Source organism: Crotalus tigris, unplaced genomic scaffold (assembly GCF_016545835.1).
Source record: "Crotalus tigris isolate CLP2741 ecotype Arizona unplaced genomic scaffold, ASM1654583v1 scf7180000019601.482383, whole genome shotgun sequence".
Taxonomy (NCBI): domain Eukaryota; kingdom Metazoa; phylum Chordata; class Lepidosauria; order Squamata; family Viperidae; genus Crotalus; species Crotalus tigris.
In genome coordinates this window covers 310,412-373,215 of record NW_024097617.1, presented here as the reverse complement: position 1 = coordinate 373,215, position 62,804 = coordinate 310,412, and the positions used below count along the sequence as shown (strand labels likewise).

Genomic DNA, 62,804 nt, shown 5'->3' with positions numbered 1-62,804 from the left:
AGGACTATAGAATAGAATAGAATAGAACAGAACAGAATTATGGGATAGAATAGAACAAAATAGAATAGAGTTATGGGATTGTTGTTGTTAATTGCGAAGTTGTGTCCGACCCATCGCGACCCCATGGACAATGTTCCTCCAGGTCTTCCTGTCCTCTACCATCTTCTGGAGTCCATTGAAGGTCACAACTCCTGCTTCAGTGACTCCCTCCAGCCCCCTCCTTCTCTGTCGTCCCCTTCTTCTCTTGCCCTCCACCTTTCTCAGCATCAGGCCCTTCTCCAGTGAGTCCTTCCTTCTCCTTAGGTGGCCAAAGTATTTTGAGTGTCAACTTCAGGATCTGGCCTTCTAAAGAGCAGTTATGGGATAGAATAGAATAAAATTATGGGATAGAATAGAATAGAACAAAAAATAACAGAATAGAATAGAATTATGGGATAGAACCAAATAGAATAGAATAGAAATATAGAATTGAATAGGACTATAGAATAGAATAGAATAGAACAGAATAGAAAAAGGAAGAAGAGAAAAGAGAAGAGTACAGAAGAGAGAAGAGAGGAATAGAATAGAATAGAATAGAATAGAATAGAATAGAATAGAATAGAATAGGAGCTGGAAGGGACCTTGGAGGTCTTCTAGTCCATCCCCCTGCGCGAGCAGGAGAACCTTCTCAGGTAAGTAACTGTCCAGTCCTTCTTGTTAAAAACCTCCACTGATGGAGTGCTCACGATTTCTGGAGGCAAAGCTGTTCCACTATAGCACTGGTTAACTGTCCTCCCTGTCAGGAAGTTTCTCCTTGGTTCTAGGTTGCTTCTCTCCTTGATTGATTTCCATCCGTTGCTTCTTGTCCTGCCCTTCTGGTGCTTTGCAGAATAGCTTGACTCCCTCTTCTTTGGGGCAGCCCCTGAGATCCAAATACAGGCAGAGACGCTTGCTCCAGAAGAGAATGCCAGGGACGATGGATGTAATTCCGGCTGGATTATCTAGATGCCACAAACCGGATAGTCCCTACAATGGGATTTTGCTACCCCCTGGAGGCCAAGACACTTGCACGGACCTTTGTTCTGGAGGAGTCCTGCTCTTCATGCATTTCTACTGCTGCCTTACTGATGGATTGGTTTCCTGATGGGATGGTCTACAAGCCAGCCCTTCCCTACCATAATCTAGATGGTTTGGTCCAGTTCTCACCAGTCAAATATTAAATGTTTCCTCTTCCTCCCCCCCCCCCATCAAAAAAAGAGACAGAAGCCTAAGCAGGCTTGGTGTGAGCAGACACCTCACCATCTTCAGCAGCAACTGCACCCTGCTCTTCCACCTGCCTTCCTGGAATTTCCCTCTGCAGTTATTTATGTATAAACAAATCTCCAGGAGAGAGGGGCAGGATATAAGTTGAATAAATAATACATTTATTCAGGTTTATTTGGCAGCCTAATTCACTCAGGGCAATTCTGGCAGCTTACAGAAATAAAACTCCAAGACAAACAGAACAATTAATCAGTGGAACAACCTGCCTCCAGAAGTTGTGAATGCTCCAACACTGGAAGTTTTTAAGAAGAGACTGGACAAATGGTGAGTTCTAGTCCCGCCTTAGGCATGAAAGCCGGATGGGTGACTTTGGGTCAATGCCAGGAAATGGTGAGTTCTAGTCCTGCCTTAGGCAAGTAAGCTCGGTAGGTGACTGTTGACCAATCACCAGGTGACTGGGAGTTCTAGTCCCGCCTTAGGCATGAAAGCTCGGTAGGTGACTATTGACCAATCACCAGGTGACTGGGAGTTCTAGTCTCACCTTAGGCACAAAAGCTCGGTAGGTGACTTTTGACCAATCACCAGGTGACTGGGAGTTCTAGTCCTGCCTTAGGCAAGAAAGCTCGGTAGGTGACTGTTGACCAATCGCCAGGTGACTGGGAGTTCTAGTCCCGCCTTAGGCACGAAAGCCGGCTGAGTGACTTTGGACCACTCTCCCTTTCAGCACCACCCACCTTACAGGGCTGTTGTTTTGGGGAAAGGGGGGGAGGAAAGTGTGTTAGAGATGTTTGTTGCCTTGAGTTATTTGTAAAAATAAAGGCAGGATACAAATAATGAAATAATAAATGAAAAATCTGCTCATCCTGAAGATCCAAGTCTAAAACACTATTTTTCCAGTGAGTCCTAGACAGAGGCCACTTGCTAACCTAGTTTAGGCATGGCTTAATCCTTGAGGTTTTTTTCTTGTATGGTATTCTGTTGCTTCATCAGTTCCTTTTTCTTTTGACTTCCTGAAGGGTTATTGAAGTCTTTTTTTATCTTGAGTTACATTTACTTATTTTATTTATTCAATGTATAGACCACCTGACTCCCAATTATTCATAAGCAAAGCATTGTTATGGATTGTGTGGCTTTGGGTTTTGTTTGTTTTTTTTGTTCCTCACCATCTTTTATGCTTTATTTTTGATCCCTGTTGTAGAATATCCTTTTTTCTTTTTCTTCTTGTCTTTCCATCAATGCTCAGTGTTCTTGAACTGGGAGGGGGGGGGCGTATCAATTTAAGTAAATACATACCAACATGAGGAATGGACATAGGTGCCCCACATCGAATCACAGCTTGTAAAGGAAAAAAAAAGAATCCTAAATAAAACCACAACCAAGGAATCTGAGTTGGTTGAATACCCAGTTTATTGCATACAATAATAGCAAGAACAATAGTAATAATAATCAAAAAGGAGGATATTTGTAGCTCAGGGCTGAAATGAGGGGTCTTTGGTGCCCTCTGAGCTTGGTGGTTTTCTTGCAGATGTTTTGTGACCTTCTTGTGGAAAAATAAAGCCTTAAAAAAATAAAGGACTTTTAACGAAATTCCAAGGGTGAAAGAGAGATTTTTATTTTTGCGCAAACGGTTCAGAAGTGATTTAACAATCAACAAATTTCTGAACAAGGGGGAGGGTCTGAACTAAAGCTTTATAGGTTTCTTTTTCTCAGGAACAAAGGAAGCATAGATGGAATCTTACATTGTATATGGGATCTACTTTGTGTAACATCCAGATAGTTTCTCACACATTAGCTCCATTTCTCATGGGAATACAATGAAGGCAGTTTTTACTTTTAAACAATGTTCCTAAATATGCATTAGGTCATTCACGTACTGTTAATACAGCTTTTGGCTAATACAGCTTTCTTTCAGAGATTATGCAGACACATGATTTTTGCTTTTAGTGATTTTTCATTATTATTATTATTATACTTTATTCTTCTTTATTCTATGTTATTCTATTTCTTTCCCACATTACTCCCCCCCTTTGGAAGTTTTCCAGCTTAAACTTCCATTATTCTACCTCTGATTCTGGATCTCTTGAAGGTACCATTTTATATTCCCATAAGGCTAACATTGTTTCATGTTTTGCTGTTAATTGGGCTGTACTTTCTGAGATTCTCCGAATCATGGCTATAAGACAGGGGAGCAAGCAAGGAATTAAAATACATCCTAGAATTAACAAAATTTTCAGGCCTACAAACCTTCATAGTTATAGCAGCCTTGTTAATTCCAAGATCCATAGCAGTGGTCTCATTGGTTCCAGACCACCATTTACCATCTTCCCATGTCCCTGTGCATAGGAGGTCACCTACTGCTACACAAGATTCTGTTTTGTTTCTTGAGTAACATACATGTCCTACCAAGTTGGAAGTGAGACCCCAATCACCATCTTTCCCACTTGTATAGGTTAAATTATTATTTTTAGACATTTCTAGTACCTTGGTATAATTTAACTCTTGTGCCTCTCACGGCCACCTTTCTCCCATGTTTGTTCCACCACACACAAAACAGTTAGACACGCCTAAAGTGTGGGCAATATCTTCTGCTAACTTAACAAAGGTTACATGTCTAGGTACTTCAGGAATATGTAGGTTCTCCATTTCCTCATAATATGACCAAAATAATGATTTTTGTTCTGGTCTTTTGGTTGCAGTTATAATTCTGACTTCTATTTCTGACATTGGGTCATAGCCATTTGTATCTATTCCTATCCCAAACATCCATTTCTTACTTTCCCACCTATTTTGTTCCAGGAACCAACTGCCATTCTTGACTGTGAGAGTCACCAAATTACAGTTATCTGTTCCACAGGAATCTGCTTTTGTTTCATTCTTTTCAAACAAGATGTGGTCTATCTCTTTTGGGTCTTGGGTATGCCACTTAATACATGACCACCACTTACATTTGATCGCACATCCATCTGGTGGGCACAAGTACTTATGTTTTGGGATAAAGTTGTGAATATTACCGATCCCTCCACAACCATATGTTGGAGTCCAATAATTAGCTGCTTTGCAAACATCAAAGGTGATGCTAAAACTGGAGTGTGGATTGGATTTCCATTGGGAAATCCCTAAGAGTGCCTGGTCCTTATAGCTAGTTCTTGTTCTATGTGTTTTGATTTGTAAGGCCCAACGATCAGGATCAGACTTCGGGTTATAACACTGATATTGGACACCTTTTCTACAAACTTTCTATGTACTTCTATTTTATGTATAAGAGTCAGGAGAAATATCTTGGCACCCTTCTGGTTTAACTGTATGGTAAATCAAAGTCTTGGTTATCTGGTTTCCTTGTTTTGTAGTTTTGATACAGTTTTGACAACCTTGGTTTCCCTGTGTTTCTGCTCTTTCTTGGTGTGTGCTACTCAATAATTCTTTATATTAGAGGGTTTCTGCATTATGACCTCTCGTGTAGCCATTGTACTGATTTGTGTAGGAATGTGTGTGCATATTAAATAATTAACAAATATTACGAGCTGTAGAATCCTCATATCTTCCACCGTGCGTAGAGAGACAGCTTCCTGGGGTGTCTCAGCAAGGTTGTTGATCACACCGTGTCTTGGGAACCTGTTGCTGTATTTCTTGTAAATTTCAACACCAAAGGCTTGTCAGTCTTGTCTACCTTGTAGATCACCGGATCTGCAGGTGCAGCTGCTTTCACTCTACTCCAATGGATCCAAGACTTTCCTTCCAAGGTTTTCACTGCCAAAGGAGAACACATGACAGCAGTATACGGTCCTTTCCATCTTGGGCTCAAGGGATCTGATTTCCAGTGCTTTACCCATACTCTATCTCCTGGCTTGACTAGGCAACTGTGCTGACTCAACAGTAGAAGTTTGAGAAACTATTGCGTAACCAGAGTATCTACATCCTTTATCCATAAAGCTAGAACCATCAGTAAACCATTGATAGTCTGGATTATGCAAGGGTTGGTCTGTAAGGTCAGATCTGCAAGAATATTGTAGTTCTATTGTTTGCATGCAGTCATGAACAGGTTTGGTTGAATCAGGAATTGGCATTAAAGTTGCTGGGTTTAAAGTTGAGCATTGTTGCAATGTAACTTGTGGATTTTCTAATAAAAGAGCCTGTATTTTATGCATTCGTTGATTACTTATCCATAAATGTCCTTTATTGTCAATGATTGTCTGCAAGGCATGACTAGTATAAACAGTCACTGGAGCTGAAAAGGTTAACTTGTTTGCCTCCTGCAGTAATAGCATAACTGCTGCTAGAATTTTTAAACATTGGGGCCAGCCTTGTGAAAAAATGTCCAGGTGTTTTGACAGATAAGCGACAGGGCGATTCCAACTTCCCTGCTTTTGGGTAAGGACCCCTAAAGCTACATTTTGTCTTACAGTGAAAATGGCTTAGATATATCAGGTAGTCCTAGGGCGGGGGCTGTGGTGAGAGCCTGTTGCAATTGTCTCATCGCTTGGGTTTGTTCCTCTTGCCACAAAAGAGGTTCTTTTTCTGGTCCCCTTAAAGCTTGGTACAATGGTTTAGCTGTGAGAGCGAAGTTAGGAATCCAAATTCTACAGAAGCCTGTAATTCCCCAAAAGGCTCTAACTTCCTGTTTTGTTTGTGGGATGGGAATCTGTAACACAGCTTGCTTTCTCTGGGGGCCCAAAGTTCTTTGTCCTTGTGAAAGTTCATAGCCTAAATACATTACAGTCTCTTGAACTAATTGTGCTTTCTTTTTGGATGCTCTATAACCACAGTCACTGAAGCAGTAGGTGTGAATTTAAATGGACTCCAGAAGATGGTAGAGGACAGGAAGACCTGGAGGAACGTTGTCCATGGGGTCGCGATGGGTCGGACACGACTTTGCAATTAACAACAAATAACCACAGTCTTGTAACAATTGGAGCAGTCTGGATGTGTTTTCAAAGCAATCCTCCCTGCTTTGGCCAGTTATTAAGACATCATCGACATATTGAAGGCAACAATCCTCTTGTCTGAATAACTTCAGATAAGCAAGATCTTGGGCTAGGGCTTGACTAAAGCACGTTGGCGAATTTTTAAATATACAGCTACCACAAGGATTTGATTGTTTGCCAATGGATTTATTTAGGACAGATCTGGTGGCTCCTGTGTCAACTAGCATCGGGACAACCTGTCCTCCCACCCTTATTTTAACAATGGGCTCTGGGGGTGGGCGATAGAACCCTGTCCTCTTCAGTCTTCCCATTCCATGTCAGCTAAGCCGATCATGTTTTCTTCTCTTTCCTCTGTCTGATTGGGATAAACTGGATGCCCTCTTCCTTTGAAGCTCTTTCTGAAGCCTCTCTGGAAAGTCCCTCTAAATCCTCTTCCTCTTCCATACTGGCGAGATTGTCCCCTGGGTTGGCCATTCCTCTGGGGGCACTCCCTTTGCCAGTGTCCTTCTTGTTTACAGATGGCACACTGATTGGGTCCTAGGCATGTTCCTCCCAATGCCACGGCTAACATTTCAACTTTCTTTTTTTTCTTTTTGATCTGATTTGCGTTCCTCCTCCCTGTCACGGTTGCGGAACATATTGAAGCATTGAAATATTAGTGTTATCTGGTCCAGAGACCAACACCTCTCTTAGAGGGGCTATATTTTCTTCTGTTTTTATTTCTAACTTGCTTCTGGTTGGGCTAGAAACTGTTTTGTTTTCTTCAAAGTTATTCAAGCTTTTATCTGTTTCTTGAAGGGATCCAGCTGTTGCTAATGTTCCTTCCTCACTGGCTTCTGGATGAAATTGGGCTTCTCTTTCAGGCAGAGGGGGTGGAATTTGCTGATTTATTCTCCCTTCTTCTCTTCTAGGAACATAGGGGGGTGGTCTGGCAATTTCCTCCCTATCTTCCTGGCTGAAAATCTTAGCTTTTGTTTTTTGGCTTGGCTTTTGGGCTTGCCAAATATATCTTTGCACATTCTATCTGACATTTTGCTAATCATCTGGGTCTCTGTGCAATGTTGATTTTCCATATATTGATTTTCAATATAGGGATACTGGTCCCAATAACCATTTCCAGTCACAATTTGATGAACCCGTGCAACAAGTTTGGGATTCACCGATCCCATTTTTGGCCACTCTGCGCCCAGGGCAGTCCACTCAGTTTCACAGAATCTTTTTAACATGGCTGGATTTGGTTTTGGATCTCCATAATCCCTAGAAAAACTTTTTTTGAAATTCTTTAACATGCACTGGAGTGGCGTCTGGTCAACGCTCTTCTTTGACTTTTTCCCACCCATCTCTCTAATACACTACCATCGATCACTCAAGCATGAGCTACAATGGTTTAACCTCCCACACAATCCTGCCTATTGAAGGCTTAAGGACGACACCTTTGCCTTCTAAGGGGTGATCAATCCCTTCTTCCCATCCAAAAGGGATCAGGTTTTTTCCCTGTTTTACAATACTTGCCTGCAGGCGTTTTCCAGACTCCTTTGTTGATTTAAGACCTATCTGTCACCCTCACGGATCCTTAGACAGGAATGCTTTGTTGATGGGTTAATTCCCTTTCCTCCCAGTCGAGGTCTCCCCGTAGTCAAGAGCTACCGAGCCGGCTTTTGGAGCTGTAGTCGTTTAGGAGAGGGGGCCCCACCAGGGCAGTCCGCCTTGGAAGGTTAAATCCCTTTTCTTAAAAGCTCTTAAAAATGTCCCGGCGGAGAATTCGCCATAAATCTTGTGGAAAAATAAAGCCTTAAAAAAATAAAGGACTTTTACGAAATTCCAAGGGTGAAAGAGAAATTTTTATTTTTGCGCAAAAGGTTCAGAAGTGATTTAACAATCAACAAATTTCTGAACAAGGGGGAGGGTCTAAACTAAAGCTTTATAGGTTTCTTTTTCTCAGGAACAAAGGAGGCATAGATGGAACCTTACATTGTATATGGGATCTACTTTGTGTAACATCCAGATAGTTTCTCACACGTTAGCTCCATTTCTCATGGGAATACAATGAAGGCAGTTTTTACTTTTAAACAATGTTTCTAAATATGCATTAGGTCATTCACGTACTGTTAATACAGCTTTTGGCTAACACAGCTTTCTTTCAGAGATTATGCAGACACATGATTTTTGCTTTTAGTGATTTTTCATTATTATTATTATTATTATTATTATTATTATTATTATTATTATACTTTATTCTTCTTTATTCTATGTTATTCTATTTCTTTCCCACATTAACCTAAACTAGGTAACGTCGTCATTGCACTGATGATGTTACCTAGTTTGGTAATGAAATGTCTGCAAGGAAAGAGCAACAAACTCAGAAGGCACCAAGAACCTCAGTAATAATAACCGCAGCAACAATTAAAATACTGCAGTAACAGCAACAATCACAGCAGTAATAGCAATATCAACCACAGCAGTGAAAGTAATAATAATCACAACAATAATACAAATAATAACTCCAGTAACAATGACAGCAGTCTCAGAGTCACTCGGTTGAGTTGGGCAGCTATAGAAACTGAATAAATAAATACAATGAATAAAAGTAATAGCAATAACAGCAGCAATATAAATAATCACAGCAAATAAGAATAGCAGCAATAATAGAAATAACAACTGCAGCGATAGCAATAATCAGAGCAGTAACAGCAATAGCAATGGCAGAAATGATAGAAATAATAATCACTGCAATAATAGCAACAATAATCACAGCAGCAATAGCAATAATTGCAGCAGTAATAAAAATAACTGCAATAATAGCAACAATAATCACAGCAGCAATAGCAATAATTGCAGCAATAATAAAAATAACTGCAATAATAGCAACAATAATCACAGCAGCAATAGCAATAATTGCAGCAGTAATACAAATAATAACTGCAATAAGAGCAACAATAATCACAGCAGCGGTAGCAATAATTGCAGCAGTAATAAAAATAACTGCAATAGCAACAATAATCACAGCAGCAATAGCAACATTTACAGCAGTAATAAAAATAATCTGCAACAAGAGCAACATTACCGCAGTAATAGCAACAATTGCAGCCGTAATAAAAAATAATCTGCAATAACAGCAACAAGCACAGCAGTAATGGCAGCAACTGCAGCAGTAATAGAAATAACAACTGCACTAATAGCAACAATTGCAGCAGTAATACAAATAATCTGCAATAATAGCAACAATAATGGCAGCAATTATAGAAATAACAATTGCTGCAACAGCACCGACCCGGCAATAATAATCACACCATTAAGAGCATATGAAGCAAATCACACGTTGGTAGTAATCATACCAGCATCAGCAGCCTTTGCCAGCTCCTGACACGGGTCTCACCATCGTTACGTGAGAATGCATCTGGGGGGGGAGCGGGGCGGGAGGAAAGGCCCTTGTCCTTTCAGGGCGCAAAGGGGGTCCCGATGGCGGTGCTAGGAAATTGGGGGGGGATCCCCATTTTAGGCCAGGCGGCGGCGGTTGGTTCTCCCTAGCAACGGACCAGGCCGCCGTCGTCTCCAGGGGGCGTGGCGGCGCCCGCGCATGCGCTGCGCCCCACTTCCGCCCGGGTAAGGGAACGTGTCCCTGGGCGCTGCGGGGCCGCCTCTGCCGGGTCGGAAGTGCGGGCTGCGTCGGGCATTGGCGGCGATGGAGCAGGCCGAGGCGCACAACGGCAGCGGGGCGGCCGAAGCCCCCACGGCCGGCACGCGGCCCCCGGCCACCGCCGAGGGCATGGCGCTGGCCTACGGCAGCCTGGTGGTCATGGCCCTGCTGCCCATCTTCTTCGGGGCGCTGCGCTCCGTCACTTGCGCCAAAGGGAAGGTGAGCAGGAGGAGAGCCTCCCCAGGCGGGGTCAGTCTACCTTAGTTGGGCATCCTAGAAGAGGGGGGTCTTCATTCCCTATAGTTAAACGTGGCCCTTTTAAGAAGGGGTGGACTTCAAGTCCCAGAATTCCCCAGCCAGCAAAGCTGGCTGGGGAATTCTGGGACTTGAAGTCCACCCCTTCTTAAAAGGGCCACGCTTTTGACAAAAGCATCCCTATACAGCTAATCCTCGACTTACAACCATTTCATTTAGTGACCGGTTCAAAGTTACAACGGGCACTGAAAAAAAGTGACCGTCTTTCACACTGAACATCGGTCATATTGATCAGAATGTTATCCTTTATAAATTAGCATTGATCATAATCAACAAGCTGGGCCCACTGATTCCCCTTGAGGCTGTCTCCCGGGGTTGTGTGATTTCCCCCTTTGCCGCCTCCTGACGAGTCGGGAATGGGGAGAACCGGATTCGCTTAACGACTGGGTGACTCGCTTAGCGGCAGTGATTCGGTGAACGTGTTGCACAGTAGGGCAAACCGACTCCCGTTGAAGATGGTTTGCTGTGGCCCGGGATTGTGCGATTCCCCTTTTGCCACTTTCTGACGGGCAGAGTTGGGAATGGGGAAAACAGGATTCGCTTAACGACGGTGTGACTCTCTTAACGATGGCAGCGATTTGCCGAACATGTAAAATGGGGCAAAATTTAGCTTAAAACGCCTCGCTTAGCGACAGAAATTGGGTTCCATTGTGGATGTAAGTCGGGGACTATCTGTAGTCACTCTTATTTGGGGGTGGGGTCTTTTTCTCCCTCCTGGCTTCCCCCTTGGCTGGATCTGCCCATCTATCCCAGCAGTCTTGTCTGCTGCCTGGGATCCAACAAGGATGGGGAGGGGGGAAAAGGGGGCACCATGTATAGAAATGGGGTGTGCCTTGTCTGCCCCCCCCCCGCTGGCCTTTTTCTGGCCTGGGGTGTGTGTGAAAGATCAGCTGATTCCCAGGATTAATGCAAAGGATTGTGCCAACAGGTGAGTAAAGGTATATGCCCCCCCTCTTGTTCTCGCTTTGCATGGGGGGGGGAGACCCACAAATGTTTGCCTTTTTTTCCTGTTTGGTTTCTGCTTCTTCGCCTCTTTATATTTCGTATTTCTAAACCGCCTGTCTCCCTCAAAAAGGGACTTTACTAATGTAACAACAGATAAATCAAGCAATGGATAAAAATTTAATTAGGGTTTAAAATTTTTAAATGATGGAATTTAGAATATAGTCTCTTCCCTCTTCCAAAGATTCCTCTACATGTGGTTCTTTCTCTTTCTTTCTTTCTTTCTTTCTTTCTTTCTTTCTTTCTTTCTTTCTTTCTTTCTTTCTTTCTTCCCTCCTTTCTTTCCTTCCTCCCCCCTTCCTTCCCTCCTATTCTTTCTTCCATTTCTTTCTTCTCTCCCTTTCTTTTTTCCTTCCTTCCTTCCTTCCTCCCTCCTTTCTTTCTTTCTTTCTTTCTTTCTTTCTTTCTTTCTTTCTTCCCTCCCCTCCTTTCTTTCCTTCCTCCCTCCCTCCCTCCCTCCCTCCATTCTTTCTTTTTTACCCTTCTTCCCTTTCTTTTTTCCTTCCTTCCTCCCTCCCTCCCTCCCTCTCTCTTTCTTTCTTTCTTTCTTTCTTTCTTTCTTTCTTTCTTTCTTTCTTTCTTTCATCTTTCTTCCCTCCCTTTCTCTTTTTCTTCCTTCCTCTTTCTTTCCTTCTTTCTTTTTTTCTCTTTTTTCTCCCCTTCCTTCCTTCCCTTCCTTCCTTCCTTCCCTCCCTCCATTCTTTCTTTCTTTTCTTCCAGTCCTCCCTTTCTCTTTCTTTTTTCTCTCCCTCTTTCTTTTTTCCTCCCTCCTTCCCTCCCTCCTTTCTTTTTTCTTTTTTTCTGTCTTCCCTCCCTCCCTTTCTCTTTTTTCCTTCCTTCCTCCCTCCCTTACTCTGTCTTCCCTCCCTCCCTTTCTCTTTTTTCCTTCCTTCCTTCCTTCCTTCCTCCCTCCCTCCCTCCCTCTCTCTCTCTCTCTCTTTCTTTCTTTCTTTCTTTCCTCCCCCTTCCCTCCCTCCCTCCATTCTCTTTCTTTCTTTTGTTCCCTTTCTCTTTCCTCTCCCTCTTTCTTTTACACTCCTTCTTTCTTTCTTTCTTTCTTTCTTTCTCTCTCTCTCTCTCTCTCTCTCTCTCTCTCTCTTTCTTTCTTTCTTTCTTTCTTTCTCCTCCCTCCCCTCTTGCCTCACTCCCCCTTAAAGAAGCCAAGATTTTTGATGGCGGGGTGGATCTAGTTCCCCCCAATATTTTTTCCTTCCCCTTCTTGAATGTGTACCGTGAGCATTCTTCACGTGTGTGAGCCAAACTAGGCAAAGCACTGACGTGTTAGTAGCCAAGAGGGCCGAATGAGGAAGACGTCCCACCTCTAACAGACTTCAGCTGCTTCCTTTGCTGGAAATTATGGCTAAATGAGTGTCAGGGAGGATGCATTGACCCTTGCAGAAGGTCTGGATTTGCATAGGATGTGCTCATTCTGGATTCAGCTGCTGACGTTTGCAGCAGCTGTCCAGTTTCAGCCTATAATTCTATTATTTCTGCACCATATTTGAAGTGTGGGTTCTAACAGCTGCTGGTGTCTGCTGGCGTCTGAATCCCTCAGTGTGGTTTTAATCCATTGTGGTTAAAGCTTTTAAGAGGGGATCACCCAGATCCTTTGCAAGTACTTTGGGATGCGCAAATACTTTGAAATCTTGCATCCAGTTCTGATTACCACAGTATAAAAAAAAGCTTTTGAAACTCTTTTAGAAAGAGTCCAGAGGAGAGCAACAAAGATGAAGAGGAAGCTGGAGGTTAAAACATATGAAGGACAGTTGCTGGAACTGGCTATGTCTACTTTAATGAAAAGAAGGACTAGGGCAGGGGTAGGCAACCTTGCCTCTTTTATGACTCGTGGACTTCAACTCCCAGAATTCCTCAGCCAGCCATGCTGAGGGGAAAGGGAGAGGTTCCAAGCTGAGCCATGCTGGCTCAGGAATTCTGGGAGTTGAAGTCCACGAGTCATGAGGGGGCCATAGTTCCCCCATGCTGGCTCAGGAATTCTGGGAGTTGAAGTCCACAAGTCATGAAGGGGCCATAGTTCCCCCATGCTGGCTCAGGAATTCTGGGAGTTGAAGTCCACTAGTCATGAGGGGGCTAAGTTTGAAGACCCCTGGTTTAAACATTTAAATATTTTTTCCTCACGATCACGTGATCAAAATTCAGGCATTTGGGCAGGAGTAGGCAGCCTTGGCTCTTTTATGAATCGTGGACTTCAACTCCCAGAATTCCTGAGCCAGCCATGCTGAGTGGAAAGGGAGAGGTTTCCAAGCTGAGCCACGCTGGCTCAGGAATTCTGGGAGTTGAAGTCCATGAGTCATAAAAGAGCCAAGATTGCCTACCCCTGGACTAGTGGGGGGGGGAGTGACATAACAGCAGTATACCAATATTTGAGGGGCTGCCCCAAAGAAGAGGGAGTCAAGCTATTTTCCAAAACGCCTGAAGGCAAAGACAAGAAGCAACGGATGGAAACTCATTAAGGAAAGAAGCAACCTAGAACTAAGGAGAAACTTCCTGACAAAAACAATCAGTGGAATAGCTTGTCTCCTGTAGTTGCACTGGAAAAAGTGCAGAGAAGAGCGACAAAGATGATCAGGGGTCTGGAGGCTAAAACATAATGAAGAACGGTTGCAGGAATTGGGTCTGGCCAGTCTAGAGAAAAGAAAGACCAGGGGTGACAGGATAGCAGTGATTCAATATTTGAGGAGCTGCCCCAAAAAAGAGGGGGTCCACCTATTCTCCAAAGCATCTGAAAGCAGGACAAGAAACAACAGGTGGAAATTTATCAAGGAGAGAAGCAACCTGGAACTAAGGAGAAAGTTCCTGACAGAACAATCCACTAGAACCAGTGGCTTGGATGAACAAGTCTATTTCAGGAATCCACAGTTGTCACCGATAGTCCTTGTCTTACAACTGTTTGTTTAGTGACCATTCAAAGTTACAACAGAACTGGAAAAAAAATGGACATGACTGGTTTTCACGCTTAATGACCATTGCAGCATCCCCTTGGTCACGTGATCAAAATTCAGCCACTGGGTGACTGATTCATACTTACAATGGTTGCCAGTGCCCCGGGGGGGGTCATGTGATCCCCTTTTGCGACCTTCCGACAAGCAAAGCCAATGGGGGATGCCGGATTCCTTTACTGACTGTGTTACTAATTTAACAACTGCAGCAATTCTTTTAACAATCATGGCAGCAAAAGTTGCAAAAAGGGGCAAAAATCGCTTAAGAACTGCCTTGATTAGCCAACGGAAGTAGTAGTAGTAGTAGTAGTGGTAATAATGATGATGATATAATAATAATAATAAAGTTGGAAGGGACCTTGGAGATCATCTAGTCCAACCCCCTGCTCAGGCAGGAAACCCTAGACCATTTCAGACAAATGGCTGTCCAGTCTCTTCTTAAGAAAACTTCCAGTGTTGGAGCATTCACCGTTTCTGGAGGCAGGTTGTTCCACTGGTTAATTGTTCTAACTGTCAGGAAGTTTCTCCTTAGTTCTAGGTTGCTTCTCTCCTTGATGAGTTTCCATCTGTTGCTTCTTGTCCTGCCTTCAGGCGCTTTGGAGAATAGCTTGACTCCCTCTTTGGGGCAGCCCCTGAGATACTGGAAGGCTGCTATCATGCCCCCCCTCGTCCTTCTCTTCATTAAACTAGACATTCCGAATTCCAGTAAACCTTCCTTATATGTTTTAGCCTCCAGTCCCCTGATCATCTTTGTTGCTCTTCTCTGCACTCTTTTTAGAGTCTCAGCATCTTTTCTACATCGTGGTGACCAAAACTGGATGCAGTATTCCAAGTGTGGCCTTACCAAGACTTTGTAAAGTGGTATTAATACTTCACGTGATCTTGATTCTATCCCTCTGTTAATGCAGCCCAGCACTGTGTTGGCCTTTTTGGCAGCTGCAGCACACGGCTGGCTCTTATTTAAGAGATTGTCCACTAGGATTCTGAGGTCCCTCTCACAGTTACTACTATTGAGCAAGGTGCCCCCTATACTGTACCTGTACATTTGATTTTTCTTGCCAGTAGAAGTGCTGGGCTCAGTTGTCGTAAGTCAAGGAGTGCCTGTGCTTATTTTCCGAATCACCTTTTTTGCTTTCATCGTATAATAACGTCTGCATTCCACTGATGAGGAATCTTTGTTCCTCCTTCATATGTGGCTGAACTACATTTCTCAGCCAGCGAGGCTTCTGGGTAAAGCATGTTGTAATTCGTCAACATCTGGAGTCTATAAATTTCTCTCGCCCCACCCCATCTCCAACTTCGCCTTTGATTTTCGGAGCAGAATTCTAAAAATTTTCCACAGGTTGCTTTCCAGTCTGATTTAAACCGGATTTTTTTAAAAAACAAAACAAAACTGGGGAACCTTTTCCGAACAGACATTCCTCTAAATATTTTGGATTGCAGTTTGCAACCGGACTCGGTCAGAATAGCCATATGGGCAGGGAGAATGGAAACTGTGATTCAAAACATCTGCACCGGACTGAAAAAGGCTGCAACTGTAGAGTTGTTGTTTTGTTTTAAAAAAAAAAATTCGTTTTGAGGTGGGGGAGAAAAAAGTCAAAAGGATTCAAAGTTGTCCCACGAGCCAGCCAAGGGCTCCATGTCACAAAAGGGATATTTAGCAGGAGCGTCCTTCAGACTAAATCAAAAAAAGAAGAAAATTAAAACAGCTGTGTTGCTTGTAGAACAGTGGTTCTCAACCTTTTTAATGCCGCGACCCCCAACTAGTCGTAAGTCAAGGACTACCCAACCGGTCGTAAGTCGAGGATTACCCAACCGGTTGTAAGTCGAGGACTTTCCCTGCCCGGGAGCGCCGCGCATGCGTGGTGCTGCCCCTGCGCCAGCCGAGGCGTAGCTGGCAAGCGGCAGAGGAGGCGCAGGCCGACCACCAGCTGGGCCATCAGCTGGCCCATCCCAAGAGAGGTAAGGCATCCACTGGGCTCCACGCGCGCCAGCAACCCTCCCTGCACCCGCCGGCCTCCCAGCCCTGGCCCTCTTCTACTTACATTTTTAGTAGTTGCTCAGCAGGGAGAGGTGGAAGCTTCCAGACAGCTCGCCTTTACTGCAGACAACTTGCAGCACCGTTTGCAGACTGGGACTTTTGGTGGGCTCAGCAGGGCAAAGACAGCCTGGACAATTCCTATTGGCTTTTGAAAGCCAATAGAATTAGACTCTATTCAAGAGAGTCTCTTCTATTGGCTTTCAAAAGCCAATAGAATAAAAGGGAGCAGCACAGCTAAGGAAAAGGGGGAAAAAAATGGCGGACTGCGTTGTTTGGCGACCCCCGTGAAATGGTCATTCGACTCCAAATGGGGTCCCGACCCACAGGTTGAGAACCACTGTTTTAGCATATGACGCCTTCCTGGGAAGGGGCGAATTTGTCTCCGGTCACTGTGGAGGGATGCCTGCTTGAGCAGTGCTTCTGAGGGGTGTAAAAACCCACAACCACAACCATTGGCGGGGCTTGCCTTGTGCCACAACCTCTGCTGTGGAATGAGGAGGGGTTGAGTTGCTGTGGATCAAGTAGGCCAAGTGGTCTTCAAACTGGGCCACTGTAAACCTTGTGGACTTCAACTCCCAGAATTCCTCAGCCAGCCAACCGTGAATTGTGGGAACTGAAGTCCACAAGTCTTAAAAGTTGCCAACTCTGGAGAACCTGCAATAGATCCTCAAGGTGACTTCAGATGTTCTATCATATCTCGTTACAGCAGTGTTTCCCAAACTTGACAATTTTAAGGCATGTGGGACTCCAACTCCCAGAATGCCTCAGCCAGCCCTGAGGGATGGCTAAGGGATTCTGGGAGTTGAAGTCCACAAGTCTTAAAGTGGCCCAGTTTGGAGACCCCTGAAGTAGGCTGTCCTTTGAGCTTCCTCGCAAGAGTCTGGATTCTGCCTGCGACATCGTGGGTGGATTGAACCGTGACCAATTTCTCTTCCAGAATGCTTCGGATATGCCAGAAACCATCACCAGCCGAGACGCGGCCCGTTTTCCGATCGTTGCTAGCTGTACTCTCCTAGGACTCTATCTCTTTTTCAAAGTAAGTCAAACGACAGAAGTCCCTTTGCTGGGACAGCCTTTTTCCGTGGGGTCCTTGGTGCTCTCTGAGCTGGGTTGCTCTCTTGCAGACATTTCATGATCCAACTAGGGAACATCATCAGTGTTAGAAGAGAGTGGGGTGTGTGGAGAGGAGGAGGAGGAGGAGGGAGACTGTAGGGTCCTTGGTGCTCTCTGAGCTGGGTGGTTTTCTTGCAGACGTTTCATGACCCAACTAGGTAACATTATCAGTGCTGGAAAGAAGAGTTTGTGTGGAGGAGGAGGAGGAGGAGGATGACGACTGTGTGGCCCTTGGAACTCTCTGACCTTGGCTGTTTTCTTACAGACATTTCATTACCAAATTACGTAACATCATCAGTGCTACAAGGGAATGGGGTTTGTGGAGAGGAGGAGGAGACTGTGAGGTCCTCCGTGCTCTCCGAGCTTGGTTGTTTTCTTGCAAACCTTTCATGACCCAACTAGGTAACGCCATCAGTGCTGGAAGGGAGTGGGGCTTTTGCTCTCTCTTTATATTTCAGTTTTCTTCTAATTGGAAGCTAATCCAATATGTTTGTCCTGTGGCCAGGAAGGGATTGTGGTTCCTCTTGGAGATGGAAGAAGCTTTTCCAACCATCTCTTGGAAAGGAATTTGAAGCTTCTGGAGACCAATCATGACGTCACGTCTTGAACTGCTGGGTCTGGTTTGGTCTGCCATGTACGGGAGGCGCTGCTTTCATTCAGACGGAATACGGCTGTTTTGTTTGCTAAAGGTCAAGAAAGCAACAGATAATTACAGACCGGTTACTCCTGCCTTTAAATAGAAGTTTGTGCGGGGTGTTTAGTGTTAGAGATCTGCGGTTTGGCAACAAAGCGAAGGTGGATTATTTGCAGTGAAAGCAGAGGGGCGGATTGCACGAAAAGCAAATGCAAACTTTAAAGCAACTTAGTTATAAAATGAATTAGCCTCAAATTAGCAGATCGCCCAGAAGCGATCCCTCTGCAGTTTGATGCTCTTCGATATAGAATAAAATATTCAAGAGTAGTTCCTCAGGCAGACCTGAAAAAATGCCAGAACCAAACAGGAAAAATTCCAATATTTTATAATCAGTGATGTAAATATAGGGAAGAGGCCTCGGGGCTGTTTCTTAGGAAGGCATTTATTTGCAACTAGCATTTTGAGTCCTCCCAATTTACTGTAAGAGGCAGTGTTTCTCCATCTTGGCAATTTGAAGGTGGGTGGACTTCAACTCCCAAAATCCCCCAGTCAGGAACTAGAAATTGCGCTGTCCTGGTGATTGGCCCAAAGTCACCCAGCCAGCTTTCATGCGTAAGGCGGGACTAGAACTCACTGTCTCCTGGTGATTGGCCCAAAGTCACCTAGCCGGCTTTCTTGCCTAATGTGAGATTAGAACTCACCGTCTCCTGGTCATTGGTCCAAAGTCACCCAGCTGGTTTTCGTGCCTAAGGCGGGACTAGAACTCACTGTTTCCTGGTGCTTGGCCCAAAGTCACCCAGCCGCTTTTCATGTCTAAGGGTGGACTAGAATTTAAAATTTCCCGGTTTCTAGTCCAGTGCCTTAACCTCTAGACCAGGGATAGGCAACCTTGCTCTTTTATGACTCGTGGACTTCAACTGCCAGAATTCCTGAGCCAGCATGGCTCAGCTTGGAAATCTCTCCCTTTCCCCTCAGCATGGCTGGCTCAGGAATTCTGGGAGTTGAAGTCCACAAGTCATAAAAGAGCCCAGGTTCCCCACTCCTGTCCTATATCAGGGGTCCTCAACGTTGGCAACTTAAAACTTGTGGACTTCAACTGCCAGAATTCCTGAGCCAGCATGGCTCAGCTTGGAAACCTCTGCCTTTCCCCTCAGCGTGGCTGGCTCAGGAATTCTGGGAGTTGAAGTCCACGACTCCTAAAAGAGCCAATGTTGTCTACCCCTGCCCAAATCCCTGAATTTTGATCACGTGATTGTGAGGAAAAAAATTTAAAACAGGGGTCTTCAAACTTGGCCCTTTCATGACTCGTGGACTTCAACTCCCAGAATTCCTGAGCCAGCATGGCTCAGCTTGGAAACCTCTCCCTTTCCCCTCAGCATGGCTGGCTCAGGAATTCTGGGAGTTGAAGTCCACGAGTCACAAAAGAGCCAAGGTTGCCTAGCCCTGCTCTAGCCAATGCCATACTTGGAGGGTTCCCGCCATGTCCCCCACGAGATGTTGAACTGAACTGGATTTCAGGCTGTTTCCCCCTTGCCAGCTCATTTGCCAGTCCTGGGCAACTGGGCATTGCGGACTGCGCCCTCAGGCCAGCAAGCTTTCCAATTGGCAAATTGTGTTTCCTGCAAGGTGATGTTTTATTTTCAAACATTTGGCAACTCCAGATGCTTAGAAAGCTGTTGTTGGAAGTCAGATGACTGGAGGCTGCTTCTGAGAATAACCACAAGAAATGAGGAACAGTTGCTGGCTGTATTGCACAGGTGGCCGTTAACGTTGCAACCATTTGTTCAAGTGACAGCCCTGAAAAAAAGGACCGTTTTTCACACTAAGAATAGAATAGAATAAAAGAGCTGGAAGGGACCTTGGAGGTCCTCTGGTCCAACCCCCTGCTCAGGCAAAAAACCCTATAGCCTTTCAGAGAAATGGCTGTCCAGTCTTTTCTTAAAAACATCCAGTATTGGAATTGGAATAGGAATAGGAATAGAGTAGAATAGAATAGAATAGAATAGAATAGAATAGAATAGAATAGAATAGAATAGAATAGAATAGAATAGAATAGAATAGAATAGACAAATGACTGTCTAGTTTCTTCTTAAAAACTTCCAGTGTTGGAGTATCCACAGCTTATGGAGGCAGGTTGTTCCACTGGTTAATTGTCCTCACTGTCAGGAAGTTTCTCCTTAGCTCTAGATTGTTTCTCTCCTTGATGAGTTTCCATCCGTTGCTTCTTGTCCTGCCTTCAGGGACTCTGGAGAATAGCTTGACTCCCTCTTCTTTGGGGCAGCCCCTGAGATACTGGAAGACTGCTATCATGTTCCCCCTCATCCTTCTCTTCGTTAAACTAGACATACCCAATTCCAGCAACAGTTCCTTATATGTTCCAGCCTCCAGTCCCCTGATCATCTTTGTTGCTCTTCTCTGCACTCTTTTTAGAATCTCAACATCTTTTTTACATTGTGGTGACCAAAACTGGATGCCGTATTCCAAGTGTGGCCTTACCAAGGCCTTTTAAAGCTGTGGAGTTTGTAGAGTGAAGGCGAAGGGGAGTAGGAGGAGGAGAACCGTGGGTTCCTTGGGGTTCTCTGAGCTGGGTGGTTTTCTTGTACACGTTTCATGATCCAACTAGGTAACATCATTAGTAGTAGAAGGGAAGAGGGGTTGATGTCACCAACATGGGTCATGAAACATCTGGAAGAAAACAAACAAACTCAGAGAGCACCAAGGACCCAAGAATCATTGTCGTCGTCGTCCTCCTCCTCCTCCTCCTCCTCCTCCTCCTCCTCCTCCTCCTCCTCGCAAGCCCCACTCCTTTCTAACACTGATGATCTTCCGTAGTTGGGTTACGAAATGTCCACAAGAGAACTGCAGCCACCACTTCCTATAGTTCCCCTCCCCTATTAAAAGGTAAATCTGGTGGTGTTTCTGATGTATTTAAGGTTGCCCACCTAGCAAATGTTCTCCTGTGGAAGAAGTGAGCTTTTTTCTCAAGGGTCCTCTGAATACCCAAAGGTATTTTTCTTTTTTCAGAGGGAAACGGAGGTAAATACACCAACACCTGTCAGGCCTCGTAAAGATAGGACTTGCTAGTGGCTTAATCTATTTTTATTATTTGTTTGTAGATTTCCCCCCCCCCCAGTCCAGGGGTAGGCAACCTTGGTCCTTTTATGACTCGTGGACTTCAACTCCCAAAATTCCTGAGCCAGCACAGGGGAACTATGCTCCCTTCACGACTCGTGGACTTCAACTCCCAGAATTCCTGAGCCAGCATGGGGGAACTATGGCCCCCTTCATGACTCGTGGACTTCAATTCCCAGAATTCCTGAGCCAGCATGGGGGAACTATGGCCCCCTCATGACTGGTGGACTCCAACTCCCAGAATTCCTGAGCCAGCACCGGGGAACTATGGCCCCCTCATGATACGTGGACTTCAACTCCCAGAATTCCTGAGCCAGCATGGGGGAACTATGGCCCCTCATGACTGGTGGACTTCAATTCCTAGAATTTCTGAGGCAGCATGGGGGAACTATGGCCCCCTCATGACTGGTGGACTTCAACTCCCAGAATTCCTGAGCCAGCACGGGGGAACTATGGCCCCTCATGACTGGTGGACTTCAACTCCCAGAATTCCTGAGCCAGCATGGGGGAACTATGGCCCCCTCATGACTCGTGGACTTCAACTCCCAGAATTCCTAAGCCAGCATGGGGGAACTGTGGCCCCTCATGACTTGTGGACTTCAACTCCCAGAATTCCTGAGCCAGCATGGGGGAACTATGGCCCCCCTCATGACTGGTGGACTTCAACTCCCAGAATTCCTGAGCCAGCATGGGGGAACTATGGCCCCCTCATGACTGGTGGACTCCAACTCCCAGAATTCCTGAGCCAGCGTGGCTCAGCTTGGAAACCTCTCCCTTTCCCCTCAGTGTGGCTGGCTCAGGAATTCTGGGAGTTGAAGTCCACCAGTCATAAAAGAGCCGAGGTTGCCTACCCCTGCCCTAGTATCTTAGATTTAATGTACTGGGGTGGGGTGGAGAAAAACTGCAGAACAGGAAATAAAAACAACATTTTTCTTTCTTTGAAACGCTCACGTATAGCATTTGCAATACCTGGGTGTTAACCTGATGTGAGGGGCGGCTGTCACGGCCCGTTAAAACACAATGCGTGACTCAAATTGGAAATATCCTTTGCAATACGATTTGTTTGTCTTGGGTGTTTGTTCTGTGCCTGGAGCTGCTGGCATTTGGATTTTTAAACTGAGGCACCGAACAGCAAAGGAACCTGGGAGATCTATCAGACTTGGACTTGCCCGTCGGCGCAGATCCCTGTTGGCTGTATATTTATTTAATTTTATTTATTTACTAAATTTAAATTTATGTCAGTAGTCCTCAGCTGAGCCCCAAATTTCTGTCGCTTAGCAGAAACATTTGTTAAGTGAGTTTTGCCCCATTTTACGATCTCCCGGCTTGCCACCGTTCGTAAGTGAAACAAAGCATGATAGTTATATAAGTATAATAGAAATAAATAGATACATGGCTGGCATAATATTTGCATTAGATAAGGATATATAGAATTGAAACTGATTATTATTATAACTATTTTTTTCTTTGTTCCACGGTGTTTTTGTCACCTTTCTAAATGCCCTTGTTACGTTTACTTATTTTCCTTCGATCGTGTATGCATTTCTACCCTGATTATCTCTGCGTTTTGTTCTTTTTTTTTCTGTGATTATTTAAAAGCCATCAAAACGAAGTAGCAAACTTGGATTTTTTTTTTTCTAAAGCTCTTACAAAAAAAATGTAAGAAAAATGGAAACTGACCAAAGAGAGAAGCAACCTGGAATTAAGGAGAAAATTCATAACAGTGAGGACAATTAACCAATGGAACAGCTTGCCACCAGAAATTGTAGGTGCTTCATCACTGGAAGTTTTTAAGAAGAGGCTGGACAGTTACTTGTCAGAGATGGTATAGGTTCTCCTGCTTGAGCAGGGGGCTGGACTAGAAGACCTCCAAGGTCCCTTCCAGCTTCTATTCTATTCTATTCTACATTCTATTCTATTATTTCATTCAACAGGAGCTTTGGCGCTTTCATTAGTAGCATTTGTGTTGGAGATGTTCGTTGCCTTGAGTTATGTGTAAAAAAAGTAAAAATAAAGTAGGGATACAAATAACTAATGTTTTTTTTTTTGTTTGTTTTTTAAAATGTCCTGATGGAAAAAGAAAGAGCTTTTGATGAGCTGGCTGGTTGATTATGCTCATGACAAAAATAAAAAGGGTGATGCCCTTTTATGATGTCATTTGTGTCGTTGGGAAACCGGAAGTTCACCTCTCCTGGTTTTTGTTTTACCTCTTAGATCTTCTCTCAAGAATATATCAACCTGCTGCTCTCCATGTATTTCTTCGTCCTCGGGATCCTCGCCCTGTCCCACACCATCAGGTAACGTGAAGAAACGTGAACAATGTATTGTGAGTGCAAAACATCAGAAAAGCTTGTTAATGCCAGGATTTTTTTAAAAAATTTATTTAACGAATTGATATGTGGCCCATCTCACTGTCTCGAGCGACGCGAAACAGAGAAAAGCTTTTGCTTTATAATATACATACATACATACATACATACATATATAAACAAACATAAACAGGACACGAGACTTATTGTTCATATTGTTCATATTAGTAAAGTTGGAAGGGACCTTGGAGGTCATCTAGTCCAACCCCCTGGTCGGGCAGGAAAGTATGTGACTTGACTGACTTATGACTGACCTCCTTGGGGATACTTATAACCCATTTCTGAGCCCCCTCCCTGTAGTTACTTGCACTTCAGGTGCCCTACAGTCAGCCCCCCATTTATGTCACTGCGGTCACATGATCCCATTTTATGGCCGTTTCCTCCCCCCCCCCCCAAAAAAACCCTGGCCTTCCAGTTTTTAGCAGAAACACCCTGTCGGTTCCTTAGCGATTGCAGCATTTGCTTTACGACAGTGGCCTTCATTTTACAACCACCGTCTTGCCTTAACGGCCTCCACAAAACAAGTCACAAAATCAGCTCGTCCCAATTGGGTGCCTCAACTTTACAGCTGTCCTGACTTGGGACCTTAACGGGCAGCCTCTATTAGAGTCGTAAGTGGAGGACTACCTGTATACATTGAAACGCACAGGCACTTTTAACCAGCTCTTTGGTTCACTTAATGTCCGCTGCATCCACTTCACGATGGCTGCAAAAAAACTGGTTTGGTTACAAGGTGTGTGGACCGTCATGACGTACGATCATGATAGGGAGGCTGTCTTACGGTCAAGGACGATCCGTATCATGCACATCCTGTAGAGCAGGGGCCTTCAAAATTGGCCCTTTTATGACTTTCTGGACTTTAACTCCCAGAATTCCTCAGCTAGGCATGCTGGCTGAGGAATTCTGGGAGTTGAAGTCCACAAGCAGAGGTCTTCAAAGTTGGCCCTTTGATGACTCGTGGACTTCAACTCCCAGAATTCCTGAGCCAGCCATGCTGAGGGGAAAGGGAGAGGTTTCCAAGCTGAGCCATGCTGGCTCAGGAATTCTGGGAGTTGAAGTCCACGAGTCATGAGGGGGGCCATAGTTCCCCCATACTGGCTCAGGAATTCTGGGAGTTGAAGTCCACCAGTCATGAGGGGGCCATAGTTCCCCCATGCTGGCTGAGGAATTCTGGGAGTTGAAGTCCACCAGTCATCAAAGGGCCAAGTTTCAAGAACCCTGCTATAGAATATATACGGCAGGTATGAGTATTTTGAGGAAATCTTGAAGGAACATTCTGGAAAAAAAGAGGCCTAGTTCAGATTTTTGTGGGCTGCTTTGTGGCTCCGCGGCTGGAAGAGAGGTAATTATCACTAAATGTAGAAGAAGGGTAAGATTTCTGCTTTTTTCCCCCTCATAAAGAATGTAATACAGGTATGTAGTCCTAAACCAGGAGTCTTCAAACTTGGCTCTTTCATGACTTCTGGACTTCACTTCCCAGAATTCCTCAGCCAGGCATGCGTGGCTGGCTGAGGAATTCTGGGAGTTGAAGTCCATAAGTCATCAAAGGGCCAACTCTGAAGACCCCTGCTGTAGAGTTTTCTGTACCTGGAATATCCCTTTTTATTTATACCTGGTTTGGTTATTCCTTCATTTCTCCACCAATGCAGAAATTTAAGTCTTCGGAGTCAATGAAAGCAAAAAAACCCTCTTGGAGGCCTCTCATCATTTACAAATAAAGGTGTCCAGCCTATTATTGCACATAAAGGAAAGGTTAAAATCCTGGCAGAGTCTCTAAGTTTAATAGTTAACTTGCCTAATCAGATGGGAAACGGGCACCCAGCTGGCTGCTGAACTCCCTCTCTTGTTTTAAAAAATAAGAATATTTATCTGTAGGTGGAGAGAAATCTGCCATCTTTTAGTAATAGTAATAGTAGTAAAGTTGGAAGGGACCTTGGAGGTCATCTAGTCCAACCCGCTGCTCAGGCAGGAAACCCTACACCATTTCGGACAAATGGCTGTCTAGGCTCTTCTTAAAAACTTCCAGTGTTGGAGCATTTACTGCTTCTGGAGACAGGCTGTTCCACTGATTAATTGTTCTCACTGTCAGGAAGTTTCTCCTTAGTTCTAGGTTGCTTCTCTCCTTGATTAGTTTCCACCCATTGCTTCTTGTCCTGTCTTCAGGTCTTGTCCTGCCTTAAGGCCAGCTTTTCCTTTTAAAAAAAACCAAAAGACTCCTCAAAAGCCGGGCGAGTTTTTAAAAAGTTTGATTTTGATCTCCAGGTGACAAAATAAGACTCAGGCTGTCTTGCTTGGTTTGCCCATTGCCGTGCCTTAACAACCAGAAAATGGAGGATTTTAGGAATATTGGAAAAAATATATACTAAATTGTCATTTATTAAAACAATAAGAATTGTATTAACTCAATGTTCGCAAAAACAGATGTTTCGGGGAAAGAAGAAATCAACTAAAATTAATATATGGAATACAGGCTATAGAAATCAATTGTTAAGGAGTGTTTTTACAAATGTAACCCAGACAACACACTGTTTACCAATTATTGAGTGACTTATGCTTGCAAAAAAAATAATACAAAATATAATACAAAAAGAAAAAAGAAAATGGAGGATTATCTTGCCTTCAGACGTTGTAGGTGCTTCCTCCACTGGAGATTTTTAAGAAGAGCCTGGACAGTCACTTGTCTGCAATGGTATAGGGTCTCCTGCTGGAGCGGGGGCTGGACTAGATGACCACCGGCTCTATTCTGATTCTGAATTTTTCGAGGTCTTGTTTATATGGTTAGTGAGTTTGGGGTGTGCAGCCTTGCATCCCCCTATGGGATGTCACCAACTATGGGGGGGGGCTAACACTGATTTTTCTGGAGAATTTCAAAATCCCTCCAGAAACAAGGCTTATTGGCTGCCCATTAGCTTCCAGGTCTCAATTCCAGGTGCCAGTTGTCACTTTTAAATCCCTCCATAGCTTAAGGAGCATCATCCCTGTGGAGATAAAATTGCTCCCCTCCGTGATACTCTTTTGGCCCTGGTTTTGTCAGGGGGGCTGGGGACCCCCGGGTGATACAGAGCCCATCAAGAATAGAATAGGAATGGGATGGGATAGGGTAGAGTAGGGTAGGGTAGGGTAGAGTGGAGTGGAGTGGAGTAGAGTAGAGTAGAGTAGAAAAGAAAATATGGGATGGGATGGGATGGGATGGAATAGAATAGAATAGAATAGAATAGAATAGAATAGAATAGAATAGAATAGAATAGAAAATATGGGATGGAATAGAAAAGATTGGAATGGAATAGAATAGAATAGAAAATATGGAATGGAATAGAATAGAATAGAAAATTAGAATCAAATAGAAAATTAGAGTAGAGTAGAAAAGAAAAGAAAATATGGAATGGAATAGAATAGAATAGAATAGAAAATATGAAATGGCATGGCATGGCATGGCATGGCATGGCATAGAACAGAATAGAATAAAATAACAGTTGGGATGGGACTTTGGAGGTCTTCAATCCCCTGCTCAGGCAGGCAACCTTGGCTCTTTTGTGACTCGTGGACTTCAGCTCCCAGAATTCCTGAACCAGCATGGGGGAACTATGGCCCCCTTCATGGCTTGTGGACTTCAACTCCCAGAATTCCTGAGCCAGCATGGGGGAACTATGGCCCCCTCATGACTCATGGACTTCAACTCCCAGAATTCCTGAGCCAGCATGAGAGAACTATGGCCCCCTCATGATTCGTGGACTTCAACTCCCAGAATTCCTGAGCTAGCCTGCTTCAGCTTGGAAACCTCTTCCTTTCCCCTTAGCAAGGCTGGCTCAGGAATTCTGGGAGTTGAAGTCCACCAATCATCAAAGGGCCAAGTTTGATGACCCCTGCCCTCCACCATTTCAGACAAATGGTTGTCTAATCTCTTCTTAATAACTTCCAGTATTGGAGCATCCACAACATCTGGAATTTGGCTGGTTTGATGTCACCAGGACGTGAGTTTCACGGGGTTTGTATAGGTTGTCCTCCACTTACAACCGTTCGTTTAGTGACCATTCAAAGTTACAACAGCACTGAAAAAAGTGACTTAGAACCGTTTTTGAGCCTTACAGCCATTACAGCCTCCCCAGGGTCACGTGATCAAAATTTGGACGTTTGGCCACTGATTCATATTTACGACGGTTTGTAGTGTCCCGGGGTCACACGATCCCCTTTTGCGCCCTTCCGATGAGCAAAGTCAATGGGGCGGCCAGTTTCACTTAACGCCCGTGTGACTAATTTAACAACTGCAGCGATTCACTTAACAAAGGTGGCAAGAGAGGTCGTAAAATGGGACAAAACTCATTTAACAAATTTTTCGCTTAGCGGCATACATTCTGGGCTCAGTCACGGTCGTAAGTCAAGGACTTACCTGTACTTGGGATTTTATTTCTCTTAAGCTAACCCAGAGTCACCCTCAGTGACTTGGGCAACCGTATACATTTTCTTTTTTTTTAAATAATATTAATTTTCCAATTTTACATTTACGTATTTAAAAAGCAACGCGGTGACTGGGTTAATCAATAGTTCCATAACAAAATCTTTAATACAAATGTCAGGTTCCAACATTAGATATTTCTTCTCTTTTTCCTTTAACATTTACTGTCTCGTATTCAAGCTAATACAGTTCTTATTATATTAATTTAGTAAAAACATCATTATTATATTGATCAATAAATTTTTAGCTTATACATATCTTAATTACATTCAATCTTCATAAACAATCCATATCCTGTTATTAATTTTTTTTCCCCAGTTTTTAGTTTCTCATCAATATTCCAATTTAACCTTTGATATTTATAATTTTTAGGCTTTAGATAACCAAGATTTCCCTTATCTCAATTCATAACAAAATATAATATCCAAAATACACATTTTATCTATTTGAATGTAATCTTGTTCTATTTCCTAAGAGTGATCTATTTCCCACCATATTAATTCATCTCCTTAATAATACAATATCCCCTTTAATAAATAAAAACCGTTAGCTATATTACCTGGGTTAATCAATAAATCAAACATATTCATAACAATTTTCTTTTTCCTTTTAGGTCTAATTTTTAAAAGCAGACAAAGTCCTTATTTTCAACTAATTTCCAAGTATTTTAAATCTAACGACCAGAATTCCCCTTATCTCAACTTCTCCCTTTAACCCTCTAATTAATAATATGAAATCCCCTCTAAGAAGTCAAAACCCCAATTTTCTTCAACCTTGTTCTGGCTTTCTTTCTTTGCCAACTAGGCTTCCATATCAGTGCTTTTAGATTTTACATTTTCTTAACAAATAAATAATAGCTAAATAAACTCAAAGCTTACGGCATTGTCGCAAATCTTCAGATTTCCAGGTTTCACCACCTCGGCCAATTTATCACGCTGACTAAGGAATTCTGGGAGTTGAAGTCCACCCATCTGAAAGTTTATTTGCATGCTGGCTGGGAATTCTGGGAGTTGAAGTCCCCACACCTTAAAGTGCCTGAGATTGAAAAATACTGCTGTTACTATTTGGTATTCCTTGAGTTAATTTTATAAACGTATTTCTCTGGGATTTTGATTTTCCTTACATACAGTTGCTGTTTGTCGGTTATGCCTTTTAAAACGACGGCTCCTTCCCTTCTTTCTCCCTTTTCCTTCCTCTTTCTCCCATCTCGTTTCAGCCCCATGATGAATAAGTGTTTCCCAGTCAACTTTCCCAACAAGCAGTATCAGCTCCTTTTTACTCAAGGCTCTGGGGAAGCAAAGGAAGGTACGTTTGCTCCCTTGTTTGGCCCAGGAGAATTGAAGGATTTCCTCTGTGGATCTTATGACTCCTGCCTTCTATGACTGCTTGTGTACTGCCATACGACAAATGCTCTCCGTATCTTTGCTGACTGCGTTGTGGTGAGGGCAACAAGTGAATTGAGAGAGATGAGAGAGAGAGAGAGAGAGAGAGAGAGAGAGAGAGAGAGAGAGAGAGAGAGAGAGAGAGAGAGAGAGAGATGATAGACAGGTATAGAGAGAGAGAGAGAGAGAGAGATAGATAGATAGATAGATAGATAGATAGATAGATAGATAGATAGATGATAAAACAGAAAGAGATACATAGCTAGAGATAGATGATAGATAGGGATAGATAGATAGATAGATAGATAGATAGATAGATAGATAGATAGATAGATAGATAGAGGTACAGAGATTGATAGAGAGATAGAGAAATGATACAGAGGATAATAAAAGATAGATAGATAGATGATAAGACAGACAGATACATAGCTAGAGATAGATGATAGATAGGGATAGATAGATAGATAGATAGATAGATAGATGATAAGACAGACAGATACATAGCTAGAGATAGATGATAGATAGGGATAGATAGATAGATAGATAGATAGATAGATAGATAGATAGATAGATACAGAGATAGATAGATACAGAGATTGGTAAAGAGATAGATGATAGAGACAGAGGATGATAAAACAGAGCGATGATAAGACAGAAAGAGATACATAGCTAGAGATAGATGATAGATAGGGATAGATAGATAGATGTACAGAGATTGATAGAGAGAGAGAGATGATAGAGACAGAGGATGATAAAACAGATAGATAGATAGATAGATAGATAGATAGATAGATAGATAGATAGATAGATAGATAGTCTTTTAAAAATTAGGCAGATAGAGAGATAGATGATAGAGAAACAGAGATAGATAGTAGAGAGATAGATGATCGATAGATATAGTATACATACTGTAGTTAGAGAGATACTAGTAGATAGATAGTAGAGTGATGATAGAGACAGAGAGAAACCAGTAGTAGAGATGATAGATAGATAAATATAGTAGAGAGAGAGATAGTAGATAGAGAGAGATAATAGATAGGAGAGAGATGATACATAAAGATAAATAGAAGACAGGCAGGCATGCTCTTTCTCATGTGCACACACCCTCTCACCCACACGTCCTCCACAACTAGGCTGGCAGGCACTAACTAGAGTGAAGAACGCCACTAAGTTTGGATCCCTAGAGACTTTAATAGTGGGTGGGCTTCAGGACCCGTTTTATCTCCCAAATCCCTTTTCTTTTTGCTTATTCAAGTTCTATTTTTATTTTATTCAAAAAATTGAAATACAAAGTCCAAAAAAAGGGGGGGGCGGGGGAGAAAAAAAAATGCTACACAAAAAAAGTGCAGAAAAAGAAAAAAAACCCCAAACAGATGTATACATAAATTGTCCCCTTTAGTTGGACTACGGATAAATATATTTGAACTAAGATAACAACCCCTTCCTCCTTGTGGAACAGGCATCTCGCGAAGGGATTCTTTTAAACAAAAAATCCTGATTTTTCGTCACCTTGCTTACATGCCTCCTTCGTCTTTAGGTAAGCCCCCTTCGGCGTATCCTCCCATTTAGTGACCTTGAAAATGGCATTTATTGTCTCCTTCCAGAGATTGTCAACTATGAATTTGACACCAAGGACCTTGTCTGCCTGGCCATGAGCAGCATTGTGGGCGTCTGGTACCTGCTGAGGAAGGTAAGCTGACCTGCTGGTGAGCCAGGTAGAATAACTGATACCACTTTACAAGGCCTTGATAAGACCAGCCTTGGAATCCTGCATCCAGTTTTGGTCACCACAATATAAAAAAGGTGTTGAGACTCTAGAAAGAGTGCAGAGAAGAGCAACAAAGAGGATCAGGGGACTGGAGGCTAAAACATACAAGGAACGGTTGCTGGAATTGAGGATGTCTAGTTTAATGAAGAGGAGGATTATGGGGGGACAGGATAGCAGCGTTCCAATATTTGAGGGGCTGCCCCAAAGAAGAGGGAGTCAAGCTATTCTCCAAAGCACCAGAAGGCAGGACAAGAAGCAACGGATGGAAACTCATCAAGGAGAGAAGCAACCTGGAATTAAGGAGAAACTTCCTGACAGTGAGAACAATTAACCAGTGGAACTGCCTGCCTCCAGACATTGTGGGTGCTCCATCACTGGAAGTTTTTAAGAAGACAGCTGCCTGGCTGAGGAATTCTGGGAGTTGAAGTCCACAAGTCCTAAAAGGGCCAAGTTTGGAGACCCCTGCTATAGAATATATAAGGCAGGTATGAATATTTTGAGGAAATCTTGAAGGAATATTCTGGAAAAAAACAGTAGATAGAGGCCTAGTTCAGATTTTTGTGGGCTGCTTTGTGGTTCCACAGCTGGAAGAGGTAATTATCACTAAATATAGAACAAGGGTAAGATTTCTGCTTTTTTCCCCCCTTATAAAGAATGTAATACAGGTATATAGTCCTAAACCAGGGGTCTTCAAACTGGGCCCTTTGATGACCTGTGGACTTCAACTTCCAGAATTCCTCAGCCAGGCATGCCTGGCTGAGGAATTCTGGGAGTTGAAGTCCACCAGTCATCAAAGGGCCCAGTCTGAAGACCCCTGGCATAGGGTATAATGCAGAGAAGAGCAACAAAGATGATTAGGGGCCTGGAGGGTAAAGTTGCAGGAATTGGGCATGTCTAGTTTTAAGAAGAAATTGGACAAGCATTTGTCTGAGATTGTGTAGATTTTCCTGCTTGAGCGGGGGGTTGGACTAGAAGACCTCCAAAGTCCCTTCCAACTCTGTTATTTTGTTCTGTTAGTTTCCTGAAAAGGAGAACTAGAGGCGACATAATAAACAGCCTTCCAATATCTCAGGGGCTGTCCCAAAGAGGAGGGGCTCCACCTGTCCTCCAAAGCACCTAAAGGCAGGACAAGAAGAAACGGATGGAAACTAATCAAGGAGAGAAGCAACCTGGAAGTAAGGAGCAATTTCCTGACAGTGAGATCAATTAACCAGTGGAACTACCTGCCTCCAGAAGCGGTGAATGCTCCAACACTGGACCTTTTTAAGAAGAGACTGGACAGCCATTTGTCTGAAATGGTATAGGGTTTCCTGCCTGAGCAGGGGGTTGGACTAGATGACCTCCAAGGTCCCTACTTATTCTGTTCTGTTCTCCAAAGCACCAGAAGGCAGGACAAGAAGCAACGGATGGGAACTAACCAAAGAGAGAAGCAACCTAGAACTAAGGAGAAACTTCCTGACAGATCAATTAACCAGTGGAACAACCTGCCTCCAGAAGCGGTGAATGCTCCAACACTGGAAGTCTTCAAGAAGAGACTGGACAGCCCTTTGTCTGAAATGGTACAGGGTTTCCTGCCTGAGCAGGGGGTTGGACTAGATGACCTCCAAGGTCCCTTCCAACTTTATTTTATTATTATTATTACCTCCAAGGTTGGACTAGATGACCGCCAAAATCCCTTCCCGCTGTGTTATTCTCTTATTCTGAGCAGACTGCAGGCAGGAGGATGTGCGTAACCTACGGGCTGGCTTCCCATCAGACCAAGAGGGTGGAATGTGGGGCGAGGGAGTGTTGCTCAGGACTTCCCTTCTCTTTCCTCCAGCACTGGATCGCTAACAACCTCTTTGGCCTGGCCTTCTCTCTCAACGGAGTGGAGCTGTTACACTTGAACAACGTCAGCACGGGCTGCATCTTGCTTGGTGGGCTCTTCATCTATGATGTCTTCTGGGTAAGCCTGCAGCTGGTTTCCTGGCTCAGCAGATCTGCCAACGGTCCAATGGGCAGATCCAGAAAAAAAGAAACTCCCAGGACGTTATTTTTACCAAGCGTGTAAACCAGTGGTTCTCAACCTTTTTAATGCCACGACCCCCAGCCGGTCGTAAGTCAAGGACTACTCAACTGGTGCAGCACCGTTTGCAGAATGGGACTTTTGGCGGGCTCAGCAGGGCAGAGACAGCCTGGACAATTCCTATTGGCTTTTGAAAGCCAATAGAATTAGACTCTATTCAAGAGAGTCTATTCTATTGGCTTTCAAAAGCCAATAGAATAAAAGGGAGTAGCACAGCTAAGGAAAAGGGGGGAAAAATGGTGGACTGCGTTGTTTGGCGACCCCCGTGAAATGGTCGTTTGACCCCAAATGGGGTCCCGACCCACAGGTGGAGAACCACTGGTGTAAACTTTACTGAATACACAATACTGGCGCTGACGAAGCAAAACCAGCACCTGGTTTCCCGGGCAGAAGCTTGCACAGTTAATTCCCTCCTCTTTCCCACAGTCCACCAATCACTCCTGTTCATTTTGCGACGGTCACGCCAGGTTCTTGGGGTCAAGCACCGTCTCGTGGGTAGGGGGTGATGCTTAGTTGCAATTCCCCCCCCCCCCCCACACCCTTGCATCCCATCCTACCTCCTCCCTTTTCTTGGTCAAACCGCGAGCGAAGCGGAATAGAGGGGAAAGTGCGAATCAGCCTGGACAAGATCCTCCCGGACAAGAGCATTAATTTATGGATTAGCTTTTCCTCCCACCGTTTTTATTACTTGTATCAATCACTTCAGCAAGCGGATATAGGTTAATAGTCCTTCCTCCTCCCTATTTTCCACACCACAACAACCCTGTGAGGTGGGCAGGGCTGAGGAAGAAGGACTGGCTCAAAGTCACCCAGCTGGCTTTCGTGCCTAAGGCGGGACTAGAACTCACCCTCTCCTGGTGATTGGCCCAAAGTCACCCAGCCTCTTTCATGCCTAAGGTGGGACTAGAACTCACCGTCTCCTGGTGATTGGCCCAAGGTCACCTAGCCAGCTTTCATGCCTAAGGCGGGACTGGAACTCACCATCTCCAGGTGATTGCCCCTTAGGCTTTCATGCCTAAGGCGGGACTAGAACAAAGAGTCTCCTGGTGATTGGCCCAAAGTCATCCAGCCTCTTTCGTGCCTAAGGTGGGACTAGATCTCACCATCTCCTGATGATTGGCTCAGAGTCATCCAGCTGGCTTTCATGCCTAAGGCGGGACAAGAACTCACCATCTCTTAGTGATTGGCCCAAATTCAGCTGGCTTTCCTGCCTAAGGCAGGACTAGAACTCGCTGTCTCCTGGTGATTGGCCCAAAGTCACCCAGCCTCTTTCATGCCTAAGGCGGGACTAGAATTCACTGTCTCCTTGTGATTGGCCCAAAGTCACCCAGCCGGCTTTCATCCCTAAGGTGGGAGAAGAACTCACCATCTCCTGGGGATTGGCCCAAAGTCAGCTAGCTTTCCTGCCTAAGGCGGGACTAGAACTCACAGTCTCCTGGTGATTGGCCCAAGATCACCCAGCTGGCTTTCATGCCCAAGAGGAGACTAGAACTCACCCTCTCCTGTTGATTGATCCAAAGTCACCCAGCCGGCTTTCATGCCTAAGGTGGGACCAGAACTCGCTGTCTCCTGGGGATTGGCCCCAATTCAGCCTTAGGCAGGACTAGAACTCGCTGTCTCCTGGACAGTCTGCAAGAGCTTTTCCTTAACCCAGCTACTTAGAGGTGCCTCCCTGGATTTGGAAAGTCTCAGCCAATTGCTCTGAAAAATAAAGTTATGGGCTTATAGTGGGAAAGTCTTTTAGGGATAGCAAGGGAGGAGGACTAGGCTGAGAACGTGGGCACCATGAACTTGGACAGACGATGTGTAAGGAGTTCGAGGTGGGTGTAGCTTAACATCCAGCCCATTCCTTGCTCTACTGAGCATTCTTGGGCTGTCATGACTCCAAAACCTCAAGAGATGTGGCAGAAACACGATCTCTTATAACAGGGGCCTTCAAACTTGGCCCTTTTATGACTGGTGGACTTCAACTCCCAGAATTCCTCAGCCAGGCACCCCTGCCTTATCATAATACTGTACCTGGTGGATCACTGCCTGCTCTTCCTAATTCTGCTCCCCTTTTTCCTAGGTCTTTGGTACCAATGTGATGGTGACTGTAGCCAAGTCATTTGAAGCCCCCATCAAACGTGAGTAGCTGGCGTTAGAATCTGTTTTTAAGAAGAGACTGGACAGTCATTTTTTGTGAAATGGTATAGGGTTGTCTGCCTGAGCAGGGGATTGGACTAGATGACCTCCAAGGTCCCTTCCAACCTATTATTATTATTATTATTATTATTATTATTATTATTATTAATCATGTGAGCATATTGGGGATGCTGCAATGGTGTAAAAATGGTCATGTCATGTTTTTTCACTGCCGTGGGGACTACTTATACATGAATCTAGTCAATGAACAGTCCAGGATGAATTCAATGGAATTCACAGGGGTGGGGGTGGGGGTGGGGTTGGATTTGGTTCTCTTGTGGCAACACAGTGACTTTAAGCTGATGACATGTTTAGCTCCACCTTCCAGCTCAGCTTGCTCTTCTCCTACGTCAATCAAGAACAAAATGTAATTTAATATTCAGTGTCAAATTGTTCAAAACAGTCACCTGTTTTGGATCCTTCCATCTCCCCTTACAATCACTTCACTTCCCTTCCTGTTCCTCCCCCCCCCCCGCAGTGGTTTTCCCCCAAGATCTGCTGGAGAAAGGCCTGGAAGCCGACAATTTTGCCATGCTGGGCTTGGGTGACATTGTCATTCCAGGTAAGACAAATGCTGTAAATTTATCTGTCTGTCTGTCTGTCTATCCATCCATCCATTATCTGTCTGCCTGTCTACATCCATCCATCCATTATCTGTCTGTCTATCCAACCATCCATCCATCTATCTATCCATTATCTATCTGTCTGTCTATCTGTCTGTTTATTCATCCATCCATCCATCCATCCATCCATCCATCCATTATCTATTTATCCATCCATCCATCTATCCATTATCTATCTATCTGTCTATTTATCCATCCATCTATCCCTCCATCCATCTATCCATCTGTCTGTCTGTCTACATCCATCCATCCATTCTGTCTGTTTGTCTACATCCATCCATCCATCCATCTATCCATTATCTATCTGTCTATTTATCCATCCATCTATCCCTCCATCCATCCATCTATCCATTATCTGTCTGTCTGTCTATCCATCCATCCATTATCTATGTCTTATATCTATCCATCCATCTATCCATTATCTGTCTGTCTATCCATCCATCCATCCATCCATCCGTTATCTATCTGTCTATCCATCCATCCATCTATCTATCCATTATCTATCTATCTGTCTATTTATCCATCCCTATCCATCCATCCATCCATCCATCTATCCATTATCTGTCTGTCTATCCATCCATCCATCCATCCATCCATCCATCCGTTATCTATCTGTCTATCCATCCATCCATCTATCTATCCATTATCTATCTATCTGTCTATTTATCCATCCCTATCCATCCATCCATCCATCCATCCATCTATCCATTATCTATGTCTGTCTGTCTGTCTGTCTATCTATCTATTTATCTATCTATCTATCTATCTATCTATCTATCTATCTATCTATCTATCTATCTATCTGCCATGGTGGTGCAGTGGTTACAATGCAGTATTGCAGGCTGACTCTGCACACAGCCTGGAGTTCGATCCTGACCGGCTCAAGGTTGACTCAGCCTTCCATCCTTCCGAGGTCGGTAAAATGAGGACCAGATTGTTAGGGGCCAATAAACTGACTCTGTAAACCGCTTAGGAAGAGGTAGATAAGTCTATGTGCTATTGCTATTGCTATCTAAAATAAATATACACCAGATAAATACGGTAAAACCAGGATGGTCTAAGTTAGAAGTAAACTGTATGGAGAAGCTGTTAAATTTTTTTGTGAAATAAAATGGTAAGTAGATACAGGCAATTCTTGACTTAAAGCAATTTGTTTAGTGACCATTTGACGTTATAATGGCACTGGAAAAAGTGACTTATGACCGATTTTCGTTCTTTCATACTTTCATTTTCATACTTACGACCGTTGTAGCAAAACCTTTCCCCTCCCCACCATGGTCACGTGATGACGTGATCAAAATTCAGTTGCTTGATATTTATGACGCTCATATTTATGACGGTCACAGGATCCCCGGGATCCCCTTTTGCAACCTTCCGACAAGTAAAGTCAATGAGGATTCACTTAACGACTGTGTTACTAACTTAACAACTGCAGTTGATTCGCTTAATAAGAGTGTTCAGCAAGAAAAGACGTCAAATGAAGCAAAACCAATTTAACGAGCGTCTCACTTTGCAACAGGAATCAACAGGCCTCAAGTGAGGATTGCCTGTATTCGTAGCCACAAGGGGGCACTGTGGGGCTGCAGCTAATTGACATCTGGAGATCCAGGTGGCTGGTGGCCACCAAGGCCATCTATAAGGGGACAGATGTTAGATTAAAGGTGACTTTATCCCTCTTCCTCTCCCTCCAGGTATCTTCATCGCCCTTCTCTTGCGCTTTGATATCAGGTAAATCCTTTGCGGCAACTTAACAATTGAAAAATGCTCCACCACCCCTCTTCCAGCATTAATAATCATAATCATAAAGTTGGAAGGGGCCTTGGGGGTCATCTAGTCCAGTCCCCTGCTCAGGCAGGAAACCCTATACCTTTTCAGACATGGCTGTCATTAAGAGAGCAGAAAGGTTGGGGTTGAGAGTGATAAAGATGATCAGGCGACCGGAGGCTAAAACATATGAAGAACGGTTTCAGTAATTGGGTATGTCTAGTTTAACGAAGAGAAGGACGAGGGGAGGACAGGATAGCAGTGATCCAGTATTTCAGGGGCTGCCCCAAAGAAGAGGGAGTCAAGCTATTCTCCAAAGCCCCTGAAGGCAGGACAAGAAGCAACGGATGGAAATTCATCAAGGAGAGAAGCAACCTAGAACTAAGGAGAAACTTCCTGACAGAACAATTAATGGAATAGCTTGTCTCCTGTAGTTGCACTGGAAAGAGTCCAGAGAAGAGCAACAAAGGTGATTAGGGGACCGGAGGCTAAAACATACGAAGAACGGTTGCAGAAATTGGGTAGGTCTAGTTTATTGAAAAGAAGGACCAGGGGAGGCATGATAGCAGGGTTCCACTATCTCAGGGGCTGCCCCAAAGAAGAGGGAGTCAAGCTCTTCTCCAAAGCACCTGAAGGCAGGACAAGAAGCAACAGATGGAAACTAATCAAGGAGAGAAGCAACCTATGAGAAACTTCCTGACAGAACAATAAACCAATGGAACTGCTTGCCTCCAGAAGTTGTGACTGCTGCATCCCTGGAGGTTTTCAAGAAGAGACTGGACAGCTATTTGCCTGAAATGGTATAGGGTTTCTGGCTTGGGCAGGGGGTTGGACTAGAAAACCTCCCAAGGTTCCTCCCATATTCTAATCTAATCTAATCTAATCTAATCTACAATCTATTCTATTCTATTCTTTATTCCCTATTCTATTCCTATTCTATTCTATTCTTTATTCCCTGTTCTATTCTATTCCTATTCTATTCGTATTCTATTCTATTCTATTCTTTATTCCCTATTCTATTCCTATTCTATATTCTATTCTATTCTATTCTATTCTATTCTATTTTCTTATTCTATTCTATATTCCTATTCTGTTCTATTCTATTCTTTATTCCCTATTCTATTCCTATTCTATACTGTATTTTTTCTATTCTATTCTATTCTATTCTATTCTATTCTATTCTATTCTATTCTATTCTATTCTATTCTATATTCTTATTCTATTCTATATTCCTATTCTGTTCTGTTCTATTCTGTTCTTTATTTCCTATTCTATTCTATTCCTATTCTATACTATATTTTTTTCTATTCTATTCTATTTATTCCCTATTCTATTCTATTCTATTCTATTCTATATTCCTATTCTATTCTATTCTATTCTATTCTATTCTATTCTATTCTATTCTATTTATTCCCTATTCTATTCTATTCTATTCTATTCTATTCTATTCTATTCTATTCTATTCTATATTCCTATTCTATTCTATTCTATTCTCCAAAACCCCAAGAATCTTTGGCAGAAATAGGCTTATTTTTATGAATGATTATAAAGCACCCTGCTTGTGGTTTTGCACAACCCCCGGGCCATGTTGGATTTGCACATTCACCTGGGGTCATAGAGGTGTGCTGTTGTGCACACGAATGTGGCAAGTGTTAAGAGGTTTGCGATAGACAGATCTGTTTAGCTGAGTGATAAAAGAGGGAGGTTTTCTTGGCCTATAAAGAAGATTAGAACAGGGGTCTTCCAACCTGGCCCTTTTATGACTTGTGGACTTCAACTCCCAGAATTCCTCAGTTGAAATCCACAAGTCATAAAAGGGCCAACTTTGAAGACCCCTAATCTGTTAATTCTCTTATTCTCTGGCTTCTTGCCCTGGGGGCTCTGCTTTCCTCACCCCCTTGGCTTGTGGGTCTGCACCTGGGCTCTGGACTGTCCTATTTACCTACCTCCCCCCCCTTTGCTTGTCACCGCAGCCTGAAGAAGAACACACACACCTACTTCTACACCAGTTTCGTGGCCTATATTCTTGGACTCAGCCTCACCATCTTCATCATGCATGTCTTCAAACATGCTCAGGTGAGCTATAGATCCCCACCCCTGTCTTAAAGGGACAGGCCAACAGCATGGCTGGCTCAGGAATTCTGGGAGTTGAAGTCCACCGGTCATGAAGGGGCTATAGATCCCCACCCCTGTCTTAAAGGGACAGGCCAACAGCATGGCTGGCTCAGGAATTCTGGGAGTTGAAGTCCACCGGTCATGAAGGGGCTATAGATCCCCACCCCTGTCTTAAAGGGACAGGCCAACAGCATGGCTGGCTCAGGAATTCTGGGAGTTGAAGTCCACCGGTCATGAAGGGGCTATAGATCCCCACCCCTGTCTTAAAGGGACAGGCCAACAGCATGGCTGGCTCAGGAATTCTGGGAGTTGAAGTCCACCGGTCATGAAGGGGCTATAGATCCCCACCCCTGTCTTAAAGGGACAGGCCAACAGCATGGCTGGCTCAGGAATTCTGGGAGTTGAAGTCCACCGGTCATGAAGGGGCTATAGATCCCCACCCCTGTCTTAAAGAGACAGGCCAACAGCCTGGCTGGCTCAGGAATTCTGGGAGTTGAAGTCCACCCATCTTAAAATGGCCAAGCTTGAGAAACATCAGGCCACAGATAGTTTGGGCTTCTCGGCACCTTGGCTACGCCTCTGCTGCCTTGCAATAACGACGGCCCCAGGTTGCAGAAGGCTTCCCACCGGGGACCATGGGAAGGTTGTGAGGAACTCCACTGCTGCTGTGAATGAGGGGTGTCTCTTAGCAGGCCGGACCCCGATTCCCTCTGCTCTGCCTCTCTCGTTCTAAAGTTCCCTCTTGATCTTCCCTCCTCAGCCAGCTCTGTTGTACCTGGTTCCGGCTTGCATCGGCTTCCCACTTCTGGTAGCCTTGGCCAAAGGAGAAGTGACCGACATGTTCAGGTGAGTCCTTTTGTGTGGCACAGGTGGTCCTCGACTTACGACCAGGAAGTCCACGGGCCTGGAATATCAATTAACCAGTGGAACGGTTTGCCACCAGAAATCGTGGGCGCCCCATCACTGGAGATGTTTAAGGAGAGACCAGACAAGCACCTGTCTGAGATGGTATATAGGTTCTCCTGCTTGAGCAGGGGGCTGGACTAGAAGACCTCTAAGGTCCCTTTTAGCTGTGTTCTGATTGATTGATTGATTGATTGATTGATTGATTGAGTAGGGGGTTGGACTAGAAGACCTCCAAGGTCCCTTCCAGCTCTATTCTATTCTAATTTGAGTCATGACTCCTAAATCAAGGTGCCCACATGACTGATCCGATTTTACGAACTGGTGGTGGCATTGGAGCCTGCCCGTTACGGTCATACTTCACGATGGACATAAAGTATAGGCTTTCTGCCTAAGCGGGGTTGGACTGGATGACCTCCAAGGTCCCTTCCAACTTTATTTTATTATTTTTATTATTATTATTATTTTATTATTGTTATTATTGTTGTTATTATTATTGCTATGTGGGGTCACCCACGAGACCAACCTGATTTTATGACCTTTCGGCGGTCGTTAAGTGAATGCAGCGGTTGGGGGTGCTGAGTGGAGAACCCTCCCCAGTAGTCTACAGAAGATGTGGGCAGACTTCACTAGAGGGTAACCTCCTTTGAGAGTTAGGGTCTCCCCCGCAGACCCAGATACAGGTAGTCCTTGACTTAACAGTCACACAATTGAGCCCAAAATTTGATCACATGACCCCGGGAGACTGCAACCGTCATAAATACGGACCAGTGGCCAAGCGTTGGGATTTTGATCACATGACCATGGAGGAGGAAGACTGTGGGGTCCTCGGTGATCTCTGAGCTGGGTGGTTTTCTTGCAGACGTTTCATGACCCAACTAGGTAATATTATCAGTGCTAGAAGGGAGAGTGTAAAGGAGGAGGAGGGAGAGAGGGAGGGAAGAGGAGGAGTAGGAGTTGGAAGACTGTGGAATCCTTGATGCTCTTGAGCTGGGTGGTCTTCTTGCATATGTTTCATGACCCAACTAGGTAACATCATCAGTGCTAGAAGGGAGAAAGAGGAGGAGGAGGACTGTGGGGTCCTTGGTGCTGTCTGAACTGGGTGGTTTCCTTGCAGACGTTTCATGACCCAACTAGGGAATGTCATCAGTGCTAGGAGAGAGTGGGGTCTGTAGAGTGGAGGAAGAGGAAGCTTGTGGGGTCCTTTAGGGCAGTGGTTCTCAACCTTTTTAATGCCGCGACCCCCAACCGGTCGTAAGTCGAGGACTACTCAACCGGTCGTAAGTTGAGGACTACTCAACTGGTGCAGCCCCGTTTGCAGAATGGGACTTTTGGCGGGCTCAGCAGGGCAGAGGCAGCCTGGACAATTCCTATTGGCTTTGGAAAGCCCATAGAATTAGACTCTATTCAAGAGAGTCTCTTCTATTGGCTTTCGACAGCCAATAGAATAAGAGGGAGTAGCACAGCTAAGGAAAAGGGGGGAAAAATGGCGGAGTGCGTTTGGCGACCCCCGTGAAATGGTCGTTGGACCCCAAATGGGATCTCAACCCACAGGTTGAGAACCACTGGTCTAGAGTCTCTGAGCTAGGCTTACAGGCATTTCATGACCCATTTCTAAGAGTGATGGCATCTGTCGAGATACGTCCACCAAAAAAGCCGTCCAGGGCCTTTTGGGAATTGGTTCTTTGGTGCTTGGCTTGGCTTTGTGAGTGGAGTAGTAAGGTGGAGAGAGTTTTGCCCTGAAGTTCTCCACTTTCTACTTCAACTGCTCTTGTTTCTCCTCTTCGCTGCATACATTCCCATCCTGTTCATATCTCCTACCACATCTGACCTGCGGTGGACCTCAACGCCCAGAATTCCCCAGCCAGCCATGTTGAGTTGAAGTCCACCCATATTTCTCAAGCTTGAGAAGCCCCGAGCACCTTCAGGAGCATCTTCTAGAAACCATAAGAAGATGTCCATCTTGGTTTCTTGCCATCTTATGGATTCTGCTTTGCCACCTTTGGCTTTATTTCCTCGTCTGTACCGTGGGATTTGCAGGTGGCCTTCCATCCCGGAGCTAAACCTTCCAAGCCTGCTTAGCTTTTCTGCCGAGATGGGGCAAGCCCAGGAGATGGCTTGTCCCATCTTCTCCAAACTTGGCCTATGATTCTCTCCCAAATGTTGGGGTCAGCAAGAAAGGTTAAGGTGGGCCAGGGATCACGATGGTCCTATATTAGTCCAACAGGCCGTATCGGGCCTCAGATACATCTCAGCTTCTCTCCTTCAGAAGTTGTAGGTGCTCCCTCACTGGAGGTTTTCAAAAAAAGAGATTTGGACAACCATTTATCCGAAATGGTATAGGGTCTCCTGCTTGGACTAGATGACCTCCAATGTCCCTTCCATTGTTCTATGTTCTTAGTGGGGTGCTGAAGCTGGTTGTGGGTCCTCTGTCACTGGAAGAAGAGATTGGACAGCCATTTGTCCAAAATGTAGGGGGTTGGACTAGAATACCTTCAAGGATCAGCCCTGTCCAACCTTTAAGACCCATGGACTTCCAGCTCCCATAGCTGACTGGAGATTTCTGGGAATTGAGGTCCACAAGTCTTAAAAGTGGCCACGGTTGGACATCTCTAGTAGATGGTCTCCTGCACGAGCAGGGGGTTGGACTAGAAGACCTCCAAGGGTCAGCCCTGTCCAACCTTGGCCACTTTTAAGACTTGTGGACTTCAACTCCCAGCCCTGACTGGGGAATTTTGGGAATTGAAGTCCACAAGTCTTAAAAGTGGGGCCAAGGTTGGACACCTCTAGTAGACGGTCTCCTGCACGAGCAGGGGGTCGGACTAGAAGACCCCCAAGGTCCCTTCCAACTCTGCTCTTCTGTAATCAGGCCATCCCACGGGACACCCCCGTTTTGATCCCCCCAAACTCTTCCTCCGTGGGTATCAAGGGGCAAAGAGAATTTGGGCAACTTGGCTAGCTCATCTGTGCCTCGCCAGCTCTTCCTAAGCTTATCTTTCTCTTTTGCCCCCCTCCCCATTGTGTCTCTGTCTCTCCCTGCTCCTGCCTGCCCCTTTTTTTCTCTCTTTCTCTTTCTCTCTCTCTCTCTCTCTCTCTCCTGCAGCTATGAGTCTTCTGCCGAAATCTTGCCCCACACCCCCCGGCTGACCCATTTCCCTAACGTCTCCGGGTGTCCGTCCGGCTTGGCTGACTCCATGCAGCAGATCCCGCCTTGTTCCTACAGACGCCGGCAGCAGAGTCCCAGCATCATGTAGCTCCCTCCCCTTTCTTCCACCCTCCCCTCCCCATCCAAGGCCTGCCTGTGTGACTCTGGCCAGGTAGGGGGGGGGTCCGGGAGCACCGCGCGTGGGCCACTTGTAGACAGAAAGTTATTTTTAATTCTCACGAAAAGGGTGTCGGGGGGGTGTCTTATGGGTAGTCCTCAGCTTACGACCACAGTTGAACCCCACGTGTCCATTGCTAACCGTGACGGCTGTCAAGCTAGCTTTGCCGCATCTTTGCAACCATTCTGGCCACAGCTGTGAAGTGAATCACTGCAGTTGTGAGTAACACGGTTAAGTGAATCCGGCTTGACTTTGCCGGTTTGCAAAAGGAGATCACATGACCCCGGGACACTGTGACCGTCATAAATAGATGGGGAACTCATCAAATTTGCAGACGACACCAAGCTGGCAGGAATAGCCAACACTCCAGAAGGCAGGCTTAGGATACAGGAGGATCTGGACAGACTTGAACACTGGGCGCTATCTCACAACATGAAATTCAATGGTGAAAAAAGTAAGGTTCTACATTTAGGCAAGAAAAACCAAATGCACAGGTATAGTATAGGGGGTACCTTGCTCAAGAGTAGTAACTGTGAGAGGGACCTCGGAGTCGTAGTGGACAATCCCTTAAATAGGAGCCAGCTGTGTGCTGCAGCTGCCCAAAAAGGCCAACGCGGTGCTGGGCTGCATTAATAGAGGGATAGAATCAAGATCACATGAAGTGTTAATACCACTTTACAAGGCCTTGGTAAGGCCACACTTGGAATCCTGCATCCAGGTTTGGTCACCACGATGTAAAAAAGATGCTGAGATTCTAGAAAGAGGACAGAGAAGAGCAACAAAGATGATCAGGGGACTGGAGGCTAAAGCATATAAGGAACGGTGGCTGGAATTGGGTATGTCTAGTTTAATGAAGAGAAGGACGAGGGGGGACATGATAGCAGTCTTCCAATATTTCAGGGGCTGCCCCAAAAAAGAGGGAGTCAAGCTATTCTCCAAAGTGCCTGAAGGCAGGACAAGAAGCAACAGATGGAAACTGACCAAGGAGAGAAGCAACCTAGAACTAAGGAGAAACTTCCTGACAGTCAGAACAATTAACCAGTGGAACAACCTGCCTCCAGAAGCGGTGAATGCTCCAACACTGGAAGTTTTTAAGAAGAGACCGGACAGCCATTTGTTTGATATGGTATAGGGTTTCCTGCCTGAGCAGAGGGTTGGACTAGATGACCTCCAAGGTCCCTTCCAACTTTATTATTATATTATTATTATTACCTCCAAGGTTCCTTCCAACAACAACATCATCATCATTATTATTATTATTATTATTATCGATCATCGCACAGTCAGCCAGATGTTCAGACTGGATTTGGCATTTTGTCTACCTATCGAGTCCTTACCCAGGACTGGGATAGGCAGATGTGGATGTTTGATGGTATTACAGATATCGTCGCAGGATGGAAGCAGTTCCTAGTAAGGCCGCCTTTTGCAATTGACTAATAGCGAATTTGTCAATGCCAATGGTGTTCAAGTGGTGCTCCAGTTGTTTTGGGATTGCACCCAAGGAGCCTATGACTCTTGGTACTACCCTTGCTTGCTTTTGCCACAGTCTTTCTATTTCTATTTGTAGGTCTTTGTATTTTGTTATCTTCTCCAGTTCTTTCTCTTCTATTCTGCTGTCTCCAGGCACTGCCACGTCCACTATCCAGACTTTTTTGTCTTTCTTATCGACAATTGTTAAGTCTGGGGTGTTATGTATTATTATTATTATTATTATTATTATTATTATCATCTGGATTTTGGTCATGTGACCCCGGGGAGGCTGCGACAGCCGTGTGAGAAACATCATTTTTTTTTCCTCAGTGCCACTGTAAGTTCAAACGGTTGCTAAACGAATCGTGGTAAGCTGAGGACTATTTGTAGGATATTTATTTCTTTTTTTTTTTCCTAATTCTTCTGAAAAGCGTGTTAGGTCGCTGATCTGGACCGACAACATGAAAGAAACCAGCTCGTGATTTATAGCGAGTGGCCAGATCAGTGTTTCTTAGCCTTGACAACTTTTAAATGGATTTCAGTCGTAAGTCAAGGACTACCCGTGCCTCAACTTACATCCGTTCATTCGGTGACAGCTCGAAGTTACGATGATGGTGGAGAAAGCAATTTAACGGCCGTTATTTCCGCTTAACGACTGTTGCAGCTTCCCTGTGCTCAGCTGATCAAAGATTCAGGCGCTCAGGAACAGACTCACATTTACGACGGTCGTAGTGTCCCAGTCACATGATCCCCTTTTGCGACCTTTTGACAAGCAAAGTCCATGGGGGAAGACAGACTCGCTTAATGACCGGGTGACTAATTTAAGAACCGCAGTGACTCGCTTAAGAACAGCGGTGAGAAAAGTTGTAAAAGGGGGAAAAACTCAATTAACAAATTTCTCACTTAGCAGCGTGAATTCTGGGCTCTGTTGTGGTCGTAAGTTGAGGACTACCTGCCTACATAGTCCCCAAATTACGACTGGTCGCTTACCAGCCGTTTCAAGATATATCAGAGCCCCACCCCCAAAGATTTTTGGGACCCATATTCACAATTGCGACGGCTGGGCCCCTCTCTGCAGTCATACGATCACATTATGGATGTACAGCAATCAGCCTAATTTGCTGCTTTCTACTAATCTAGTTGAAATATTGATTTAAATGACTAGTCCAGGGGTGGGGAACCTTGGCTATTTTAGGACTTCTGGACTTCAACTCCCAGAATTCCTGAGCCAGCATGGGGAACTACAGTACTTTCATGGCTTGTGGACTTCAACTCCCAGAATTCCTGAGCCAGCATGGGGGAACTATGGCCCCCTCGTGACTCGTGGACTTCAGCTCCCAGAATTCCTGAGCCAGCACGGCTCAGCTTGGAAACCTCTCCCTTTCCCCTCAGCATGGCTGGCTCAGGAATTCTGGGAGTTGAAGTCCACCAGTCATAAAAGAACCCAGGTTGCCTACCCCTGCCCAAATGCCTGAATTTTGATCACGTGACCGTGAGGAAAAAATATTTAAATATTTAAAGCAGGAGTCTTCAAACTTGGCCCCCTCATGACTGGTGGACTTCAACTCCCAGAATTCTTCACCCAGCATGGGAGAACTCTGGCCCCTTCATGACTCGTGGACTTCAACTCCCAGAATTCCTGAGCCGGCATGGCTCAGCTTGGAAACTTATCCCTTTCCCCTCAGCATGGCTGGCTCAGGAATTCTGGGAGTTGGAGTCCACGAATCATAAAAGAGCCAAGGTGCCCCCGCCCCTGGGCTAGCCATGTATGATATGCCATATGCTGAATAAATAAAGTTATTTCTTGGCCCCGATTTAGGACTTTTTTTTTTTTGGCCAGAAACTGGGGTTTTACTTCCACTTCCTGGCCGAAAAAAACCCGTCCCTTGTGGACGGGCTCAAGCATCCATTTTACGACCGATGTGCACGCTTAACCACCAGCAATGCTTTCAGATGTTGGAAAGTTGAAGTCCACCCCTCGTAAAGCAGGCCAGCTGGGGGATTCTGGGAGTCCGAGTCCCCCCATCTCAAAGGGACCCAAAGGAATGGCGATTTGGGTGGGGAAGGGTGCCGCCAACTCACCCGTCTTTCCCTCTTGCTCCCCAGCTACGAAGAGAACGCCGCCTCGAAGGACGGGACGGCAGACCCCAAAGAAGAGAAGACAGAGACAGATCCTGAGAAGAAAGAGAAATGACCGCGGGCGCCTGCGCAGGCCGGGCTTTGCCCCTCTCCCCGACCCCCCCCCTCCCTTGCAAATGGTTTTCGTTTTTTTCTTTCCAAGCCAACTGGATGGCGTCACAGCCGTGCGTGGGGTGCGTGTGCGCACGTGTGTGTGTGTCTCTGCGTCCGTCTGTCTGTCTGTCTGTTGGACTTGGGGCAGCACGGGACCCCGATCCGTGCTTTGGGTCTCCAATCTGGCTTCCTGGACGTGTTATTCCCCTCCCTGGGGAGGAAACAGGCAGGTGGGGGGAGGGAGGTAGAGTTAAAGGGATCTCCCCCTCCTCCCCACCTCAGCCGCCCCCCCTTTACCCCGTCACACCGGTTCCCCTTCCCTTCTTCATTGTCCTGGGGAGGGGAGGGTAGAGGGAGGGGTCCTGGGTGCTGATTTTTAAATTTTGTATTGTGGATTTGCTTCTTCTTATATTAAAATGAGGAAAAAAGAAATGAAAGCCAGAAGCAGACCCGGACGGCTTCCTGGATTGAATTCTCTCTCCTGGGAAGTGAGGAGGGGGCGTGGGTTTTTTGGGGGGAGGGGGGTGTCAGGGTCTTCACAGGCAGCAGGGGACATTGGTTACAGGAGATGGTCATCAGCAAATAAGTGCGATAAATAATAAAGCAGTGGCGACGACAATAGCATCCAAAGGCTTGCAAACAGAAACAGAATGACTGGCAAAAGAAAGCAAAGGTAGTCATAGAACAATTAACCAGGGGAACAACCTGCCACCAGAAGCGGTGAGTGCTTCAACACTGGAAGGTTTTAAGATGAGACTGGACAGCCCTTTGTCCAAAATGGTGTAAGGTCTCCTGCTTGAGCAGGGGGTTGGACTAGTCCAGGGCTTTTCAACCTTTTCACCCATTGTACCACTTTTAGGATATGGCAACATCCGAGGACCACCAGTCGCCTAGCAAGGGGTCCAAAACTTGACACCCCCCCCCCAAAAGGGAAAAAATGATAAAGTACAGGTAGTCCTCAACTTACAACAGTTCACTTAGTGACTTCAAAGTTACAGTGACACTGAAAAAAGTGCCCCCCAAGCCACAGCCGAGGAAGACACCTGCCTGCCCACCCGGCGGCGCTCTTCCTCCTGCCCGAGGTTTTCATTGTTGTGAGCATTTCTATTAAGGATTGGCAGCGGAGGTTTTTATTCTCCTCGTCTGCTGGGTGGTTGCAGCAGGTTTTGGTCACTTCAACTGACCCTGGGACCGTTATAAATATGAATCAGTTGCCAAGCATCTGAATGTAAATCTCAAGACCCTGGAGATACTGCAACATTCCAGCTGATTGGTGCTTCTGGGCTCAGCAGAAGCGCCAGGATCAGTGCTGAGCTCCAGCTGGAGCCTGGCGCTGATCCTGGCGCTTCCGCTGAGCCCTGACAGCCCTGCAGCTCCAGCCATCTCTTGCTCAGGCTTGTGCGGTGCTGCCACCGATTCAGCTCCTTCCCCTCCACCGCTACCCCTTTTCTAGGATGTTCACATACCACCTGCCAGGTGCCAATGTACCACAGGTGGTACCCGTCCCACTGGTTGAAAAGCCCTGGGATAGATGACCTCCAAGGTTCCAACTTTATTATTATTATTATTATTATTATGCCTTAGTTGCAATCTCAAAGCTATCTGGAGCATCCCTTGGACACCCCATTGTCATTGACCGATGGGGGATCGGTCAATTGCCAAAAGGCAGCTTTGCTTGGAACAGCTGACATCCTGCGAAAATATTTTTAGTAACATCCCAAAGGTGCTTCTTTTTCAGGAGGCAACTGGACCTCTTTGTTTTTCTCTTTGAAGACGTTTCGCTTCTCGTCCAAAGAAGCTTCTTCAGGTTCTGACTGGATGGTGGGGAAGGGAAGGATTTATACTCCTTGCAGACAGCCGGCCATTTGCCTTCTTTTAGAGAGTCCTTGAGGCCACTTGCAGGTTCACCTGTGTCCTCAGGGTCACCTGAGTGGTGCAAATGGGGGTGGAGCCTTCTTGGCTGCAGGATGTCTTCTGCCCTGGGTCCCTTCGCTGCTGGAGACGGGCGCAGGATGATGGGGACGAGTCTTGTGTTGTCCGCATCTCGAAGCGCAAATGGTTCCTGCGGTCTGCAATTTTTTTCTGGACATCCATTCCTGCTCCCGCACCCTTCGAAGGGGGTTCTTCCCGAAGTGCATGGCTAAATGTCCATGGAGATTCTCAGCCATCCAGGTTGTCCGAAAGGGGCTGTTTTAGGAGGCAGGTGGACTCCCTTGTTTTTTTCTTAAGTCAGAGCTGAAGAAGCTTCTTGGATGAGAAGCGAAACGTCTTCAGTGAAAAACTAGAAAGCCTAAATTGCCTCTTGTGGAACAGGAGAACCATCACTTGGAGGACAGAAAATCTCCGTAGACTTTAATACCATCCAACATCCACACCTGCCTCTCCCAGGGCCTTGGGAAGGAGACAATGGGCAGACAAAAAAAGGCCAAATCCGGTCTGAACATCTGGCAGACTGCCTGATGAACCATGATTTATTTTTATTTTTTTTATTAAAAGTTTTATTTTCCTTTTATTAATCAATACAAAAATATAAAAAATTCACACTTAACATAATAATTCAACCATAGGTGTAGCTTGCCCCCCCCCCAAACTACATCCACCCTCTCTAACACTCTACCTTACTTCCCTCCTCTTTCTCTCCTCACCTCACTCTCCCCCTCTCCTCTTACCAACCTACTTTCTCCCTACCCTTCCTCCTCCCATCCATCCCTGTCAGATACAGGGGAAGTGCCCAAGCAACACCCCTTTCATACTTAAATAATCCTATTATCTAACCTACTTACCCGCCCATCCCCCCACCCCCCCTTACTTCCCAGAGCAGAATACAGGGTTATTAATAACAAAATCAACTTAACTTTAAAGATATTATATAATAAACAAATTTAACCCTTAACTCCCCTTAAACCAGTGGTTCTCAACCTTTCTAATGCTGTGACCCCATAATACAGTTCCCCATGTGGTGGTGACCCCCAACCACTTATACATCACTGGGTGCCAGGGGCATGGCCAAAGAAAAGGGGAAAAAAATGGCGGACAGCCTTGTTTAGTGACCCCCGTGAAATGGTCGTTCGACCCCAAATGGGGTCCCGACCCACAGGTTGAGAACCACTGCCTTAAACTAACATCAAGATAATATAAACAAATCTCTTATAAAACATTTGTTACAAAATTTTAATCATAAAGCAAATGGAACTTTTGAGTTCCAAATTTATTCTGAATATAATCTATCCATCTTCTCCAAACCATAATATATGGATATTTAAGGTTTCTAGTTTAGCAGAAATGGCCAACATTTCTGCTTATTTAAAGGATCATACACAAGAAAGATATATTAAGAAAGAATGAACCATGATTTATTATCACCCTGCCAACAAAAGTGCGTAGTCAAGGCCATGGTTTTCCCAATTGCAATGTATGGCTGGGAAAGTTGGACTATAAGAAAGGCTGAGCGCCAAAGAATGGAGGCCTTTGAACTCTGGTGCTGGAGAAGATTCCTGTGAGTCCCCTGGACTGCAAGGCGATCCAACCGGTCAGTCCTAGAAGAGATCAACCCCGACTGCTCTTTAGAAGGCCAGATCCTGAAGTGGAAACTCAAGTACTTTGGCCACCTAAGGAGAAGGAAGGACTCCCTGGAGAAGAGCCTGATGCTGGGAAAGACGGAGGGCAAGAGAAGAAGGGGACGACAGAGAAGGAGGTGGCTGGATGGAGTCACTGAAGTAGTAGGCATGAGCTTCAATGGACTCCAGAAGATGATAGAGGACAGGAAGGCCTGGAGGAACGTGGTCCATGGGGTCGCGATAGGTCGGACACGACTTTGCAACTAACAACAACCTCTGCTTTAGAACTAGCTGCTTAGGGACCATTTGAAGTTAGGACATATCTCCCCAGGGATTCTTACAACCCAGTTCCAAAGTTCCAACACACACGCGTGCACACACACTGCACACACTGCAGTCAGTGACCGCATTCCAGGTGCTTAGCGACGGGCCTGCGTTTACAGCTGTTTGCAGCATCCTGTGGTCACGTGACAATAACGATTTTTTTTTTCTCTCCCAAAATTGGTCATTGCTTCTGAGTTTTAGCCAAAGGGCCCCGTGGCAAATTGATTTGCTTAACGGCCGTAGGGTTGGCTTAAGGACCGCTACAAGAAAGGATGCAAAATTGGAAGGGTCGTGTGGGTGACCCGCTTTATGACGGGCAGGTTCCATTAAAGTTAAGTTGAAGACTGCATCAAAGTAAAAAATTTACAGCCACCTAACTCAGACACGGCGTAACTCTGGGTGGCTTACAACATTAAAAACCCACAGCCTATAAATCATAACTCCCCCCCTCCAACTCGCCCCAGCTTTTCAGAGGAAGATTTGGGGGTTCAGAGCGAGAACGGACACCCTGCCTCCCAGCGATCCTGATGATTTTTTGGGGGCATCTTGTAATTTTCAGCAGTAGTTGGAATAGTTTTTTCTTACGGGCGAGTGCTTCTTTAAAAATAAACAAGTTTCTTGCCTGAGCAGGGGGTTGGACTAGATGACCTGCAAGGTCCCTTCCAACTTTATTGTTATTGTTTTGGCCTGGGGATGTCCTTGTGGCCTCCCATCCCACTATGAGCTAGCCAGCCTTACTGATCCATCTCAGAGCCATCCAGGTTCGTTCAATAACTAACTTCCACTGTAGATTTTATTTTACAAAAGCTGTCAAACATCCATTCCCTTCTGAATTGCTCATTTCCTCCTATTTCTTTGAAGTATTTTTTGCCTTTTCTCCAGGAAACCAGGGTTGAAGTTGACTACTGCATGCGCTCCACATGGGGCATCCCTTGAAAAGTATCTGGAAGCTTTAATTGGTTCAAAATGCGGTGGTCGACGTGGTTATGCGCAAGTCTAGATTTTCACACGTGTCCTCTCTCCTGCAGGAGCTTCAGGATTTGCTTCTGGGCACAATCCCAGGTGCTGGTTGTCACCTTCAAAGTTCTCCGTAGCTTCAGGCCAGGTTATTTGAAGGACCACCTTTTCTGATTACATCTACCCTGACCCACCAGAACAGGGAGGCAGGGATGCTACAGTTCCCTCCCCCCCGAAAGTGCTCCATCTGGTGGGAAAGAAGAAGAGCCTTCTCTGGGGTGGCCCCATCCTTGTGGAATGTCATTCGTGTAGGGATAGGCTTGCATCCCACCTTGATAATCTTTCTACAAGCCCTGAAGCCCTGGTTTGGCCAGTAGGCCTGGGGAACTCCGAAGGTTACGGAGCCCATCAAGTAAATAGAACAAGATAGGAATAGAATAGAATAGAATAGAATAGAATAGAATAGAATAGAATAGAATAGAATAGAATAGAATAGAATAGAATAGAATAAGGGACAGAATAGAATAAGGGATAGAATAGAATAGAATAGAATAGAATAGAATAGAATAGAATAGAATAGAATAAGGGATAGAATAGAATAGATTGTAGAATAGAATAGGGACGGAATAGAATAGAATAAGAGAATAGAATAGGGACAGAATAGAATAAGGGATAGGAATAGAATAGATTATAGAATAGGGATAGAATAGAATAAGAGAATAGAATAGGGACAGAATAAAATAGACTAGAATAAGGGACAGAATAGAATTGAATAGAATAGAAGAAGAGAAGAGAAATGGAATAGAATAGAATAAAATAAGGGACAGAATAGAATAGAATAAGGGATAGAATAGAATAGAATAGAAAATATGGAATGGAATAGAAAATATGGAATGGAATGGAAAATATAGAATAGAATAGAATAGAATAGAGACAAATGGTGCGCCACCTGCTCAAAGGCCTTGGATACCTTTTTCCCAGGTGATTTCCCTAAATTCAGTTCTTTAATCCTTACCTGTTTTACTATGCCATTTTTCAATCTGGACAGCAGAGGGCAGCGTATAACTCTGGACTAAGAAGCAGGAGCCACATTAATGGCTTGGTCACTTTTAAGATGTATGGACTTCAACTCCCAGAATTCTCCAGCCAGCAACACTAGCTGGGGAATTCTGGGAGTTGAAATCCAGCCATCATAAAGGATGTTGGATTGGCGATTCTGAAGTCCGTCTTAAAGAATACTGACTGAGAAATTCTGGGAGTGGAAGTCCACATCTTAAAGCACACTGGCTGGGGAATTGTGAGAGTTGAAGTACACCCATCTTCAAGCATGCTGGCTGGGGAATTCTGGGAGTTGAAATCCACCTATTTTAAAATTGCCAGGTTAAGAAATGCTGCATGGAGGGATCATGCTGAAAGACTTAAACTAGATTTTCTGGGTGAGAACTATCCTTTAAGCAGTGTTCCTTATCTGGGGTTGGACTAGAGCAGTGGTTCTCAACCTTTTTAATGCTGCGACCCCCAACCGGTCGTAAGTCGAGGACTACTCAACTGGTGCAGCACCGTTTGCAGAATGGGACTTTTGGCGGGCTCAGCAGGGCAGAGACATCCTGGACAATTCCTATTGGCTTTTGAAAGCCAATAGAATTAGACTCTATTCAAGAGAGTCTATTCTATTGGCTTTCAAAAGCCAATAGAATAAAAGGGAGGAGCACAGCTAAGGAAAAGGGGGGGAAAATGGCGGACTGCGTTGTTTGGTGACCCCGTGAAATGGTCGTTCGACCCCAAATGGGGTCCCGACCCACAGGTTGAGAACCACTGGACTAGAGGACCTTCAGGGTCCCTTCCAATCCTAGGATTCTACAATCATTTAACAACTTTAGACTTGGCTATGCGGAGGCCCTTGTCTCTGGATAGGGACCCATTTGGAGTTCTAGGTTAGGAGAAATTCTCGTAAAGATCACCCATCATCCAGCTCTTAAGGGGGGCTTCCTCTGTGGCCCCAAACGAGGCTTAGTCCCCCACTCCCCCGTTTCGTAAAAAAAATCAATTCCCACCTCATCTTTCAGACCTTAGTTTATTTATTATTTATTTATTTCTAAAATTTATATGCCGCCCAATCCCAAGGGACTCAGGGCGGCGTACAAAATTAAAACAATCTGACAATAAAACAATAAAATAAATATATTCATACAACGTGTCCGATCATATCCCGCCCCCCCCCCTTGGGGACATCAGCCCCAGGCCTGCCGGAACAGGAGAGTTTTAATGGCTTTCTTAAAGGCCGGCAGGGTGGGAGTAGTTCGAACCTCGAGGGGAAGTTGATTCCACCAGGTCGGAGCCACCACAGAAAAGGCCCTTCCCCGAGGGCCCGCCAGCTGATATTGTCTGGCCGACAGGACCTGAAGGAGGCCCAATCTATGGGACCTCACCGGTCTCTGGAAACTGTGCGGCAGAATGCGGTCCTGTAAGTAACCTGGCCCTATGCCATGAAGGGCTTTAAAGGTGATAACCAACACCTTGAATTGCGTCCGGAGACCCACAGGAAGCCAGTGCAGCTCGCGGAGGATAGGTGACACGTGGGCATACCTTGGCGCGCCCACAATCGCTCTTGCGGCTGCATTCTGAACCAACTGCAGCCTCCGAACGCTCTTCAAGGGTAGCCCCATGTAGTTAACAATTATAACGGTCAGGGTTTTTTTTAGTGGTTTGCATTTTTTTAAAAAAAAAATCTGGTTAAATGGCTTGAGGGTTCTTTGGGCAGAAAAGTGAGATTCAGTTGTATAAATAATAAATAACATTTTTTTTTAATTTTTTTTGTTCCTTGATCATCCCGAGCTAGGTTTTGCAAGAGTCAAAACTATCAGCACTGTCACCAGCTGGGAGGCTGAAACCCATCCTGGTTTTTAGATCAAGACCATATGGCAAGGGAGAAAGATTTTTTTGGCTTGAAATGTAATTTACATTTGACAGCCCAGCCTCCAAAGAGCTCTGGAACACCCAGAAGCTTGTATACATTCACACAACATGCTGACCCAGTCAGTTAAAAGTCCTTGTTTCTGCATATTCGCTACATAAATAGACTGGTTTTATCTTCTTCTTACAGTCTTGTCTGTTCAGTGGATCCAGCTGTATTTGGGGTGGAATTTTACACAAGAAAAGAAGTTGATTCTGGATCCCTTGCCTGGGATTGTGTCAAACCAGCTCCAATTGTTACGTTCACATGCCACTCCTTGCCCTAATGGTATGATGGCTTGATTTAAGCCCCGGCACCATTTGCTCCAGCCACAAATGAATTTTCACCCCGGGATGAATTGCAAATCAGATGGAAGGGACCTTAAAGGTCGTCTAGTCCAACCCCTCCCCCGCCCATCCTTATTCCATCCCAGATAAAGAACATGGCTTAAATTGTACCCCCCCCCCAAATCTGGCAATTTGGGTCTTTCAGCATGATCCTAGCTAGACCATGGCAACTTTTAAGAAACAGGTATTCCTCAACGTACGACCACAACAGACCAAAAAATTTCCATTTGCTAAGCGAGGTAGTTCAGCGAGCTGTTCCCCATTTTACAGCCTTTCTTGTTAAGTGAACCATTGCTGTTGTTAAGTGAATCACAGGGTTGTTAAATGAATCTGGCTTGCCCTGTGGACTTGGTTTGTCAGAAGGTCGCAGAAGGGGACACGGCAACCGTCGTAGTCAGTGGCCAAGCGTCTGAAGTTTGACGATGAGAAAAATAATGTCATAATGAGCCGAGGTGGTGCAGCAGTTAGAGTGCAGTCCTGCAGGCCACTTTAGCTGACTGTGTTCAGCAGGTCAGCGGTTCAAATCTCACCGGCTCAAGGTTGACTCAGCCTTCCATCCTTCCGGGGTAGGTAAAATGAGGACCCAGATTGTTGGGGGCAATGTAAATCTATATATACATTGCTTACTGGTGTACACCGCTTAGAGAGTGCTTGCACTTAAAGCGGTATATAAGTCTCATAAATAAATAAATTAAATAAATAAGTGCGAAAAAAATGTCATAAGTCGCTTTTTTCAGCGCCGTTGTAACTTTGAATGGCCGCTAAATGGGTGGTTGTAAGTGAGGAGTATCTGTACTCAGAAATTCCAGGGAAAAATTTCTATGTAACCTAGAGACTAGTCAGAGGTCTTCAAACTTGGCCCCTTGGTGACTTGTGGACTTCAACTCCCAGAATTCCTCAGCCAGGCACCCTGACTGAGGAATTCTGGGAGTTGAAGTCCACAAGTCATAAAAGGGTCAGTTCCCTCAAACTGGCTGAGGAATTCTGGGAGTTGAAGTCCACAAGTCATAAAAGGGCCCAGTTTGAAGACCCCTGCTATAGAATATTTAAGGCAGGTATGAATATTTTGAGGAAATCCTGAAGGAACATTCTGGAAAAATGGAGTAGATAGAGGCCTAGTTCAGATTTTTGTTGACTGCTTTGTGGCTCCACAACTGGAAGACAGGTAATTATCATTAAATGTAGAAGAAGGATAAGATTTCAGCTTTCTTCCCCCTCATAAAGAATGTAATACAGGTCTGTAGTCCTAAACCAGGGGTCTTCAAACTGGCCCTTTTATGACTTGTGGACTTCAACTCCCAGAATTCCTCACCCAGCGTGCCTGGCTCAGGAATTCTGGGAGTTGAAGTCCACCAGTCATCAAAGGGCCACGTTTGAAGATCCCTGTTCTATAGAATATGTAAGGCAGGTATGAGTATTTTGAGGAAATCTTGAAGGAACATCTGGAAAAAAAGAGTGGATAGAGGCCTAGTTCAGATTTTGGTTGGCTGCTTTGTGGCTCCGTGGCTAGAAGAGAGGTAATTATCACTAAATGTAGAACAAGGGTAAGATTTCTGCTTTTTTCCCCCTCATAAAGAATGTAATACAGGTCTATAGTCCTAAACCAGGTCTCTTCAAACTGGGCCCTTTTATGACTTGTGGACCAATTCCCAGAATTCCTCAGCCAGCATGCCTGACTGACTGAGGAATTCTGGGAGTTCACGTCCACAGGTCATAAAAGGGCCAAGTTTGAAGACCCCTGCCCTCTGCCATTTCAGACTCAACAACAGTTCTTTTAGTGACTGTTCCAGCAACAGATCCATTACGGATTTTACATGACATCACCCTCACGGTTGCTATGGAAATAGTCTTCAACTTAGAACAGTTCACTTAGTGACTGTCCCAAAGCTGCGACAGCATTGGACAAAATGTGACTTATGATGGCTTTTCGCACTTACCACCGTTGCAGCATCCCCACGGTCATGTGATCAACATTTGGACGCTTGGAAACTGACTCGTATTTATGACGGTGGCAGTGTCCCCAAGGGTCACCCCATCGATCCCCTTTTGTGACCTCCTGGCCACCAAAATCAATGGGGAGGCCTGGTTCACGACCCGCTTAGTAATACTGAACCCCTTCAGTATTCTCCCTTAATACCTGTGGTCGTAAAATGGGGCAAAGCTCACTTGAGAGACGTCTCACTTCACAGCGTAAATGTGGGGCCCAAATGTAGTAGGGTTTCCTGCCTGAGCAGGGGGTTGGACTAGAAGGCCTCTAAGGTCCCTTCCAGCTCTGTTATTCTTGAACTAAACCCCTTCTCCAAATGGGGCGGAGAAGTCGTAGGTCGTCACCCGGCGCTAAACAGGCTCAGCTCTCCAGTTCTGGGTTTGAAAGGTGGCGGGTGAAAATGAGGGGAGGGGCAACTGAGGATGTGTTTAGGACCCCCCCATAATTCAGACAGTTGCTCTTCCCCTCCCAGCAAGATGTATCATTTTTAGTTTTATTTGTATGCCCTCGGGAAGCCGAGCCCAGGCTGGATTGTTCTGTGGCTGCCCATCTGGGTGAGCTGTCTTTCTGCTGGCAGGGGAGCTGCCAGCCGCCAGTGTCAACAACTGATCTTTGCTGGCTGACTTGTGCCTCCCCCAAAACAGCATTGCAACCTCGCCACCATCCGGCTGCCAGGAGCCTCAAACCTGGCGCCACGCACCCCTGCCAAGGAGTGACCCTTCCCTGCCTCCCGCAGATGTTTTGCGACAAGCTCGCAGCTCCTTTCTGGCAGCCCCTTGGCCCACAGTGAGGAGAGAGGCCACTGGAGTTGCCATTAAATAGCTCCAGCTAAGCAAACACAGTTCAGTAGGGACGGGCGCTGCGGCCGCGGCACTGGTCCGGCCCTCCGAGCCAGCAAGTCTAGACTCCAGATGTGGTTTCGCCAACTACTAGTGGCCTCGGCCGCAAGGATGTGTGCCTGACCCTGGGCCGAAGAAGAGGATGAGAGAGAGAGAGAGAGAAAGACAGAGAGAGAGAGAGAGAGAGAGAGAGAGAGAGGGAGGGAGGGAGGGAGGGAGGGAGGGGAGGGAGGGAGGAAGGAAGGAAGGAAGGAAGGAAAAGAAAGAAAGAAAGAGAGAGAGAGGGAGGGAGGGAGGGAAGGAAGGAAGGAAAGAGAAGAGGAAGGGAAGGAGGGAGGGAGAGAGAGAGAAAGAAAGAAAGAAAGAAAGAAAGAAAGAAAGAAAGAAAGAAAGAAAGAAAGAAAAAGAGAAAGAAAAAAGGGAGGGAGGGAAGGAAGGAAGGAAAGAGAAATGGGAAGGAGGGAGGGAGAAAAAGAAAGAAAGAAAGAAAGAAAGAGAAAGAAAGACGGAGGGAGGGAAGGAAGGAAGGAAGGAAAGAGAAATGGGAAAGAGGGAGGGAGGGAGAAAAAGAAAGAGAAAGAAAGAAAGAAAGAAAGAAAGAAAGAAAGAAAGAAAGAAAGAAAGAAAGAAAGAAAGAAAGAAAGAAAAAGAGAAAGAAGAGTGAGGGAAGGAAGAGAAAAGGGAATAGAATAGAATAGAACTAGAAGGGACCCTGGAGGTCTTCTAGTCCAACCTATACCATCTCAGACAAGTGACTGTCTGGTGTCTTCTTGAAAACCTCCAGTGTTGGAGCTTTCACCGCTTCTGGAGGCAGGTTGTTCCACTGGTTAATTATTCTCCCTGTCAGGAAGTTTCTCCTTAATTCCAGGTTGCTTCTCTCCTTGATCAGTTTCCATCCGTTGCTCCTTGTCCTGAAGTCCGGTGCTTTGGAGAATAGCTTGACTCCCTCTTCTTTGGGGCAGCCCCTGAGATACTGGACCACTGCTATCCTGTCTCCCCTATTTCTTCTTTTCTTTAGACTAGCCAGACCCAAGTCCTGCAACCGTTCTTCGTATGTTTTAGCCTCCAGGCCTTGGATCATCTTAGTTGCTCTTCTCTGAATCACCAAAGGCTGCAGGGAAGCCCCCTCCCATTCATTTTCTCCTCCAGCTGCCCCCCCTGGGTTTCCCCCGACACCTGGACCAGTGCAATCACAACCCACCCTTCTTGGCCCTCCCTCCCCCTGCAGCCCCCCCCCCATTAAGCCTGGCTCCAGCCTGTCTGGCCAGCTGTTCAGACCACCTTCCTGCTCCCGGTGGGGTCTCTCCAGATGGGGAAAGCTTTGCCGGCCCCTCCTGTGGAGGGGGGGAAACACCACCCCCTCCTCTTTCTGGGCAGGAAATCTTCCCATTTGGCTTTGCGGGGTGGGTGGGTTGCACTGGAGCAGCTGGTCAGGACGTCACCCCCTCCCCCGTGGATCTCTTCCCGTCAAGTCCGGGATGACCCCCCACACACACACACACACAAAAGCCCAGCCAGGAGAAGAAAAGAGACCCAGGGCTGTAACCTTCAACAGGCCAGATGTGGTCACCTCTGGACAGCCAGATGTGGCTACTGCCCCTTTGCAGAGCCTGTCCTGGGTCACCAAAGAGGGCAGGCCTGTGGGGTCTTTGGGGGGGGTGTCTCAAAATCCCTCCTGATAAGCACAGATTAACACCAGATAAAGTATGGTATTAAGCAGGGAACAATACTCAAGGAAGCGTCGAGAAGAAAACCAACACACACGCACCATGACTGCCAAGGCAAGTCACTTGTGTACAAAGGGTGCAATCCCCACTGCCTTTGAGCACTGGTGAGATTATTTAGTTGGGCAATGGAATGTCTGCAAGAGAACAATCAACCTTAGAGACCACCAAGGACCCCACCGTCCTCCCCGTCTTCCTCCCCCCCCCCTGCAAACCCCACTTCCTTCTAGCAGGGATGATGTTCCCTAGTTGGGTCATGAAAGGTCTGCAAAGAAACAAGAAAGCTCAGAGAGCACCCAGGACCCCACAGTCCTCCTCCTCCTCCTCCTCCTCCTCCTCCTCCTCCTCCTCCTCCTCCTCCTCCTCCTCTTCTCCACACATCCCACTCCCTTCTAGCACTGATGATGTTTCCTAGCTGGGGCATGAAACGTCTGCAAAACAACAAGAGAGCACCAAGGACCCCATAGTTGTCGTCGTCGTCGTCCTCCTCCTCCTCTCTACACATCTCACTCCCTTCTAGCACTGATGATGTTCCCTAGTTGGGTCATGAAATGTCTGCAAAACAACAAGAGAGCACCAAGGACCCCATAGTCGTCGTCCTCCTCCCCCTCCTCCTCCCCCTCCTCCTCCTCCTCCCCCTCCTCCTCCTCTTCTCCACACATCCCACTCCCTTCTAGCACTGATGATGTTCCCTTGCTGGGGCATGAAACGTCTGCAGGAAAACCACCAAACTCAAAGGGCGCCAAGTTTTACATTTAGGCAAGAAAAACCAAAGGTACAAGTATAGATTGGGTGAGACTTGGTTCAAAAACAGCAACTGGGAGAGGGACCTTGGAGTCCTAGTGGACGATCACTAGACCGTGAGCCAGCCGTGTGCAGCCACCGCCAAAAAAAACTAATACAATCCTGGGTTGCATAAACAGAGGCATAGAATCAAGATCACGAGACCTATTAGTACTGCTTTATAAAACCCTAGGGAGGCCACACCTGGAATACTGCAGCCAATGTTGGTCACCGCATCACAAAAAAGATGTTGAGAGTTTGGAAAAGGAGTTTGACTGGTTTAGACATTGTGTGGGAAGAACATGACTTAGGGGCTGCTGGAGACCACATCTTTCGCATCAATAGTAGGAACTGTCGGAGGGACCTCGGAGTCCCAGTGGACAATCCCTTAAATAGGAGCCAGCCATGTGCTGCAGCTGCCAAAAAGGCCAACACAGTGCTAGGCTGCATTAACAGAGGGATAGAATCAAGATCACATGAAGTGTTGATACCACTTTACAATGCCTTGGTAAGGCCACACGTGGAATCCTGCATCCAGATTTGGTCACCACGATGTAAAAAAGATGTTGAGACTCTGGAAAGAGGGCAGAGAAGAGCAACAAAGATGATCAGGAGATCGGAGGATAAAACATATAAAGAATGGTTGCTGAAATTGGGCATGTCTAGTTTAATGAAGAGAAGGACGAGGGGGGACAGGATAGCAGGGTTCCAGTATCTCAGGGGCTGCCCCAAAGAAGAGGGAGTCAAGCTCTTCTCCAAAGCACCCGAAGGCAGGACAAGAAGCAACAGACGGAAACTCATCAAGGAGAGAAGCAACTTGAAACTAAGGAGAAACTTCCTGACAGTTAGAACGATTAACCAGTGGAACCACCTGCCTCCAGAAGCGGTGAATGCTCCAACACTGGACGTTTTTAAGAAGAGACTGGACAGCCATTTGTCCGAAATGGTATAGGGTTTCCTGCCTGAGTAGGGGGTTGGACTAGATGACCTCCAAGGTCCCTTCCAACATTGTGATGCCACATTCTTATGGTCCCATTGATCCTGACTATTTTTTTTTTGCATAGTACTGGGTTTTCCAATGTGGCATTCCCACATTTCTCTGTTTTAGAGGACCGGCTGATGGGCAGGCCCTGGTGCGAAGGACGGAAACAGCCATGAAGCCATCACTTCCCTGAGGAGGGGCAGGAAATTGAACACAATCCCCGTGGCAGCCTCTGGTTCCAGCTGGTCTAGGCTGATATGGTGGGGAGGGCGGAGAAGGAGGAGAGAAGAATCTGCTGGAATTTAAGGTCAATCAGTTCTACCTTCCTGGTCAAAAGGATATTCCCAGACTTTTTCCGAGCAGACGATAACCCTAGGAACGCCTCCCATGTTGCATTCAGGTAGCTGCATTCATACAACCCCCATAACCTGGGTGTATAAATACAAGTACTGCTTGATTTATGACTGCTCCTTAGCCCAGGGTTGGCTAACTACCGCCCTTTTATGATCTGTGGACTTCAACTCCCAGAATTCCAGAGCCAGCAGGCTGGGAATTGAAGTCCACGCCTCTTCGAGTGGCCAAACTTGACAAACGGCGTTCTAGATCAGTGTGTCTCAACTTCAGCCACTTGAAGCTGGGTGGACTTCAACTCCCAGAATCCCCCAGCCAGATCCATGTGTCCCAACCTCAGCCACTTGAAGATGG

The 62,804-nt window shown here is 45.5% G+C and overlaps 1 protein-coding gene across 3 annotated transcripts; it reads left to right on the top strand.

Annotated features, from left to right (window-relative positions):
- Nucleotides 1-9,761: 9,761 nt before the first annotated feature.
- HM13 (histocompatibility minor 13) lies at nucleotides 9,762-48,095 on the top strand. Of its 3 annotated transcripts, none has more exons than XM_039363847.1 (12): nucleotides 9,762-10,050; nucleotides 17,054-17,152; nucleotides 23,210-23,292; nucleotides 29,034-29,122; nucleotides 30,804-30,889; nucleotides 32,787-32,912; nucleotides 35,101-35,158; nucleotides 35,695-35,778; nucleotides 37,531-37,567; nucleotides 39,577-39,679; nucleotides 40,479-40,564; nucleotides 43,725-43,890. In XM_039363847.1, the coding sequence occupies exons 1-12, from the start codon at nucleotides 9,847-9,849 to the stop codon at nucleotides 43,873-43,875; spliced, it is 1,206 nt and encodes a 401-aa protein (XP_039219781.1). In that variant the 5' UTR covers nucleotides 9,762-9,846; the 3' UTR covers nucleotides 43,876-43,890. The 3 variants fall into 3 exon arrangements, with proteins under 3 accessions (XP_039219781.1, XP_039219782.1, XP_039219783.1); XM_039363848.1 differs by having other exon boundaries at nucleotides 9,765-10,020; XM_039363849.1 differs by lacking the exon at nucleotides 43,725-43,890 and adding an exon at nucleotides 47,521-48,095 and having other exon boundaries at nucleotides 9,766-10,050.
- Nucleotides 48,096-62,804: the final 14,709 nt, after the last annotated feature.

Excerpts from the sequence above, each read along its gene's own strand:
- HM13 (XM_039363847.1), top strand. The coding sequence starts at position 9,847 with ATGGAGCAGGCCGAGGCGCACAACGGCAGCGGGGCGGCCGAAGCCCCC. Across the intron at positions 23,293-29,033 it reads GCCCTGTCCCACACCATCAG|CCCCATGATGAATAAGTGTT; the intron begins GTAACGTGAAGA and ends ATCTCGTTTCAG. Across the intron at positions 30,890-32,786 it reads TCTGGTACCTGCTGAGGAAG|CACTGGATCGCTAACAACCT; the intron begins GTAAGCTGACCT and ends TCTTTCCTCCAG.